This window comes from Triticum aestivum, chromosome 3B (assembly GCF_018294505.1).
Source record: "Triticum aestivum cultivar Chinese Spring chromosome 3B, IWGSC CS RefSeq v2.1, whole genome shotgun sequence".
Classification (NCBI taxonomy): domain Eukaryota; kingdom Viridiplantae; phylum Streptophyta; class Magnoliopsida; order Poales; family Poaceae; genus Triticum; species Triticum aestivum.
In genome coordinates, this window is record NC_057801.1 from 340,616,877 (window position 1) to 340,688,965 (window position 72,089).

The window sequence follows — 72,089 nt, forward strand, 5'->3', positions numbered from 1 at the left end:
AACGGACTCCAAATGGCACGAAACATGACAGGCGGTCTACCGGTGGTGTACCAAGGCCACTTGGCAAGACTCGGTCCATTCCGAGAACGTTTAACACCCGCTCACAACATGAGACAAAAAGGGAACGCCGGAGGGCATAGGAGTGCCGGATTGCAAAACAGACAACGGGGAAAATGCTCGGATGCATGAGACGAACACGTATGCAAAATGAAATGCACATGATGACATGATAAAATGCAACACGCAAGCAAATGACATGGCAACGACGACGAATAACTGGCGGACACCTGGCGCATCGTATCTGGGCGTTACAGTTCCACCCTACAACATCTTGGTATCAGAGCAAAGTGTATTCACATCCTGGAGTCCCTGCCCCCCATATTCTAGCCTTATTTTGTTGCTTTTTTGCCCCAATTAAAAAATCCCCACAATAATAACCCCATTTTTTGGCAATTTGTTTGTTCTTGTGAGATTTTTTTGATATGATCCACGAATTTTGTGTTTGGCAACTGGATCTAACCCTACCCACCATCCTCAATCGTCAACACTAACGAATCCATCACAATATTTTGTTTTACTATGGAATTTGGGCGTGTTCTTGTGCCAGTGGAGCACCCAGTGCGCACGAGCCCCCAATACGCTGTGCCCACAGGACCCTGTGCACACGGGCCTCACTTACCCCATGCACACGCCGCACTGGAGAGGAGTGGCATCACCCTTTTGGTCCACATTTCCACCATTTGCACCATCTCGTCTTCCGGAGTACCGCACTTCACCACACATATTTGTGAGATTTTTAGTTACGATTTATGTTTCCGGAGGTGTTTAGGTTAATTAGGGATGGTTCGACATCATCATCATGCTACTCATCATCACCAAGAACTCGACATTGACAACAACCTCTTCACATTCATACCAACCATAAGGAAGGATGGTAATCTCAACGATAACTTGTAGTGATCCCTTGCCATTGTATTGATAGCCTCGAGAAATTTTGCATCACTTACCTATTGAGATTATCAAATTGAGAATGGTCGGGCCACACTCTTTGTGCACCTTATTCATATGGTTACTCCGCATAGCTACATTTAGCGTGCAATCATCTTGCTATCATCATCGCGCCATAAGTCTCTCCCATGCATATCTTACATACTTGTCTCACATTTTGGCTCGTGCATCAAGCATTTTGGCATAGGTGAAGAAAAGAAGCTTTAAAGAAAAAGAAGAGAAACAAAGAGCTTGTAAGCAATAGCATCGAGCAATTTTGCATAGTTTCATCATTTTGGATCATACATACATCGCATACTCGGGATTCAAGGCAACATATTACCTTCATAGCTAGGTGCACAAGCGTATCTAGCCCATTTGAGCAATCAAGCTAGCGTCTCTCTAGTATCCATACAACAAGAGAATTTTCCGTGGTTACACATTTTGATCTCATTCCTTGGTTGTGCGGGTCCCATTTATCTTCCGTCTGTGTTTCCAAGTTATATCCTCGAGTTGATCTATTTGTCTTAGTTGCAATTTGTGAATCCCTCCAACATTATAAATAATTTGACTAACACTTGTTTGAGTTTTGTGCCACTCATCCTAAGCAAGCTCCTTGATAAGCCCTTACTTTTGTAGGTGTTTAGAAACAAACACAGTACCTCAGAATGACACTAAATTGAGCTACCGGGCAGACTCCTTTCTCCCTGGTCTATGGGGAAGAAGCAGTTATCCCCACGGAACTCATTTACAGGTCACCTCGAGTGCTTGCCTACGATGAAATAGCGCAAGATCAGCACCGACGTGATGATGTTGTGCTACTCGAGGAGAACCGTCTCTGGGCTACTACGTGTTCTGCATGCTATCAGCAAGCCCTGCGTGGCTACCATAGCCATAGGGTTCATGCCCGGGGTTTTGAGGAAGGTGACCTTGTCCTTAGGCGCGTTCAGTCGGCCAAGGGTAAAAACAAGTTGACGCCAAAGTGGGAAGGCCCTTACGGGTAGTATGAGTCACCAGACTTGGCGTAGTCCGTCTGGAGACCAGAGATGGCTTTCAATTGCAAAACTCATGGAATATTGAGCATCTCCGCAAGTTCTACCTGTAAGGCGCGGTTGTCGAGCCCTGCCCGGCAGCCACCCTTTTGTACAGGTCTTGCCTCAGTTGCATGTAACGCCTTGTACAAATTCAGGGCGATGACCCTGTGCAACAGAAAAATAAACGAAGCACTGGGGCCCCCCCAACCAAGTTGCATGCACGCATGAGCATTCCAAGAACATTGCATGAGTATTTCATGAGCATTTGCATATGCATACAGATAGGATCACATCCTACATCATTCTCATCTGCATAAAACTGCAAGTTCCTACAGTGAACTTGGCTTCTACAAGGAGTTGAGAAGATGGACCAATAGTGCGATCCCCAACAAGCCAAACAGATAAGTTCTACCTCTTGTCCATAAGTGCTCTGTAAGCTAAAACTTGTGCATAAGAAAACTTCGCCGCTCTTCGAAGCTTAGGTGCTCCCACTTTTGGCTCGAACATTGCTTCAGCCTAAGTGGTTGCAGCGGCCTTTGCTGAAAAAGGGTTAGCGGGGGGCTGGTCCCTTTATTTTTTGCCTAGTAGACTCCGGTCCCGGCAACAAAATAAAAAGGGTACCGGCAGGATAGCCTGCCGGAGAACACTCGTTAATTGAACTAAAGAGGCATCCTACCTCTGCATTGACATACACATGCACGAGTTCCCGGCAAGGCTCATCTTTTTCATTAATATTCTTATCATACAAGTGCAAGCCTTACAAAACACAAACATGGACTCAAGAGATTACATTGTTTGAATTAAAATTTGGCAAATGCCTACAAGGTTAAGATTGAAAAAAGATAAGTGCCCCGTAAACTCCTCTCCCTGTTCCTTCTACCCTAGGTAGCACGGTGGGAAGAGAAGGAGGTAGGAGCAGCGCCTAAGCGGGAGTCCATCCCGATCTCGTCATGGAATGCCGGACGCAGAGCCTGACAAGATCGAGAGTGGCGAGGCTGTGACGGAGGAGGGCGGATGGAGCAGCTCGGCGGCGCCCTTCGTTACCACCACCGGGACCAGCCAGAAGCCCTAGCTCGAGCAACAATGGAGTCATCCACCAAAGCTTAGTTCGAAGATTGCTGGAGGAGGCGAAGGTACCAAGAGAGTGGCCCCCTCCTAGGCGACCAGGAGGCCGGTGATGACGGTGCCGGGGAGGAGGGGAAGTGCGGAAAGACGAGGCAGCATGTCGCTAGTATGAGACAAACGCGTCGATGCGATCGTACTCCGACCTGACGGCCTGCCTTCCGCCTTCTCCGTCTTCCCTGGCTTCATCTTCATCAACACCTCTGTAGGGAAGCGCCAGCCTCGCGGTCCGACACTCCTCCTGAAGAGACAGCGAGCGACCAAGACGACCAAGGGGATCGAGGCGCGCCGCACCTCACATTGGCGGGTAGGAAGACACCCTCCGCATCAACATTAACCCCAGTTCCAAGGAAAGGGGCAGTACTAGGATTTCTAATGATCCCAAGCCCTTCGCCTTAGACTTGGACCTGACCCACTCCCTGAGCACCAGCACCATTTCCTGGCATCATCAGCTCCAAGCTCAGGCCTGGGACCTGGCCCCGGGCTCTCCCTTCCAGCATACTCAAGGCGAAGGAAGACGGAGGAAGAGAGGGATATGGATGAACACCTCCACTCCTTCCCCGCTCTTCCTTTTATAGGCGAGCAGGGGACTAGGGGCTGATTCCATGGTGAGTAATCACCGCCCTCTGTCGGATTTCGGGTTCCGGCAGACCCTTGAGGTTTGAACACTGGGGTGCGCACGGAAATCACACCCTATGCCTACCCATGTTTCACCGCCTCGCTAGGATCTAAACTACTCGAAGAACAACACTAGGGACACAGGATTTATACTGGTTCAGGCCACCATTGTGGTGTAATACCCTACTCCAGTTTGTGGTGTGTGGATTGCCTCTGGGGCTGATGAGGAACAATACAATGGAAGAAAAACCTCGCGAGGGTCTGTTCTTGGTTGGTGCGATGAACTGCTAGGGGAGTTCAGTCGCCTCTCTCTCTCTCTCTCTCTTGGGTGTCGACCCAATCAGATCCAAATGCCCTACCCTGTGGGTGGCTAGTCCTATTTATAGGCGAAGGCCCCGGGCCTCTTCCCAAATATTGAGCGGGAAGGGCGCCAACAATTGGCCATTTTGAAGGGGAACATCTAGCACACTTATCCTGACTAAAGTTGGTCCTCGCCTGCCAAAAGACCCTGACGATGACGCTGCCTTGGGCTCCACGATGACCTTCGTTCTGCTGTCCTACTGGTCTTGGTCTTGTTGCACCGAAATGGTTGCCTTTGCTTGATACCCTTGCCTGCGCTTGCCCCCTTTGCACCAAAGGGGAAACAAGGACTCTGCGCAGGCCGGCGCCCGCCTGGCGCCCGCTTGCACCTTGGTCTTCATGGCTTGCGTTACAGGCACCTCGTGAGGTACCCCGCCTTGATCTCTCTGCCTCCTCGCGAGCTGACCTGACGAGGCCGTGCCTGAGGAAGCCTCCTGTCGTTCGCCCCATGAGGCTTGGCCCCTCGCGAGGGTCTTGAGCATGTGTTGATGAAGATGGGCCGTACTGGGCCATTCCTTGAGCCATGCCGCAGGCCGCAGGCAGGCAAGTCTGGGTACCCCCATTCCCAGAATGCCGACAGTAGCCCCCGTGCCCAAGGTGCGCTTAGACTTGGCTTAGCAGAGAAGCGAAGAGGCGAGTGCGAAACGCCGCGGGCCCCAATAGCCTGCGGCCTTGGGCGCCGTGTGGCAGTTGATTGGCCGTGGGCGTCCTGGCTCTCCCATGACGCCTAGGCAACTGCACAAGCTGATAAGGGAGCGGTACCTGTCCAGGCTTACCTTCTTTGCCTTCTCCTTCACCGCCCAGATCTCCTTTCTTGCTCCTGCCCTTCTTGCTTCCGAAATCTCCAGATCCACTCCAACTCAGCATCCTAGCAAGGCATGGCGCCTCGCCAGACCCTAGCTGGAGCGTGGTACTCGCCCGCCTTGGATCCTCCGAATGTGTCGGAGAAGAGTCTTGCTCGGACGCGCCAGATGATGGCGACATAAGGCCATGACGGGGCGGCCGTGCTCAAGGCCGGCACCGCCCTTCCTAAGGGCAGAGGAAGCACCTTCTACCGCTCTTAGTGAGCGCCATCGTCGCCGGTCTGGTGCCCCCTTTCTCCGAGTTCTTCCTTTCCATTCTTAACCATTACAATCTGCAAGCCCTGCACCTCCATCCCAACTCCGTTCTTCTCCTGGCGATTTTCGCCTACTACTGCGAGGCTCATGTTGGGGTGAGGCCTTCGGTGGCCTTGCTGCGCCATTACTTCTACCTCTGGGTCTGCGCCATTACTTTATCGCGCACGGCAGCTCCAACGCAATCTCGAAGCCCGGGAAGAGGATTGAGGACTTCAGGAGCAAGTGGGTCATGGTGGATGCTGGGCGCACCCACTCCCGGCTGATTCTGCTCACGGGGTAGCCCAAGTCCGCTCACGATTGGTCCCGCGCGGAGCTCGTCGATCCCCGCGCGAGGCCGGTGCTGGAGAAGATGGATACGGACCTGTGGCCGGACAACATGGCGACGGTGAAACTGACCGGAGCGTCGCTCCTGAGGGAGTTCCTGGAGCATTGTGTGCCCCCGCTCCGGGAACATCCGCTCCCGCTGTGGAAGCTTGGGAGGGCCGATGCCGCCCTCCGTTCGAACCCCGAAGCCCTGGCCGATGAGGATCTGGCCGCGGTCCTCCAATCCTTGGTTGGGGGAAACGTGGCAAGGTTGGAGAATGCTCCCATGCCCTTGTTCCTTCGGGATGACTGGGAGCAGGTGGTGAACTCCATGTCTGCTTTCAACGAGGGCGGACCTACGCCCGCGGAGGTTCCTGAGGCCCCGACAGCCCTGGCGACGGTGAATGTGTCCTCCAGCGACTCCAGCGGAGAGGAGGAAGAAGATGATGAGGAGGACGAGGAGCTCGATTCGGAGGCGACCGATGGGGAGTCGAGAACGCCCCTTCCTCGGGGTAGGTCCCGCACTCTTCGCCTCATGCTGGATGACGACGAGGATGGCGACGAGCGGGGCGGCGAGAGCTCGCCCCTGATCCCGAAGAAGGACAGGATGGGGCTGATTCCCCGCGGGTCTGCTCCAGCTCCGAGGCGATCTGCTGACACGCCTCCTGCTCCCGAGCCTCTTGAAGTCGACCCCAGCGTCCGGCTTTTGGGCTTCAAGTTCGGCCGGAGGTTACTTGAGCCTGCGAGCGATGATGAGTAAGTGCTCGATTCTCGTTTTGCTTCCTGCTTTGTTGTTGGGGCTTGACGTCCATATTCCTTGGCTAGGCTGGTGCCTACGGCGAAGAAGCTGAAGGGGGCTCCTGAGGCATCATCTGAGGCGGCTCCCCCATCCGCGAGAGAAGGGGATGACAAGGAGCGGGCCTCTCCTGCCCGGTCATCCTCGCGAGGCCTGGCGGGGCTAGCTGGAGCGAGCTCAACCCCCATGGCCCAAGCGACTCCCGAGGCGTCCGTGCCTGATGCCACTGCCGTAGTCGTCAAGGCGCAGAAGGTCCTGGCATCTGGTGCCGTGATCAAGTTGCCCTCTTCGCCTCCTATTCTGCCAACCGCTATCTCTCCGGCTCCTCCTACTGTTCTGCATCGTGCTGCTGCTAAGCTTGACCGGCTGCGGAAAGATCTTCTGGGTGCCGACCCTCGCTTGGTGGTCGGGCGCCTGGAGTTGGTTTCTGGCTGGGTCCGCTCCGATGCTTCAGTCCGAGCAGTGCTGGCCCAGGCCGTGACAGCCTGCGACGAGGAGAAGCAGGCCGTCCTCGAGGCGAAGGCCGCTCGCGACGCCGCCTTGGGTGAGGTTGCGGATGTCCAGGGCCTCTGCAAGGTGCTGGATAGCGAGCTGCAAGGCTTGCGCGACCAGCTTGTCGAGGAGGCCCGTGTCCGCCAGGAGAAGGAGGAAGACCTGAAGGCTCGTGAGGCCGCCGCCAAGGACCGGGGTGATGAGCTTGATGAACGCCAAGGCCGCCTGGATGTGCTGGAGCAGGTGTTGGAGGCGAAGTAGATCGAGCTGGACGGCAAGGCGCGGGTCCTGGCCGAGGACCACGTGGCCTTCACAAAGCTGGAGGTGAAGGCTCGCACCCTGCTGAAGACGCTCTATGACAGTGGCCAAAAAAGCCCGCTGGCCGGCACCGAGGAGGGCCCCGTGAAGCTGCTACCCTTCCTGGTCCGCGCCCTGGAAGATGTCACCCTCGGCCTTGGCCCCACGGCTGAGGCTGAGGCGCGCGCCCTTTCTTCTGTGGAGCTGACGCGCGTCTTCACCCACGTCTACCTCCGTGACCCCAGCGTTGACCTCAACAGCCTGCTGGAGCCTGTGAGCGGCAAGCTTGCCGCCGTCGCCGCTGAGGCTGTGAAGGGTCACGCAGAGGCTCGGCTGGTGAAGTTTCGGGCCTTTAGCACCAAGCTGAAGCGAGGCACTGCCGGTCTTGAGGCTCCACGAGGGGAAGTCGCCCAGCGCAGCTCCATCACCAGCGATGGCGTCGCCAAACGGTGACTCCTTCGCAGCTCCCATCCTGCTTTTAATTCCTGCAACATGCATTCTGCCTCGTGGAGGCATTTAACTTGTGTTTGGCGTTGTCAAAGTACTCTATGGACTATAATATTTGCTTTTGAATTTCTTGAGATTTGCGTTTTTCCTTCCTACTTGCTTGTGTTCTACGTCGGTAGAGCCCGGCCCCGCGCATACCTCAGCCGTCGTTAGCCCCGACCGGAAACCAGGACGGGACCAAGGAGTGAGGGGCTACATGACAAATTAGGCTCCTGAGTCGCGATGCTCAGGAGTCCCCCTTGACGCACAAACAACAAGTAGGAAGGTGAAATGTATGGGTGAGATTACCGTTCTACGTCGGCAGAGCCCGGCCCCGCGCATACCTCAACCGCCGTTAGCCTTTCGGAACTAAGGGGTGAGGGGCTACATGACAGTTAGGCTCCTGAGTCACGATGCTCAGGAGTCCCCCTTGACGTTCAAACGGCCTTCATACCTTGGCTCCGCTCGGGGAGAGGCATGCGACGAACCAGGCCCGAGGGGCCTGCCTGGGTGGCGTGCGTCTGGACGTGACCCGGGCGCAGCCCCCGTGCCCAGCCCCCTCGCGTGGCACTCCCGAGGGGAGGCGTTACAATGATGCCGGACACTAAGCTCTGGGCTCCCTGAGGTTGATGCAGCCCGGGGCCACCCTCAGTTGTTTATCACCAGCGCGGAGCATAGCACTTCCGTATGTATACGGGCATAGCCGCTCCTTGGTAGTGTCGTCAGCCAGCACGGAGCATGGTGCTTCCACTGGTGCGTGGGAGGGGGCTACCCTCCGGGAGGAGCCCTCGAGGCGTATACAGCCCCGCCCTGACAAGTGGCTGGCACGGTAGGGCCTGGTGAGGTGTATCTAGGCACCCGTGAGCCAGCGCGGGACTCATGGGGCCCTACCTCAAGGCGGATTGCGCCTGGCTCTAGGCCTTTACTTGTGATGTGTCCCTGCAGATTTGGTTAGATGTCGGTGCTCTACGTCCTCGGGTCCCGGCCCTCGAGCGGGGCTCAGCCGTCGCTGGTATGCCAGGTCGCGATGCCGTGGACAAGGCCAGAGGGTGAGGGCTGGAGAGCCAGTAAGAGCCCATGAGTCGCGATGCTCGGGTACCCCCCCCTTTAACGTGCAAGCAGTCGACATGAAGAAAGAAGGGTGCCATAGGAAAGCATCAAACAACGATCACGATGGGTCAGACGCATGACCTGAATAAACGCGAGAGGGATACGTGCCACCGGGTCTGGCCCAGGTGGCTTGGGGATAATGCAGCCCGAGGGGCGCCCCCGATAAAGGTAGCTGAACACATGAACTAAAGGGGATACACGCCGCAGGGACGGACCCACGCGGCCTGGGAATGATGCAACCCTAGGGGGGGCGCTCCCAGCTGAAAATGGAACTCGAAGGATGTCACCTGATGATGCTGAAGCAGGAGGGATGCTGAAGTAGCAGACGGCGTGCGCTGCGGGAGACGACCTTCATGAGCCTCTGGGCCCAGGGGCCACAGGAGGCTCCGGGGGCACTGGCGGCTCCTCGCGGACCATCTCCATCTCTGCCAGGACTATGGAATGCCTGACCGCCTGAGCCTCCAAGATGCTCCTCATGAGGCGCTGATGCGCCGCATCCACGTTCGGCAGACCGTGAGGCATGCGAACATAGCTGTGAGGTGGGCCTTCCCAGCGCCCCACGCGTGAGGGCCAGAGGCGCTCCTGAGAGGCGGCTCGGTTGAGTCCTGGTATGTCGAATGCAGACGGGCAGCCCACCATCCTCGCCTGGATGGGGAGCTACGGCGGGCAAGCGGCGGCTGCCACTCATGACTCTTGACTCCTGCAACTCTTGAATGATCTTGATGATGAATTCCTGAGGGTTTGGTCCTCCTTTCCTTGCTTCTTCCTAAGGGAAACGTGTGTTGAAGCACGCCTCCAAGTGGTGCCCGAGCGCCTCCCTCGTAATCTTAGCAAAGTCGATGGCCCTCTAGGAGAGAGCCCCCGAGCCTTGCTCGAGGAGGGCGCCGGGCGCGCCACCCTATGTGACAGATGGAGGTCCTCCCTGAACGGGCGCTGACCCTGAGGGGCTAGCCTCCCGAGGGGTCGGGCCAGGCGATGTCTTCTTCTTCTTAGGAGTAGCCTCGGGAGGCCTCCCATTCCTGTGATCAGGGTCTTCAATTGATGCGGCTTGGAAGGCACGTTCCAGGGAACGCACAACATCTCTCTCTTCACAAGGCACAGTGATGACTCCGCCGCTTCCTGGCATCTTGAGGACATTGTAGCCGTGATGGGTCGCGGCCATGAACTTGGCAAGGGCAGGGTACCCGAGGATGGCATTGTACGGCAGGAGGATGTGAGCGATGTCGAAGTCAATGAGCTCCGTGCGGTAGTTGTTGCGGTTCCTGAAGTTGACAGGAAGGCGGACCTGCCCTATCGGAACCGTGGAACCATCGGTGACTTCTGAGAAGGGCTTGGTTGGCCGCAGCTGATTGTATGGCACTTGGAGATTGTTGAATGTTTTGACGGATAGGACATTGAGCCCTGCTCCGCCATCGATGAGGGTCCTGGTGACTTGCACGTTGCTGATGATTGGGGAACAAAGCATCAGGAGGACTCCTGCTATGGCCGCGCACTTGAGCTGATCCACTGAGCTGAACGTGATAGCGCACAATGACCACCTGAGAGGGCGTGCGGCCTCAAGCTTGGGGAGGACTGCATTCACTTCGCGGGCAAACTGCTTGAAGATGCGCTGAGAGGCCGGGCTTGTGCGCTGCCCAAGATGCAAGGGATTGCGCGTGGCTCCTGGAAGCCTCCAGCCCCTTCGTCCTGGTGATGTTCTTCGTTCCTCCTTGGCTGTGGTGGCAGAGGAGGGAGACCCGCATTGCCTTGTGGTCGATCCTCGCGAGGCTGATCTCTCCAACCTCCCTCGCGAGGTGGGTCCCTCCAACCTCCCTCACGAGGCTGGTCCTGCCAGCGGTGCTCGCGAGGTCGGTCACGCCACCCTTGGCGAGGGCCACGGTCTTCCCATCGTTCTACCCTTGGATGACTCTGGCTGATCCCTGCCTCGCTTGGTGTCTGGCTCCGCTGCAAGCACGACAGCCCCCTTGCGCTTCACGCCCTTGGTCTTGGGCTTCTTCTCTTCTTGTTTAGCGGCTGGCGGTTCGAGGAGGGACAGATCCTCAGCCCTTGCGCACTTGGTCGCCAGATTGAATAGCTCCAGGGAGGTGCACAAGTCTTCATGGATCGCGAGCTCCTCCTTCATCTTGACGTCATGCACGCCGTTGGAGAAGGGTGAGATGATGGCCTCCTCAGACACCTTTGGGATCTTAAGGCGACCGCTGTTGAAGCACTGGATGAACTTCTGCAGGGTCTCCCCTAGCTGCTGCTTGATGCGGCGCAAGTCGCTCATGGCCGGGGGCCGGTTGCGGGTGCCTTGGAAGTTGGTGATGAAACGGGTGCGCATCTCGTCCCAGGAGGATATCGTGCCAGGAAGCAGGTTCAGGAGCCAGGTGCGGGCACCGTCCTTGAGGGCCATGGGGAACCAGTTTACCATCACCTTCTCGTCTCTGTTGGAGGCTTCGATGCCCAGCTCGTAGAGCTGGAGGAACTCAGCAGGGTCAGTCGTGCCGTCGTAGCGCGGGGGCAGGTCTGGCTTGAACTTGCCCAGCCAGGCCATGCTGCGCAGCTCGGTGGAGATGGCACCACAGCCTGCAGTGGTCGTGGGGGCCCCTTGGTGACGGAGAGCTTGATCTTGTGGGTCTCTGTGCACTGTGGTGAGGTGCAGCATGGGGTCTTGACGCGCCAGAGCAGGTGCGTGCTCGTGCCGAGCCGGTGCAGGGAGCACACGGGCGGCTTCCTGAGGACGAGGGATCTCTTGGCAGCTCTAATCTTGCTGCGCTAGCGCCGAACGAAGTGGGTTCCGCCCAGGGGCCATGCGCCTTAGAGCCAAGGCGCCTTCTTGAGGCGGGGGCGGCCGAGGCGCCCCCTGAGCTTCGTCGCCCGCGCAGGGCAGTGCATGGTGCAACGAGAGGGACGGTGCAGGGGAGCCCCCAACAGCGCTGACGAGCTCGGTGATGCGGGCGAGCCACTCGTCGTAGAGGTCGTCGACGGGACGGTAGTGCAGGTGCTCCCACGCCAGGAGCAGCGTGGCGTGCGCGTCTGCAGGAGCGCGACGGGCGTGGGACGAGGAGCCGGCCGGAGTCAGCGATGGGGTGGCGGTGCGGCCTTCTCGCTGCACCGATGGATGCAGGGACGACGCCTACTGCTCGTTCCCCGCCGGGCCGGTGGCCGCGTTGACGGCAGGCGATGGGGAACGACGGGGGTGCCCGCCGACGGGGGCCGTCTGGGCGAAGCGAGCGGCGAGAGCGGCCCGGCGCTCGGCGCGGGTGCGACGTGCGTCCGACATGGATGGGACGGGAGGTGAAAACACGAGGAGACGGAAGGCAGATTCTGGCACACCCCTACCTGGCGCGCCAAATGTCGGATTTCGGGTTCCGGTAGACCCTTGAGGTTCGAACACTGGGGTGCGCGTGGAAATCACACCCTCTGCCTACCCATGTTTCACCGCCTCGCTAGGATCTAAACTACTCAAAGAACAACACTAGGGACACATGATTTATACTGGTCCAGGCCACCATTGTGGTGTAATACCCTACTCCAGTTTGTGGTGTGTGGATTGCCTCTAGGGCTGATGAGGAACAATACAAAGGAAGAACAACCTCGCGAGGGTCTGTTCTTGGTTGGTGCGATGAACTGCTAGGGGAGTTCAGTCGCCTCTCTCTCTCTCTCTCTCTCTCTTGGGTGTCGATCCGATCAGATCCAGATGCCCTACCCTATGGGTGGCTAGTCCTATTTATAGGCGAAGGCCCCGGGCCTCTTCCCAAATATTGAGCGGGAAGGGCGCCAACAATTGGCCATTTTGAAGGGGAACATCTAGTACAATTATCCTCACTAAAGTTGGTCCTCGCGTGCCAAAAGACCATGACGATGACGCTAGCTTGGGCTCCACGATGACCTCCGTTTTGCCGTCCTGCTGGTCTTGGTCTTGTTGCACCAAAATGGTTGCCTTTGCTTGATACCCTTGCCTGCGCTTGCCCCCTTTGCACCAAAGGGGAAACAAGGACTCTGCGCAGGCCGGCGCCCGCCTGGTGCCCGCCTGCACCTTGGTCGTCATGGCTTGCGTCACGGGCACCTCGTGAGGTACCCTGCCTTAATCTCTCCGCCTCCTCACGAGCTGACCTGACGAGGTCGTGCCTGAGGAAGCCTCCTGTCGTCCGCCCCGTGAGGCTTGGCCCCTCGCAAGGGTCTTGAGCATGTGTTGATGAAGATGGGCCGTACTGGGCCATTCCTTGAGCCACGCCGCAGGCCGCAGGTAGGCAAGTCTGTGTACCCCCGTTCCCAGAACACCGACACCCTCCTCCACCAATTCAAGAAGACCGGGCCCTCGCCGTAACACTCTCCCACGCCAAGCGCCTCTATTACCTACCCCGCGCGATGCATCATACATGGCTGAGGATAAGGTCGTGGTGGGAAGAGTGAATTGGCAGTTTCTACCCCGTGCGTTAAAGTCATTCATGGGTCATTACAAGAATGGCCCCACCACCATTGGCTTCACACAACGTGCGGGAAAATCGGAAACTGGCCCAAGCTTGGAATTAATGAAGAAGAAAATAAGAACCCCATAAGCCAACCTCTTCAGCGCCCCTCCCCTTGCACTTATTAGGGCCTACCCCGACGATGCTCGACAGCTCGATCAGGGCAGGACCGGGGGCTTCTGTTGGTGCAATAGACCCTGGTTATGTTGCCCTGACTGTGCATAGGCACGAGAACAAGATTATGGCATCAGGCCATGCCAGAGTACAAGAAACCAAGATATTCGAAGGACCAGCATGCAAAACAAGAGGACCAAGATCAAGCCAGAGAAGAAAGAGACCACCAGGAGAAAAGCATCCCTTGCCAGGCAAACGAGCATGGCGAGGGCGGAGCCACCCCCGGAAGAGAACATCCAAGACATCTCGGTAGGGCCCGCCGGCACTCACGGAGGCAAGAACCACCTCACCAACCACTCCACCATGAACCACATCATCAATCAGTGCGGTGTCAAGCCGCAAAGAGATTAAGTGGCAGCCACTCGCCATATGACAGCCTCTTTCTACAGGAAAACCTACAGATGACACCCGGCCTGCGTCGTGTCAAGCAAGCAGGCGTGAAGCTGGCGAAATAGCCTAGCAAGGCTTGCCGGGCGAGCAATGATGTGACGTTGAGTGGCGCATTTAATTCCCTTTGTCAGCCTGCAGAGTTAGGTATGATAGCACTGTTCGCTATATTATCAGTGCGTAACGACTGATTTGCCATTGTGGTGACCCCTTAACCTATAAAAGGAGGCCCATGGCAACAGTAGAAAAGGTTGTAAAGTGGGACACCCACACACTCGTACGCGCGTAGCCACAACCGCTCCTGCCGGGCAAGTGTATTGCGCTCCACCACCATTCTTCCACCATCAATCCACTGAAGCAGGAGTAGGGTTTTACGCCTCGCGGTGGCCCAAATCGGTAAAATTGCTTGTGTGATATCTGTCGTGCTACCCCACGCTCCTCTGCTCTTTGTGCAACGTGACATCCCCCCTGCTGAACCAGCAAGGGACCCTTGGTCCCATAGGTGGCCATGGTTTCCCATGACAGAACCAGGATTATATTGATGCCAAGCTATCAACACAAATGGAAGAATTTTGCCATGCGATGGTCGACCGCACGTCATCCACATCATCTTCATCAAGACATTGCCACGGAAGACGACACTCTTTGGACTCTTTTTCCGACGCAAGTCTTGCAAGAGCTCGTTCTCATTGCTGCAAAGTCCATCAAGGTTGCCAAGCTCATGAAAATCCATTCCATGGCAATGGTTTGCAAGACCGTGTTCGAGAGCGTGAACAACTTCATCACCATGAGCAAGGTGCAATGGCACATGAGGAAGCCCCACGATGCCAATGCCAAGACAACCAAGACAAAGATGCACTCGGCAAGAGCAACAACGCCATGAAGAACAAGCGCTTGAAGCACTACATGCACTCTAAGAGGCCACTCATGTCATTGAAGAGCGCAACCGCTGAGTGCGTGAACAAGAAGAAGCACTTCACCAAGAATAACAAGAGGAAGCCGTTTTCCATGAGGAGCACCAAGAGAGGCGAAACCGAGCATGAAGCCCTCACCCTCAAAGTCAAGCACATCAAGCAGAGCAAGAGTTTGAGGATCCTCCTGCATGCCAAGAGCGATATTACCATGGTCACCATGATGAAGAACAATATTTCGACAAGCTCAAGTTCACCATGCCCAAGTTCTGCGGAAGCATCGATTCCGAAGAATATCTCTCATGGGCATTGAAGGTGGACAAGATATTCCATCTTCACAATTATGAAGAGGAGAAGAAAATCGCCATGGCCTCCCTCAAGTTTCAAGACTATGTCCTCATTTGGTGGGAGCAAGTGATTGAGCAACTAAGGGGCAAAGGAGAACCACTAATCACAACTTGAACACAAACGAAGGATGTCGTGAGAGCTTGCTTTGTGCACACACACTATAGCCATGGTCTATTCAATAAGGTGCAACTTCTCAAGCAAGGCACGAAGACAGTGGAAGAATACAACAAAGAAATGTAGATTTCCATGATACAAGCCAATGTCAAGGAAGATGACGAACAAAGAAAAGCATGTTTCATGAGTGGACTAAATCATGCAATCAAGAAAATTGCAGATTTCCAACCCTATTCCAACCTCCTCGAGCTAGTGCACCAAGCAACAAAGGTGCAGCGACAAGTTCAAGATGACTTCAAATATGCCAAGTACTCTTCCAAGACCTACGGCTCCTACAATCAAGCTTCCACAACTTCGACACCTTCTAGCACGACTTGAGCTTCACCAAGTATCGGCAAAAAATCGAGTTCCAAGCAAGCCACAACATCATCAAGTCGTTCTCCAGCAAGCACCTGCAAGTCCAAATCTTTCTCATCAAATACTCCAACGAGTTCTACTGCCAAGACAAGTTTGATTCAATGCTTTACTTGTCTAGGGCGCGACCACAAGACGTACCAATGCCCCACGAGGTGAAATATGATTGCTTGATGACGGCACCTATGACTCCATGAGCGGATAAGAAATGGAAGCACTTGAACATTTGGTCATGCATCTTCAAGTGAACGAAGAAGAAGACTCCAAAGTCTTTTATGACAATGATTCGAGCCCCTCTCTTGTTATCTCAAAGGTTTTGACACTTCAACAACAACAAGATGATGACCAACGTTGCCACATCTTCCACACCAAAGCGGGCATACAAGGATGTTCCGTCGAGGTAATCGTCGACTGAGGAAGTTTCCACTTTGGCAAGCTAAGAGCTATATTTCGAGCTACAATTGGTCGAGATGAAGCACCCTCACCCCTACAAGGTCCAATGGCTAAGCGCCTCCGACACCATTCAAGTGGAGCACACCATTCAAGTTTCCTTCAAGATTGGAGCATATGAAGACACTTTGGAGTGTGATGTGGTTCCCATGTCTGTGTGCCATCTACTCTTAGGAAGTCCTTGGCAATTCGACCATGACATCGTCCACAACGGATGATCCAGTCACTATAGCTTCAAGATGAAGAGGAAGGAGTATGTGCTATGACCAATGTCACCAAGTCAAGTGATCTCCGACAAGCAAGCCTCCAAACGTCATGGAGATACTAGTGAGAGAGTGAACCACCACAAAGAGAGTGAGCCGACAAGCCAAAATTGATTGACTACATGATGAGCGACAAGAACTAAGTTCTCCTAGCGAGAAAAAGAGATTTGAGGGATGTGAGTGAGAGCGTATCCAGTGTTCTTCATTTTGTACTTGTGTACAAAGATGAAGTGGTGCAGGCTAATACTTCAGAACATCTTCCTTTTATTTTGTCTCATGTCTTGCAGGAATTCCAGGACGTCTTCCCCGAGGAGCTTCCTCCCGGACTACCTCCTTTGCGCGGAATCGAGCACCGCATTGACCTCATCCCTAGCACACCTCTATCGAACAAAGCACCGTACCATGTCAATACCGATGAAACAAAAGATATCCAAAGGCAAGTCCAACATCTAATGGAAAATGGGAATATACACGAAAGCTAAAGTCCTTGTGCCATTCCGGTCGTACTTGTGCCCAAGAGAGACGGTAGTTTCTGCATGTGTTCTGATTGTCGCCCCATCAATGTCATCACCGTTAGATACCGTCACCCCACTCCACGCCTACATGACATGCTAGATGAAGTTAGTGGTGCCACAAGTTTCTCAAAATTTGATCTTAAAAGTGGTTATTATCAATTTCACATTCAAGAAGGCGATGAATGGCTTTCAAAACCAAATTTGGCATATATGAATGGTTAGTGATGCCTATGGGTTTACCTGAAGCGCCTAGCACTTTCGTGCGAGTCATGCATTATGTCCTTCGAAAATATATTGGAATTTCTCTTGTCGTCTATTTTGATGATATTTTTGTGTTTAGTCAAGATCATGTCTAGAAAAATCTTGCAAGTTGAAATGAGTGCCTTTATGCAAACATGGAAAAAATGCACTTTTGGTGCTGATAAACTTGTTTTCTTGGGTTTCGTCATCTCTTCTAGGGGTGTTGAAGTTGATGAGTCTAAAATTGATTCTATTAAAAGTTGGCCTCAACCAACAAATCTTGCTCAAGCGCGTAGTTTCCTTGGCCTACCCGGATTATATCTTGATGCTTTGTTAAGGATTTTAGCAGTATTGCCTCACCCTTACATGCCTCGAGCAAGAAGAATGTGCCTTTTGTTTGGGGCCCTTCAAGCTACCGTATTTGACGAGCTTAAATCTTTGCGTACACATGCTCCAATACTTGCATTGCCTAATTTTAACAAAACTTTTGAAGTGCATTGTGACACTAATGGCAATGGTATAGGTGGAGTTTTAATGCAAGAAAAGCGATTCATTGCATATTCTAGCAAAAAACTATCCGGCACCCAACTTAAATATCCCATATACAACAAGGAATTATATGCTTTATATTGCATGTTTGGGAGCATTAATCTTCGCCCACATGAGTTTGTCATACATATGGATAACGAGATGCTTAAATACCTTAAAGGTGAAACCAAGTTGAATAAACCACATGCTAAATGGAGTGAATTAATTGGGTATTTTCCTTATGTGATCAAGTACATTAAGGGTAAAGAAAATGTTGTGGTGGATGCACTTTCCACAAGTGCATGTTTGTTGCTCAAATTGAATTGAATGTTGTTGGTTTTGAGCACATTAAAGACTTGTATGTGCATGATCCTTCATTTGCGAGTGCTTATGCCAAATGTCAATCTCACACTTATTGGGAGCGATATTATCTCAAAGGTGGATATCTTATGTGTGCTAACAAACTTTGTGTACCCGAGTCTTCTCTTCGTTAGTTGCTTTTGCAACAGGCTCTTGGCGGAAGACTTATGGGACATTTCGGTCGTCAAAAGACATTTTCCACGCTCTTGACCAAGTAATAATGGCCAAAGATGTTTCATGACGTCCTACGCTACACAAACAGGCGCTCTACATGCCAAAAAGGTAAGTCTCAAGCTCAATCTCATGGTTCAATATGCCACTTCCTATTCCATATCAACAATGGGAAGATATTAGTATCAATTTTGTGCTTGGATTACCTAGAAATCAAAATGGAAAGGACTCGGTTGTCACGCCCAATATGCGATACTATCCTAAAGAGACTCGAAGTTCCCACCAAGGATAGAACCGCATATTGAAACACTTTTGCAAGGTGGATATCATTACCTCAACATTACATAATAGATGGGGATACATACAAAAGGCATACAAATGCCACAAGAATACATCAATACAACATACATAAGATCAACATCCGACTATGGATGAAACACAAACAGAAACTCAAACGACATCCACCCTGCTAGCCCAGGCTGCCGACTTGGAACCTATCCCCTGATCGAAGAAAAAGCAGAAGAAGAACTCCAAAACAAGCAAACATCGCTCTCGCGTCATGATCATCGCATAACCTGTACCTGCAACTATTGTTGTAGTAATTTGTGAGCCACAAGGACTCAGCAATCCCATTACTATGGGTATCAAGACTAGCAAAGCTTAATGGGAAATGAAGGGGTAAAGTGGTGAGGTTGCAGCAGCGGCTAAGCAAGTATGGTGGCTAACATATGCAAATAAGAGCGAGAAGAGAAGCAAAGGAACGGTCGTGAAGCTAGCAATGATAAGAGGTGATCCTGAACTCCTACTTACATCAAACATAACCCAAAACCGTGTTCACTTCTCGGACTCCGCCGAAAAGAGACCATCACGGCTACACACGCGGTTGATGCGTTTTAATTTGAATCTGGTGTCAAGTTATCTACAACCGGACATTAACAAATTCCCATCTGCCACATAACCGCAGGCATGACTTTCGAAAGATAATACCCTGCAGGGGTGTCCCAACTTAGCCCATGATAAGCTCTCGCAATCAACGAAGGATATTCTTTCTCCCAGGAAGACCCGATCAGTCTCGGAATCCCGTTTTCAAGACATTTCGACAATGGTAAAACAAGACCAGCAAAGCCGCCTGATGTGCTGACAAATCCCGATAGGAGCTGCACATATCTCGTTCTTAGGGCACACCACATGAGCCAGACGTCGGGTTGGCATAGACCCTGGTTGCCCAGGGGGCGCTGGACATCGCTCAGGTTGGACCAACACTCGGAGGAGCACTGGCCCGGGGGGGGGGGTAAAATAAAGATGACACTCGGGCTCCGGAAACCCAAGGGAAACGGGGCTAGGTGAGGCAAATGGTAAAACCAAGGTTGGTCCTTGTTGGAGGAGTTTTATTCAAAGCGAACTGTCAAGGGGTCCCATAAATCACCCAACTGCGTAAGGAACGCAAAATCTGGGAACATAACACCGGTATGATGGAAACTAGGGCAGCAAGAGTGGAACAAAACACCAGGCATAAGGCCGAGTCTTCCACCCTTTACCAAGTATATAGATGCATTAATTAAATAAAAGATATTGTGATATCCCAACATAATCATGGAGCAATCTTCAACTTCACCTGCAACTAACAACACTATAAGAGGGGCTGAGCAAAGCGGTAACATTGCCAAGCAACGGTTTGCTAGGAAGGGTGAAAAAGGTTAGAGACTGACATGGCAATTTGGGAGGATTGAAGTGCAATAGATAGGTAGCACAGCAAAGCGGTAGAACGAAGCAACTAGCATAGCAATGATAGTAGTGAGATCCAGGGTAGCGGTCATCTTGCCTGAAATCCCGCAAGGAAGAAGAACGAGTCCATGAAGATGACAAACGGATGAAGCCGAACCAAGCGTAGACGAACGAATCCTCACGATCGCAATGAAACGGGAACTATCGAGAAGAAGCACACAACAAGGTAAACACGCCACACATATACATGACATGATGCACAACCAAGCATGATGCCTGACAAGGCTACATGAAGCTACTCATGGCAAGAGATGATGCAAACAAGAGCAACACATCAAGGCAAGTTTAAATGAGGCCGGAAACAACATATAACAATTCCGGTAAGTCCTCATATGCAAATTTAGGAATTGGTCCAGAATTGAATAAACATTAGGTTGAAGTTGTTAAACAGTAAGTTAAAGATCACCAAGAGGATCTACATGAAAATCTAGTCAAGTTACATATAAAGTTCATTTAGTTCGGAGCTACGGCCTAGAAGATATGAGCAAAACAAGTTAAACAAGGCATTGATGCTAAATACATCCAAACATCAAGCAAACACCTCAAAACAAGGATGCAACATGATAATATGAAACTTCATGCAAAAACAAGCAAGTTTCATATAGAACACACTCAAAACGGAGCAACGGTTCAACACATACACTCTAAACAAGGTATAACAACAATCTGTCCAAAACAACAACTAGGCATCTTGCAAGCATCAAAACATCAAGCTACAGCACCCCAACATAAGAACAAAAGGCATGGGCATGAAGTACAGGTACAGCATAACAAAACATGGACACTGAGCTATCTTCAGAAAATAATAGAACATGCTCAAAAAGACATGGCAAGATTAAAAATAATAACAGTTTCAGACTTGGCAGAAATAACATCAGGTTGCAATGTTTAGAGCTATCAAACAACATGTTACGGGAACTTAACATGGCAAACAAAGGCATGGCAAACAACATGCTATTATTAAAGACAAAGAACAAAACTCCCTTACTGAACTAATTCTAAAGATCAATAGTAAAGATGGTATCATCCATGCAAACATGGCAAATGATATGATAGATTCATACAAGGCAGGAACAACAATAAGTAGGCATGTTGGTGAGCTTGTACCACTCATCACAGAGCAATACATGGCATGAAAATGTGACCAACAGTAAGAAGAGATGTTTATGAAGCTAAGCACGGCAAGAACAAGTTCATAGGGTGCATGGATCACTAGCAAAGCTCATGGCAAAACTGAACTTAATGTTAACAGGCTGACAACAACATTATTTAGCAGTTTTAGAGCAAGATAAAAAAAGCTACAACAGGATAAAAATGCAACCAAGGGAATGAGTGGATATAGCATGACATGTATAACAAATCATACTTAGTGAACATCTCCAGATTATGCATAGAACGACTTGTAGCAGTAGGTTTACATAGCATCATGATATAACAGATTCAGACATGCAAAACAGTAACAACAAGTACCCTACTTCACGAGCTCAAATGACTCACTACAAGACTCACAAAAATACATGGATTGCACCACTGTAAATATGGCATGATGTAGCTCAAAACTCATGTAGACATCAAGCTCATAGGATGCACACACAAAATGCAACGAAAAAGACAAAACAACAAGTTATAACAGTCTCAGCAAGTTAACATCATATAGCACTCTTGCAACGATGATTCGGGCATCAAGATGGACTCGAACAAACATGGCACAATGGAACAAAATGAAGAGAAACTCACAATGAACATTTCGATATATCGTGCGCATGAAACGGAGTAGTATGCATGGAGTTATGATGCGTTGAACATGGCATAAAATTATCAAGGGAAAAAGGACTTCGTAGAAAATTACCCCGCGAATCTCAGATCTAGGGTTCATGCACGCTCTTCGAGGATCGTCGAAGATGCTCGCCGGAGGATCATCGGACAACGCGAGGAGGCGGCCGGAGAGGATGGAGAAGGTTGGAGATGGGCGGATCCGGGCGGACCTCGCCGGATCTGACCGGATCTGGCGCGGGGCGACGCGGAGGAGGTCCGGCGGAGGCGGGCGGCGCACGGACGCGGGAGGCGACAGCGCCGCGCTCCGGCGAGGGCCTGGTGGCTGGAGTGGGGCAGGAGACGACGGGAGGCGAGGCGCGGGGCCCAGGGGCGAGGCCCGGCGGCGGTGGGACGATGGGAGGTCGGGCAGCGGTGCGGACGCGATGTGCGTGGCCGGGCGGCGATGGTCGCCGGCGGGCGGTTGGCAGAGCGGATCTCGCCGGCGGCGGGGTTGCGGCGGCGAGGCGGCAGAGGCGCGCGGGGTGCAGGAGGAGGCAAGCAGGCCCGGCGAGGCCCGGTTCGGCCCCGGGGCGGGCCGGATCTGGGCCCCGGGCGGCGGCGGCGATGCGGGCGCGGGGAAGGTGAGGTGGCAGCTCCGGATTGGGCGCGGAGGCGGCGGCGCTGAGGTGGCGGCAGCTGATTGGCAAGGCGACGTGTCCGGCGGATATGTCCGGCGCGGATGGACATGTCCGGCGGCGCGAGGAGGAAGAAGACTAGGGTTAGGGGTGGATACATCCGCAAATTTTGGGGGAGAGGGCCTATATATAGGTAGAGGGAGCTAGGAGACTCCAAATGGAGTGCGGTTTTCGGCCACGCGATCGTGATCGAACGACCGAGAGCATGGAGGGGGTTTGTATGGATTATTGGACCACTTTGGAGGGGTGTTGGGCTGCACACAAGAGAGGCCTTTACGGTTCCCGGGTTAACCGTTAGAGTATCAAACGGACTCCAAATGGCACGAAACTTGACAGGCGGTCTACCGGTAGTGTACCAAGGCCGCTTGGCAAACCTCGGTCCATTCCGAGAATGTTTAACACCTGCTCACGAAAAGAGACAAGAAGAGGAGGCTGGATGACATAGGAGTGTCGGATTGCAAAATGGACAACAGAGAAAATGCTCGGATGCATGAGATGAACACGTATGCAAAATGAGATGCACATGATGACATGATAAAATTCAACACGCAAGCAAATGACATGGCAACAACAGCGAATAGCTGGAAGACACCTGGCGCATCGAATCCGGGGCGTTACATCGGTATTTGTTGTTGTGGACCGATATTCTAAAATGGCACATTTCATCCCATGCAATAAGATAGACAATGCTTCACATGTTGCAAATCTCTTTTCTAGGGAAATCTTGAGGTTGCATGGAGTTCCCAAAACAATTGTGTCGGACCACGACGTCAAGTTCCTAAACTAATTTTGGAAGACACTTTGAGCCAAGCTACTCTTCTCGCCGGCCTATCATCCCCAAACCGATGGCCAAACAGAAGTCACCAACTGAACGACCTTTTCGGTGTATAAAACATGGGCACTTTACACCCTGACTTATGCACAGACAAGTAGTAGTTCCCTTGCCAGCCAAAGAACTTACCAAGGGTTGAGATGACCAAGGTTGATAAGCTAGAAGTAGACTTTCACACCAAGGGAAGATGCTCTTGAGAGATCAAGGAGCGCATAAATAAGACTAAGACTCAAGGCTAAAATGACCTATTTAGCTGGGGAGAAGAACAAGACAAGACACTTGAAGCAGCCCTTGCTGGCAAGGCCGAGCCAGTGAGGTGAAGGCCCGACAAGCTCTTGCCAGCCACCAACGCTCCACCCATCGATCATCTAGTCAATAATCAGCGAGGTGTCAAGCCTGCAAGTGGTTTGGTGTGGGATCTGTCGGGCACGTGGCAGCTAGCTGGAAGGGAAATTACCTTTAATGAAACCCGTCCCATAAGTGTGTCAAGATAATAGGAGGCGGCTGGGTAAGTGGTACAACAACCTTGTCGGGGCTCCTCCTCCTCCTCATAAAACCTAACAAAGCATTTATTGCTTTTTTCCTAGTTCGGCAAAGTTATATATGATAGCACTGTTGCAGTCTAGTCAACTTGTAATTAGTTTTTTGCCACTGTGGTAACCCCTTGAGCTATAAAAGGAGGGCCAAGGCAACCTTTACATGGGGTCAAACCTAGCTAAACTCCATGCACACTTGCACACCTAGCTTCCTTCTCCTTGCACCTTGCCCGGGGTGCTCCTTGTACTTGTGCACCCACACATCCAATACACCAAAGCAAGAGTAGGGTATTACACCTCAAAGGTAGCGTGAACCTGGGTAAATATCCCATCGCTCTTTGCTGGTCATGATCTTTGTGTTCTATGCATTCCCCGAGCCGAACCACAAAGGGGCAAGATTGTCCCATAGATGGTCGTTCCACACTGATATCTTTGGCATGCCAGGTAGGGGGGCGTCACTCGTGAGAACCTGGATTAGTAGAAGACGAGTGATTTCTTCGAGCTTCATCACCATATTTATCATCCATGGCACCTAAGAAGAAGGGCTCTATGGTGACGAAACCCTCCATGTCCATCTCAGGACCCCAATTCGATGGCACATCAATCTAGCATGTAACACCTCATATCTCTTTGCGGCCTCACGCATGGTATTCCCACGGGTGTTGCCTTACCTTGCCCGGGACCGTTTGCGCCTTTTGGCACACGTATATGATAGTGTCGCTAGCATTCATATGACAAGGAGCCCGGGCTGACATTGCTAGTCGTAAACCCAAAGTGGCACCAACTTACAAGGACAGACATCCATGACCCATCATCGAACGTGTCGGTCATCAGCGAGTGAATCCAAGCTGTAGCACTAGGCTAGCAGGACTCCATTAAATAGGGCTGTAGCGAGCTAACAGGACTCCGGTATTCATCGCGTGACATTTCCCCGAAGGGACACACAAAGGAACGAAGAAGGACACATGCCGGCCAGCCTAAGTGTTCGGGAGCAGTAGCAGGCTACCATGTCTCAGTGGAAGGACTAGGAGACATTTCCCGGTAAGAGAGGCTACTAAGGATAAACAACTAGATAGTCAGATCCCACACATACCAAGCATTTCAATCATACACACAATATGCTCGATATGTGCAAATACAACAAGGCATCACAACATGACTCTACAACACAAGTACTTTATTTAAAGGCTCAGAGAGCCATACAAATCATACACACAAGTACGGGTCACACGACCCAGCATTTAAGCCATACAAACATACAAGCCAACAGCGAAGTAACTTGTCTGAGTACAGAGAACTAGGAAATAAAAGAGGCTTGGGTAAGCCTGACTATACTACAAGGCCCTTCGTGATCTCACGATCACCACCTGGGCTTCAGCCTACTCGTGGACATCGACGTCTATGAAGAACCCATCAAAAGGGGTTGCAGCGTCTTCTGTAAAACGTAAATTAAGCAACATGATTACAAAGGTACTCAGCAAGACTTACATCAGATCCTACATACATGCACATTATCAAGAATGGATGGTGGGGTTATTGCAGCAAGCCAGCTCTGACTCTTGGCTAAGCTATCTTACGAGACTCCAACTTCAAATTGTTTTGCGCACTCGAGTCCACTACTTACCACTTCAATACATTACTGAGGATTCATCTCCGTCATCCTATGGAAGAGCCATCCTCGGTACTCACGCTTATCTTGAGGCTTTTAGTAGTATCCATATACTTGTCTATGAACTATATAGGCAACCAAGTAGTCCTTTACCGCGGACGCGGCTATTCGAATAGATGATGTTAACCCTGCAGGGGTGTACTTCTTCATACATGTTTCCACCACTTAGCGTCTGCACACAACATGTGCTCGGCAGACTTCAAGCAAAAGCCGACGTGGGTGTAGACCACGACCTACCTAAACGCCTAAGTCTCTAGTCCACGTTTATCGCCTATTTAGGTTCCATCCACAGGGAGTCCGGACGAGGTTTCCACATACGGCCCCGAACAATGTGTATAGGGTTCCGAGACACCTAACGGGTGCCGGGTATACCCGGCCACGTACCTACTGCATCACAGCCCACCCCACGGGTCAGCGCTGTCCACGGCCTCCAGTAAGCTACAAACACTAGAAACTACTTGCAACTCCTGGACAGAGAACTAGGGCGGATAAGAAGTCGAGCGGGGTCATACTTCAGGGCCCAATGTATGGTAGTAGCTGATTCTTAAATCACATATACAGATCTCGGTGCTTAAGGACGGTTCAAATGAAACAACACACCATGTCACCATGTACTCCTACATGGCCTCTCATCGATACCTTTACCAAAACATGTTCAACACGTCACTCTCATTACCGACATGATCATTTCACTCTAGCCCATCACCCAGATGAACCAGGCCTGACACGACTCTAAGAATAGCAGGCATAGCAAGGTAGGAACAATACATACACATGGCTCAATCAACTCCTACACATGCTAGTGGGTTTCATCTAGTTACTATGGCAATGACAGGTAATGCAGAGGAAATGGGTTCAACTACCGCAGCACACAACAGTTTGAATCACATTGTCTTAATGCAGTAAAAGAGAGCAGAGGCGAGAACATGGGATTGTATCAATATGATCAAATGGTAGGTTGCTTGCCTTGCTGGTCTGTGGACTGGTATTGCTCTTCGTTAGGGTATTCGCGATACTCCTCGGGGGCAGAACCTGCCGCAGAGAGCACCGATACACAATCATCACCAAACAATATGCAACAATATGATGCATGCATGATACATGGCAAAATGAGTGTATTAGGCTAACGCAACTAAGACCAGATGGGTTTGAACCATTTTGAACCAAAGATTCAAGTTTCAAACTCATAAATGGCCCTTAATAGTGATTTAACTTATTCTGCACTAAACAGCAGGTTAGCTTGCTTAAACATGAATGAAACCAGTACAGATGGATAGATTCGATTTTTCTGATCATTTTTCATATATAACACTTTGCATTTGGAGCTATAGATTAATTTCTATGATTTTTTGAAGTTTGAAGCATTTTCTGGAATTTCCTGTGTAAGAATAATTCCAGTAAATAAATTACTGCGTCAGCATTACGTCAGGGTGACATCAGTGGTCAACGGGACGGTCCAGGTCAAACCTGACAGTGGGTCCTGCGTGTCTGTGTCATTAGTTTAACTAATTTAGATTAGTACTAACCCTGGATTAGTTAGCCGGCTGGGCCCCACCTGTCATTGACCCCAGGGGGGTTAAACTGGGCCCACCCATGGTCAAATGAGTTTAGCAGGGTCAAACTCGCTGGCGTTTAGCCGTTGGCGAGGCCAGACGCGACAGTGTGGTGCAGGTTTCGTGCTCCGGCGACCAAAACGATGGCGGAGCACATCTACGTGATGCGGGGAGTGAGCCGCGTCCAGTGGTGGTGGTCGTTGGCCTCGGGGTCGCCGAAAACGGCACCGGCGACGACCTTGGCAGCTGGTAGAGCTCGGGTGAGCTCATTCTCGTCGCTAGGAGGCATGGCGAGGCACGTGGAGTGGTGCGTTGAGCTCATGGGGGTGCGGTAGGGTTAGCGGACAAGGGGGCGTGGTCGTTGAGTGGCCGGAGCCTCGTCGGCGATGAGCCCCGCGGCGGCACGTGCGGACGAACTCGATGTTCTCATTGTGGTTTCATCAGAAGGAGAACTAAGAGGATAGGGACGTGGCAAGGTTCACAGTGGTTGCAATGGAGCAGACGGCGAGGTCGGGGATGGCCTGTTGCAACGGTGAAGGCGAAGGGGATCTCCAGCGGTGGTCGACGAAGACGGGGTCGGTGGAGGCGGTGCCGAGCGTGCGAGCGCTCAGAGCTCGACCTGTTCGATGGAGAGGAGGGTGGCGGAGCTCATGGACACGGTCGGGCGGCATGGAGACGATGATGGCTACGGTTACGGCGGCGGGACGGCAGCGGCAGCGTCGGCCATGGCGGAGGGGAGCGAGGGAGAGAGGCTGGGGGAGAGTGGACGTGTCCAGGGGGTTCGGGGCGCGACGTGGAGGTCATCCAGCGCGTCCCCCAGTGAAGCGGCAAGCAGGTGGCGCCGTGGCGAGCTCGCTCTCATCGGCGTCACCTCCCTGCCTGCCTGGCGGTGACGAAGCAACTGGCTGGCACAGGCCAGCACAGTGCTGGGCCGCCAGGTGGGTCGGGATGTGGGTTCGGCCAGGCAGGTGAGTTTTTCATTTGATTATGTTTTATTTTTATTGCTGTAGGTTTTTTGAATTATTTAAAATACTTAGGCATCTCCAAAATTCACCAAACTTCACATGCCAACTATTTGGAATATATCTAGCATGGAACATTTTAGTTTGGGATTATTTGAGCATTTGAAATATTTTATATAATTTAAATGCCCAAACTCAAATAACTAATGATTTAATCCAGTGACCTTAGGATGACCTAGAAATTTGTGCATCATTTCTGGCAGTGGTTTAGGACCAAGGCAGAGGTGATGAACATTTTACAAGGGCGTTTCAGGTTCATTGAAAATATTTTTAGTAAACCCTAGTTGGTTTCATGGGGTGCTGGGGATTCTGTCATCCCCATTTCAAGTTTCTGATGAATGAAATAAACATGATGCAACACTCTAATGCATGAGCTAGCTAGGGTGTGACAACTCACCCCCACTTAGAAAAATCTCATCCCGAGATTTAGGTTCCTCCGGAAAGAAGGCGGGATACTCGAGTCGAAGACGATCCTCCCTTTCCAAGGTTGCTTCTTTCTCAGAATGGTGCGACCATTGCACCTTGAGAAACTTGATATTATGACGTCGAGTGGTACGCTCGGCTTGATCGAGAATACGAATGGGGTACTCTCGATACGTGAGATTGTCTTGGAGATCAAGCGTTTCGTGGTCCACTCTACGGATTGGATCCGAGAAGAAACGCCTGAGTTGAGAAACATGGAAGACATTGTGGACTCTCGAGAGATTGGGAGGTAGTTCCAGTTGGTAGGCAACTTCTCCTCGTTTAGCGAGAATGCGAAAGGGTCCAATGTAGCGATGAGGCAATTTGCCTTTGATACCGAAACGATGGGTTCCCTTTAGAGGAGTAACCCGAAGGTAAGCCTTGTCGTCAACATCAAAAGTCATAGCCTTATGTTTTCGGTCATATTGACTCTTTTGACGAGATTGGGCTGTTTTCAACTTTTCACGAATGATGCGAACTTGCTCTTCTGCTTCCTAGATCATATCCAGACCAAAGAATTGTCTTTCCCCGGTTTCTGACCAGTTAAGAGACGTTCGACACCTTCGTCCATAGAGAACTTCAAAAGGGGCTTTACCCAAACTAGATTGATAGCTGTTGTTATAAGCAAATTCGGCAAATGGAAGGCATTTCTCCCAATCCATTCTGAATGAGATAACAGAAGCTCAAAGCATGTCTTCTAGAATCTGGTTGACGCATTCTACTTGACCACTTGATGGAGGGTGAAAGGCGATGCTAAAGGAAAGGCGGGTTCCCATAGAATTTTGGAAACATTCACAAAATTGAGAGGTGAAAAGACTTCCTCGATCTGAGTTGATTTCCAGTGGGACATCATGGAGGGACACTATAAGGGAGATATACAAGTCTGCTAGCTGGCTAGCGGTTATACTCTCCCGAACAGGCAAGAAATGGGCCACTTTGGAAAGACGAACGATAACGACGAAGATAGCATTATTCCTTCTCTTGGTCCTGGGAAAACCGGTAATGAAGTCCATACCAATTTTATCCCATTTCCATTCAGGAATAGCTAAAGGTTGAAAGGTGACAGCAGGCCGTTGATGCTCTGCTTTAATACGATGACAGACGTCGCAATTAGCAACAAATTGAGCAATGTCTCTCTTCATATTAGTCCACCAGAACCTCTCGCGTAGGTCCTGATACATTTTGGTGCTACCCGGATGAATGGTGAGAGGAGATTGATGAGTCTCCTTAAGGATCAACTGTCGTAGATGCTGGTTCTCGGGAACCACTAGACGGTTTTCAAAATACACAACACCATGATCATTTGTAGAGAAACATTTAGCATCTCCGCTAGCAATGGTCTCCTTGATCCGAGATATCCCTTTATCTCTCTTTTGGGCAGCGATGATTTGATCCGTAAGAGTATGTTTCGCCACCAAGGTGGAAAGGAATCCTTGAGGAACGATGTGAAGGTTAAGCTTCCGAAATTCCTCATAGAGACGCGGTTGACTTTGTTGTAACATCAGATTGTTACAATAAGATTTATGACTTAGTGCATCAGCCATGACATCGGCTTTTCCTGGGGTGTAAGTTATCCCTAAGTCGAAATCTGTGATCAACTCGACCCAACATCTTTGCCTAAGATTCAAATCCGGTTGGGTGAATATATACTTCAGACTTTGGTGATTAGTGAAGATTTTGTAACTATTACCGAGGAGGTATGTCACCAGGTTTTGAGTGCATGGACTACAGCTGCAAGCTCTAGATCATGAGTAAGATAATTTTCCTCGTGTGGGTGCAATTGTCGTGAAGCATAGGCAATTACGTGACGATCTAGCATGAGAATGCAACCTAGTCCTTGTCCCGAGGCATCGCAATATCTAACAAAGTCCTTGGAGAAGTCTGGTGGTACCAATACAGGAGCAAAAGTCAGGCGTATCTTCAGTTCCTGAAAGCTGTGCTCGCATTGTGGGGTCCACTCGAACTTTTTATCTTTCTTGAGGAGTACAGTTAGAGGTTTAGCAACTTTGGAGAAGTTCTCGACAAAGTGGTGACAATAGCTCGCTAAGCCAAGGAAACTCCGAACTTTCTTGACCGATTCAGGTGGAGTCCAATTAAGAACGGCTTGAACTCGCTCGGGATTGACAACAATACCCTTACCAGAAATTACATGGCCTAGATAGGTCACTTCTGGCAACCAAAATTCACACTTAGAAAATTTGGCATAAAGGCGATGCTCTCGAAGTTTCATCAACACTAGACTTAGATGCTCGGCATGTTCTTCCTCATTCTTGGAGTAGATGAGTATATCATCGAGGTAAACCACGACGAATTTATCCAAATACTCCATGAAGATTGAGTTCATTAACCGAGAGAAAGTGGCTGGGGCGTTGGTTAAACCGGACATGATGGTGTACTCGTATTGGCCATAATGAGTAACAAAGGCCATTTTGGGAATGTCCCTGTTCTTGATTTTGATTTGATGGTAGCCCAACCTCAAATCCATCTTAGAGAAGACTGAGGATCCAGCGAGCTGATCATATAGATTGTTGATCCTGGGGAGCGGATACTTGTTCTTTATTGAGACCAAGTTGACGGGTCGATAATCTACAACCATCCAATCCGTACCATCCTTCTTCCTGACGAAGAGGACGGGGCAAGCCCATGGAGATGAACTAGGACGGATGAAACCCTTTTTCAAGGACTCATCGAGTTGTTTCTTAAGCTCGACTAGTTCTAGTGGTGCCATCTTATAGGGTCTTCTAGAAATTAGGACAGTTCCTGGAATGAGATCTATCACGAACTCGACATCTCGGTCAGGTGGAACACCTAGCAACTCTTCTGGAAAGACATCCGGAAAGTCACGGACTACCGTAATGTCTTCGAGGTTTGGCAAAGGACTGGCATTAAGAGAGTATAGATGTCGCTTAACTACTCGGGTCAAGACATTGACTATCTCGCCCGATGGATGGTTAAGTTGAACAGTCCTAGAGAAGCAATCGATCTTGGCATGATGGGCTGACATACAGTCCATACACAAGATGATATTAATATCTGAAGATTTGAGAGCTATCAATGATGCAAGGAAAACAAGTCCGTCGACCTGAATTTCATTCCCATGGCTTACTCTAGAGGTTTGCCATCTAGACCCAGGAGTAGAAATTTCCATGGTGGAAGGCATGTCAAAGAATGCGGTGTTATGTAGACGAGCATAGCTCTCGGATATAAATGAATGAGATGCTCAAGTATCGAAAAGAACAGATGCCGGATGGCAATTAACAAGGAGCGTACCGAGAACTATGTTAGGATCCTCTTGAGCCTCTTCAGCAGAGAGATAGTTCACATGGCCACGTGCAGCGGTGGCCGGTTTGGCGTAGCACACCTTCCTTATTGGCTTGCCACGGCCAATAGCCTTTCCAGACTGGTTGGGGTTGGTCTAGGGACACTCGCGCATGTAGTGGCCCGATTCCCCACACTTGAAGCATGTCACGGAGCTGGTGCGTGGAGGAGCATTGTTGGTTGGCCCACTATAGGGCTTGGCTGGTGCATACTGCTGAACTGGACGAGGCACCTGATAGGATGGCCTCGGTGTGAACCTGGGTGGCAGGGTAGTGTTAGGCACCCACACCCGGCGCTTCTGAGGACCAGCACCAGATGAGGAACCCGTGTCACGGCCATGCTTGCGTGTTGCTTTGAAATCAGTCTGACCTATCTCATCACTGATGGCCTTGTTCACAAGCTTCTGGAAGGAAGTGCATTCATGCAGACGAAGATCACGGCGAACCTTGGGGCTAAGTCGCTTGCGGAACCTTGCCTGCTTCTTGGCATCGGTGGAAACTTCCTCAGTTGCATAGCGTGCTAGGTTACCGAACTCCCTGCTGTATGCATCTACGGAGAGTCTACCTTGGGTGAAACTGCAGAACTCCTCACGCTTATGGTCCTTAAGACCCTTCGGAATGTGATGTTCGCGGAAAGCCTCACTAAATTCTGCCCAAGTAGTGACATGGCCAGCTGGGCGCATGGCTTCATAATTCTCCCACCAGAGACTGGTGGGGCCTTCGAGATGATAGGCAGCAAAAGTGACCTTATCAGCCTCAGCTACGAGTGCAGAACATAGCTTGTGAGTAATACTACGAAGCCAGTCATCGGCGTCGAGGGGCTAGACGGAGTGATGGTAGGTGGGTGGATGTAACTTGATGAAATCACTGAGCAACATCAAGTTATTCCTCTGATGCTGAGCTGTGTTCTGTTCGATGCGCTGCAACAAACAGTTGGTCTCCCGCTTGTTTCTCTCAGCCTCCAGCATAACCTCGGCCAGAGAAGGAGGGTGAGGCAGGTTTGCATCCCTAGCTCCACTGCCTTCGGCCTGCTCCGGGGGACTAGGGTTGTTGTGGGTGTTGACCATCCTAGGAAAACAAGACAATGGTTAAGTCCAGAATGATAAGATCCTGACATAGAAATGTAGAATGCAAAGGATAACTCAGAATGCAAGATGATCATCCCTATGGCATGGTAAATACAGAAACTGCTACATTTATTCCATCGTCATACACACCATACAAGGTTTAGTACAAGACCAAACGGAGTACAACTATGGTGAAGGTAAGATTATATCTCATCGAATGCATCCCAAGCTCCTATACATTATTTTTCTACACCTCCGGAAAGCGGTACACACTAAGTCATATCCCACGAGTCACGCGGGACGGTGGATGATATAACTGTTACATTACTAGTGGTGCTACCATCAGCTCAGACATTTCCGTAGTAATCCTCATAGAAGTTACCCTCATGTCCTTGAAGCTGAACGTGATCATCTGGAAACAGGCGATCCTGTGGAGCCTGCGGTCCATAGGGACTCGGATGCGGCATGGGTCCATCAAACGGCGGCAGAAGAGATCCACGGGGAGGAGTGATGCCTCCCACGTCACACCAATCCATACGGTCCAGCAGAGTAGACCGCACGGGGTACAGATCCCGCATATCCATATACCCTGCCTGCACAGCAAGTGCAAACCGGGTCAAGGTGGCCCAGTGATCAGACCGGGAGTTGAAAAGCTCCAGTCACAAGGCACGATTTTCATTGTCCTTGTCCTCAAGCATCTGTGCAGGAGTGCGGAGGAGCGAATCCTCATCAGAAGAGTCGGTGTAGATAGCTGTGAAGTAGCCTTCTGCCCCGGGAAGTGACATAGGCATATAGCGGAAGTCAGTGTTCCGTAGCAAGGAAGTCCTGGCCCGTATAATTGTCATCATCTAATAAGCAGCATCTTGCACAAACATATCGACGGTAACCCCAATTTCATAATATAAATGGAGGGGTTTAGTGGATCCAGGATAGCAAGGAAATATCCTGACGGTGCAGAGGTATTGGCTTTGATTGAAGTCTCTATACTGCTCCTCAACGGTGTACTCGGGATACCAACGGTATCCACCCTCGGTCATTACACGAACCAACATAGTAGTATGGTCGGGTACATCGAGGCATCGAGTCAGACGAATAACTTGATTCTGGGTGCGGGAGGCCATCTGAAACACGATATAATGCAAAGGCATTAGAATTTCTAGCAGAAATTGGACAGCATAACGGCTGTAAATGCTCAAAAAAGATTTTGAGACATTTTGCAAAGGATTGCATAGACACTCAACAACATCATATCAAGATTCTGGGTCCAACTAAGCAATATAATGGGGTAGTAGAACTGAACTAGGCTTGTATCCATCAAACCTATAAGGTAGTACTAATTAGTAACATGTGAACCCGATAGAGAGAAGAGATCCTAATCCTTAACCCCCGGTGGAAGAATAGACTGACTCAGATCAGAATGACATGAGGTAAAGGAGTAAAAAGAGCCTTACGTTCCATCCCACAATCAATTCCCCTGAATATAACTAAATCATTTCTAGACTCAACATCGACCAGTTTGGCTTGGAGAACCTACAACACTGTCGGGACCCCGACTCGATGGCACATCGATCTAGTAAGTAACACCTCATATCTCTTTGCGGCCTCACGCACGGAATTCCCACGGGTGTCGCCTTACCTTGCCCGGGACCGTTTGCGCCTTTTGGCACACGTATATGATAGTGTCGCTAGCATCCATGTTACAAGGAGCTCGGACTGACATGGCTAGTTGTAAACCCAAAGTGGCACCAACTTACAGGGACATGCATCCATGACCCAGCATCGAACGTGTCGGTCATCAGCAAGTGAATCCAGGCTGTAGCACTAGGCTAGCAGGACTCCGGTAAACCAGGCTGTAGTGGGCTAACAGGACTCCGGTATTCATCGCGTGACATTTCCCCAAAGGGACAGACACAGGAACGAAGAAGGACACATGCCGGCTAGCCTAAGTGTTCCGGAGCAGTAGCAAGCTACCATGCCTCAGTGGAAGCACTAGGAGACATTTCCCAGTAAGAGGCTACTAAGGATAAACAACTATATAGTCAGATCCCACACATACCAAGCATTTCAATCATACACACAATATGCTGGATATGTGCAAATACAACAAGGCATCACAACATGACTCTACAACACAAGTACTTTATTTAAAGGCTCATGGAGCCATACATATCATACACACAAGTACGGGTCACATGACCCAGCACTCAAGTAATACAAACATACAAGCCAACAGCGGAAGTAACTTGTCTGAGTACAGACAACTAGGAAATAAAAGAGGCTTGGGTAAGCCTGACTATACTACAAGGCCCTTCGTGAGCTCAGGATTACCACCTGGGCTTCGGCCTACTCGTCGACATCGACGTCTATGAAGAACCCATCAGAAGGGGTTGCAGCGTCTTCTGTAAAACGTAAATTAAGCAACATGGGTACAGAGGTACTCAGCAAGACTTACATCAGATCCTACATACATGCACATTATCAAGAAGGGTTGGTGGGGTTATTGCAGCAAGCCAGCTCTGACTCTTGGCTAAGCTATCTTACGAGACTCCAACTTGAAATGGTTTTGCACACTCGAGTCCACTACTTACCACTTCAATACACTATCGAGGATCCATCTCCATCATCCTACGGAAGAGCCATCCTCGGTACTCACGCTTATCTTGAGGCTTTTAGTAGTATCCATTTACTTGTCTAGGAACTGTATAGGCAAGCAAGTAGTCCTTTACCGCGGACGCGGCTATTCAAATACATGATGTTAACCCTGCAGGGGTGTACTTCATCATACATGTTTCCACCACTTAGCGTCTGCACACCTAACGGGTGTAGACCACGACCTACTTAAACACCTAAGTCTGTAGTACAGGTTTATCACCTATTCAGGTTCCATCCGTAGGCAGTGTCGCCGAGGTTTCCACATACAGCCCATAACAATGTGTACAGGGTTCCGAGACACCTAACGGGTGCCGCGTATACCCAGCCACGTACCTACCGCATCACAGCCCACCCCACGGGTCAGCGCTGTCCAAGGCCTCCAGTAAGGTACAAACACTAGAAACTACTTGCAACTCCTGGACAGAGAACTAGGGCGGATAAGAAGTCGAGTGGGGTCATATTTCAGGGCCCAATGTATGGTAGTAGGTGATTCTTAAATCATATATACAGATCTCGGTGCTTAAGGACGGTTCCAATGAAACAACCCACCATGTACTCCTACATGTCCTCTCATCGATACCTTTACCAAAACATGTTCAACACATCACTCTCATTACCCACATGATCATTTCACTCTAGCCCATCACCCAGATGAACCAGACCTGACATGACTCTAAGCATAGCAGGCATAGCAAGGTAGGAACAATACATACACATGGCTCAATCAACTCCTACACATGCTAGTGGGTTTCATCTAGTTACTGTGTAAATGACAGGTCATGCAGAGGAAATGGGTTCAATTACCATAGCACACGGCAGTTTGAATCGCGTTGTCTTAATGCAGTAAAAGAGAGCAGAGCGAGAACATGGGATTGTATCGATATGATCAAATGGTTGGTTGCTTGCCTTGCTGGTCTGTGGACTGGTATTGCTCTTCGTTAGGGTATTCGCGATACTCCTCGGGGGCAGAACCTGCCGCAGAGAGCACCGATACACAATCATCACCAAACAATATGCAACAATATGATGCATGCATGAGACATGGAAAAATGAGTGTATTGGGCTAATGCAACTAATACCAGATGGGTTTGAACCATTTTGAACCAAGGATTAAAGTTTCAAACTCATAAATGGCCCTTAATAGAGCTTTAACTCGTTCTGTACCTAAACAACATGTTAGCATGCTTAAACATGCATGAAACCAGTATAGATGGATATTTTAGATTTTTCTGATCATTTTTTATATATAACACGTTGCATTTGGAGCTACAGATTAATTTCTATGATTTTTTGAAGTTTGAAGCATTTTCTGGAATTTCCTATGTAAGAATAATTCCAGTAAATAAATTACTGCGTCAGCATTACGTCAGGGTGACGTCAGTGGTCAAAGGGACGGTCCAGGCCAAACCTGATAGTGGGTCCCACGTGTCTGTGTCATTAGTTTAACTAATTTAGATTAGTACTAACCCTGGATTAGTTAGCCGGCTGGGCCCCACCTGTCATTGACCCCATGGGGGTCAAACTGGGCCCACCCATGGTCAAATGGGGTCAGCGGGGTCAAACTCGCCGGTGTTTAGCCGCCGGCGAGGCCAGACGCGGCGGTGCGGTGTGGGATTCGTGCTCCGGCAACCAAAACGACGGCGGAGCACATTTACGTGACACGGGGAGTGGGCCGCATCCAGTGGTGGTGGTTGGCCTCGGGGTTGCCGGAAACGGCGCCGGCGAAGACCTTGGTGGCTGCCGGAGCTCAGGTGAGCTCGGGCTCGTCGCTAGGAGGCACGGCGAGGCACGGGGGGCGGTGTGTTGAGCTCATGGGGGTGCGGTAGGGTTATTGGACAAGGTGGCGCGACCGCTTAGTGGCCGGAGCCTCGTCGGCGACGAGCTCCGCGGCGGTGCATGCGGACGAACTTGGTGTGCTTGTTGTGGTGCATGAGAAGGATAATGGAGAGTATAGGGAGGTGGCCAGGCTCACGGTGGTTGCAACGGAGCAGACAGCGTGGTCGGGGACGGCCTGTTGCGATGGTGACGGCGAAGGGGATCTCCGGCGGTGGTCGACGCAGACGGAGTCAGTGGAGGCGGTGCAGAGCGTGCGAGCGCTCGGGGCTCGACCTACTCGACGGAGAGGAGGGTGGCACAGCTCGTGGACACGGTCGGGCGGCATGGAGACGATGATGGCTATGGTTACAGCGTCGGGACGGCGGCGGCAGCGTCGGCCAAGGTGGAGGGGAGCGAGGGAGAGAGGCTGGGGGAGAGTGGACGTGTCCAGGGGGGTCAGGGCGTGACGTGGAGGTCGTCCAGCCCGTCCCGCGGCAAAGCGGCAAGCAGGTGGCGCCGTGGCGAGCTCGCGCTCGTCGGCGTCACCTCCCTGCCTGCCTGGAGGGGACGAAGCAGCTGGCTGGCACGGGCCAGCACAGTGTTGGGCCGCCAGGTGGGCCGGGGCGTTGGTTCGGCCAGGCATGTGAGTTTTTCATTTGATTCTGTTTTATTTTTATTGCTGTAGGTTTGTTGAATTATTTAAAATACTTAGTCTTCTCCAAAAATCACCAAACTTCACATGCCCACTATTTGGAATATATCCAGCATGGAACATTTTACTTTGGGATTATTTGAGCATTTGAAATATTTTATATAATTTAAATGCCCAAACTCAAATAACTAATGATTTAATCCAGTGACCTTAGGATGACCTAGAAATTTGTGCATCATTTTTGGCAGTTGTTTAGGACCAAGGCATAGGTGATGAACATTTTAGAAGGGCATTTCAGGTTCATTGGAAATATTATTAGTAAACCCTAGTTGGTTTCAGGGGGTGCTGGGGGTTCTGTCATCCCCATTTCAAGTTTCTGATGAATGAAATAAACATGAAGCAACACTCTAATGCATGAACTAGCTAGGGTGTGACAGTCCAAGATTCATTCCCACGTCTATACGTGTAGTGCAGGTGGCGTCACCCCAACGGATGGTGCGAACGCTGCTGTAGGAACGACCAGCACGGACGCCATGGTCGTTGTGCCCACTGCGGCGAGAACGGGTGGTGGAAGCGCTGGAGGTAGTCACCTTCTGTTGACTAATTCAAACTTATGATTGGAGGTCACCTCCAGGTGAATCTCTTTAAGAAGATCAATATGGATATGAACATGGTCTAAAACGGAGCTCTTATGCAATGGTTATGACAAGTTCAGAAATGCTCATGTTGACACCAGATTAAAGAATGGTATGAAACTCAATTAATATGGCCTCCAATAGAAAACGATTCAACACGAAAGTTGTGCGTCTCGTCGAAACGGTGGATATAAAAATCGTCCTAATCCAAGTTCGTATGCAAAAGTTAGAGCCATTGGAATGTAGCCATGTTAGGAGGCTAAATATGGCGCGCCCCATCACACACCAATCAGCTATTTTGCGTGAGAGATTCCACCCTCAAGATTGCTTCGAATCGAAAAACGTTCAACATGAAAGTTGTTCGCCTCATCAAAATGGTTAAATTAGCATTTGGGGTCATCTTCATCCGAGGTCGTTTGTTGCCTTTGGGACATAAAAATCAAACTGATGTTCCAGACTTACCTATACCCGAGTTCGTTAATTTTGGAAAGATTTGGATGTGATTTGGACGTGATTTGGAGTCCTTTTCTTGTATGGGAAGTCCATCCGCCTCTTAAATACTTAAGGGGCGACGGCTGACTGAACAACACACAATCGATCAAATCATATACCACTTTTTATCTTTTATTTTTCTCCTGAACCCTAGTTCTTCTTATTTCTCGTTCTTCGTTCATTCTTCTTGTTGCAAGGCGGCCATTCACGAGGCCCTAGGGGCAATCAGGTCGACCTAGGGCAGCACATAGCCGCCACACTCCCTGACGGCGTCCCTCCCGGGAATGTGGGGTTTCGAGTCTACAAATGCACCCGTCGATTATCTACGTCTGCCGCTGTCGGTCGGGTCTCCTTCGACGTGAGCTGCGGTGCATCACCCCGACGTTGAGGGTACACGTGATGTGTTCGTTTGCGAACACACTTTTTGGCAACTCTACCGGGGATGAAGCTTTGAACGGTCACCGGCTTGTTCTTGCTACGAACAGATCATCATCTAGGGTTTGCAATCTACAAAGATAATATGAATACCCAGCCCCCTAAAGTAGATGGAAATAATTAATATGGTGTTACTAGATCATTTAATGAGTATACTCTATTGGCCAGCCCTAATTTTTGCAATCATGCATCTAATTACATGCATAGGCCGATTCAAACTAATTTACATGCTTCAATTTCTTATGATACTAGTAAAAGGCACCATATGTACTCCAACTCTCATGCATCGGCAACCCTAGAAATCGTTATGCCGATGAACAACATGATGAGTTTGGTCAATCAAGTTGAAACACATCGTGTAGGAACTTCCAATAGCATGCAACAAAGTGTTTCACCTTTTTATTCATCGGCAACTAATTTGCAATAAACTAGATCAACCATGCCGATGGATGGGAGAATTGTCCATGCTACTACTAGCTATTCGGCTAGGTATTCTCAACCATCATATGCTACACATCATGTTAGTAATTTTTCGGCACCATATACAACTGTAGATGCTCATAATTCGGCTTCGCACATTCATGGTCATAGCCGAGTAAGTGAAAAATTATTAGGAGTGCACATGCCATCATCTAATATTGTAGCATATAATGCATCTCTATGCAATTGCACAATTTTGCCAACACCTCATTGCCGAAAGATTCTAAAATATTGCGGAGCAATCCCTTACAAAATGGGAAGTGGCTACGTTAAAAAGGGATATAGCCCAAAATTACAAGATTAGAGCTCTTTGCCTTGAAGAACATGATAAGGGGCTAGTTCCTGATTACAATGCAATAATGTGATAGCCTGGCTTTTGGCCCTTTTCTTTTTCCTTTGATTTATCTGGTTTTTGCTCTGTTTTTCTTTTTGGAGAGGTTCTGTGGCCTTGCAAACTAGGAGATCATCATCATTTCCTCTCCTAAGTGACTCATCACCCTCAAACTCATCGCAAGACCATGCCATTTCCATTCTAGCCCAAATCCCAATATTCTCTTTCTTTGGGAAAATTCCTTTTTCATTAAACGAATAACATCATTGGCCCTAGGTGTGAAGCAACCTATATTTCTATCCCTCCAAAACCTCCCAAATAATTCTAAGAATTTCTTTAGGTCATATATTGCTCAAATATGCCCAAACATTTCCTTGGCCAGTTCAAAAATAGTTCCCCAATATTCCTTTTCCTATTCTGCCCTGAATGGCACTTTGTGAAGGAAGTGTCATTTATCTTTTCCTAGTCGCTCCCAAACTTTTTGGGCATGTTTCTACATTCAAATCATTGCCTCATGCAAAAATTCAACTTCATTTGCCTAGACAATTTTCCTCAGCAGTTTTTCAAAGTTTCTGTCAGACAAAACGCTTTGTGAAGGAACTACTAGCTAGGAGTATCCAAATGATTTGAAATTTTTCCCACTCCTTCATGTGATTATATTAACCCCCTCCTCCAAATTTCAGCCCCATCCAATCCTCTATGTGAGCTCATGATCAAATCTTTGATTCTGACAATATTTTCAGGTTGTGAAGCAAGTGTATTTTATATTGCTTCATTAATTCTGATAAATTACCAGATCATGCTTCTACCTATATAACATCTCTCCACCAAATTTGGGATCCTCTAATTGAGGCATTTGATCACCAAAATTATTCCAAGTTTTTGGACGGTGAGGATGTTTGTGAAGCAAGTACCATTTTGGCTTGTCCAATTGGTATGGAATTTTACAGTATGATCACCTGTCCAAATCATCATGATCCACCCAATTTGAGCTCAATTTGATACTCCCAGTGAGTGCATCATCTTGATTTAGTTTCGGACCAGATTTGGGCAGTCGCATGGCAACTATATTAAATCTTGGTCCAAATCTCCTTAAAGTTAATAGCATGATAGTCCTTCCTAAAATAATCATCCCAGACAACTCCTTCGTCCTCAATTAGTTCTTTGTTGATCACCAGTGCACAACCAAGTCTGTTGCAGCAAACTTTACTCGAAGCCTCGCATCTCTCTAGTGCTACTTTTGTCGATTCATCACCCCTCCTAGCCTCAGTGCTGCAGGGACTAGCCGCTAGACAACTCACTGCATCATATCTTGTCTTCTTCGTGCCAGTGCCCATGGTGATTGCCGCCCTGGCATGGAGTTTCTCGCACCCTGGCGGCATCTAGCGCGTTCTGAGCGTCGTGCAACTCTGCCTTGATGGATTTCTCACGTCCGGGCGTGTCGACCTGAATCCCCCTTTCTCTCCCGTCGCTCTTGTGTCTCTGCCCCATCTCGAAGCCTCCTCCCCGGAGTCAGCCGTTGCACGGCCACGGGTGCACTGTGCCCCGCTTGACCCGGTCTTTGTCTCTGCCCGTTTCTTCTGCTCCCCGACGTCAGTTTCTTCTCCGTGACTCTCCCCGACGCTCCCTCGGCCTCTCTCGCATTGTCTGTTCCCTCTCATGAGCTTTGGCTCTACCGGAACATTGTCCTGACCCGAGCGGCGGCTCGTGGTCACGACACCTTAGCCACGGCTATAAATAGCCACTCCCCGCAGCCTCAGAGTACACCAGCAGCCCTCCCTCACTCCCAGAGCCCCGCCTAGTCCATTCCCCGAGATCCTGGACTTCTCCCCGCCCCCTCTGCCACCATGGTCGCCGCGGGCCTCAACTCAATTTGAGCTATGCTGCATACCCCACCCAATCTAGCCACCTCGAGAGTCCTTCTCCACCACCCCAAACCTCCCCGCACCACCAGCTCCTCTTCTCCATGACCGAGCAGTGTTTCTGCCCCCTGGATGGGTGCGGCTCGACGCGCTGAGCACTCCGGTAGGTCGGCCAGCGAGAACGGTGGCCGGAGCCACCCAGAGTCCTCGTCGGGGCCGACCGGCCTCGCCTCGCTCCTGTGACCTCAAGAGGAAGAAGGAGAAGGCCAGGAGGAGAGAGAGGTGAGGTGGGACCCGCGTGTCAGTCCCACATGCGTTGACCCCGCCACTGCCACAGTGGATAAGTAGAAGCGCATTCGCACGAATGCGTTTTCTCGTTCTGAAGACGTATTTCGGTGCGGCTTAGGCTAGGAATGCGCTTTCTGTTTTTCCACTCAGGGGCCTTTTTCTGGATATATTCTTACAGGTAGGTCCCTGGCAGTAAAACCCTTATATCTTTTTGATCCTAACTCCAAATGAGGTCATTCCAAAGCCCACTTCTTCATTTTGTCGAGCCCGTTCCGATGGAACCATTTTCACCATGTTTTGGCATTACGAAAATAACCATTTTGCCCCGGCCTTTAATCAGCCCCCTCCGAGAGAGAACGGTTTTTGGCGATTCTTTCCGCGAGTTTATCACACTTTCTCCCGGTGTATCCTTCCACCCCAGGCAAGCCACCCTCCATTTGCATCACTGTAATGCAGTGACATGGTTTAAATTATTTGAACTTGATTAAAATATTGTTTTAGCTACTTGTGAGTTGTCGTGGCATTTTTTGGAGTATTAGTTGAACTTGCTATTGCCATGATGTTGCTTGGAGTTATAGGACTAATATTTTGCAGCTTGTGAGGATGACATGTTGCCATTGGATTATTTGTGGCCCATGTTATGATTATTATCATGTTGGTATCTGCTATTATATTTCAGGGTTTTGCTTTCAATGTCATACTGCCTTTTGATTAGTAGTGGCTAGATTTATTTTCATCATGATGCTAGTTGATATGATGTTTTGCAGAATAATTTCGGAGATCATCTTTGCATGTGGATCTTAGCTGGATAGCTTGTTCTTGATATTTGAGTAGTAGTAGTATCATTCTTGGATTCAGCATGGTCGTAGTGTTTGGTTACCCTTGGAGTATTATGTTTTGGCTAGGTCATGCTTTGGATTATTTGTTGGATATTGCTATGTCTTGGATTACAGGTTGATAGATGATATCCGAGTTTCAGTTATCTTATATATGCTTTCGGGATAAATTCCGTCACTAGGTTGTTTAGGTGCCACCGAACCGGGCTTTTCCAGTGCAACCACATTTTCCTTTTATGGGAAGGGCCCTAATGCGGTCTATTGTCATGTCTCTCGCCGGTGCCTCCAACGAGGGAAGGTTATGGGGGTGCGGTACCATGGCCCGGTAAGCAGACATAACCTAATTTGCACGTAGTTGGATAGGGCCCTTTTTGTACCCGTTTAGGACCATTTTTGTTTTGCCATGATGGTAGCTGTTGATGCCTTTGGTAGGCATGGGGCCACCTAGGACTGAACCCAAATGGGGTGTTTGTCGGAGTGGCCGGGAGAGTGTCATGGCAGTAGATCGGTTTTGTCAGAATGTTGTTGGTCCACCCGAATGGGAGTGCAAGGCCATCGGTTCTGTTGTGTGGGTGCAGTGTGCTACCTCTGCAGAGTGTGTGTTTAATCTATCGATAGCCGCGTCCTCGGTCATGGGCACAAGTTCGTACTAGGTCACAACATTTGATCAACCCTCACATGACGGAATGACTTTTATAGGACTAATATGTTGATATGATGAGCTATGATAGTTTGGCAAGATGTTGATGATGATGTTGAGATGATCTCGAGCATGATCATTCAGTTTGTGAGGTGGTCATGAGGTGATCACGTGGATGTTTTGATCACGAGGTGATCATGTGGACCACGAGGTGGTTGAGATGGTATATTGCTTGGCCGGTTAACCAAGATGGTTATTGAGATCTGAGATGGTGTTTTATCAGTATTGTAGTAGTTTCATATCATGCTTAGTAGTGCTTTTGTATCATGGTAGATGTTCATCTAATTAACCTTCTTAATGCTATGTTGTTGTTTTGCCTTGATGTTTTTGGTTGTTGTGAGCTTGCAAGTACATTCAATGTACTGACCTAGCGTGTCATGCCAGATTGCAGGTGATACCATGATTGATTGATTGCTTGTCGAGGTTACCATGCGTGCGAGCTAGATCGTGTCCCAGCCAGAGTCCCTGCAGAGTGGAGTTCACCACCTTCGTCGTTGTTCTTCTGCTAGAAGATTTCCGCAGCTATGATTTGTTCCGATGCTGGCATAGAGAAAGTGTAGTATCGCAGGCGTAGTGTCGCCGTGCTGATGTGATCCTTTGTAAAATCATACTCATGTATTTATCCTTGTAATAAGAGCTGATTTGTTCTATGTCAAGCAGTTCCGTATTCCAAAAGACTTCTCCTTGATCTCTGGGCTAGAATACGGGGCGTTCCGGTTTCTCTGAGCCGGGGTGCCACAGTCTTGGTTTCAGAATAGGTCTGGTTGTAGGACGCCCTAGTCGGCATGAGTGGTAGTAATCGGTAGTATAGAGTCTACTTTGTTTGATGCATTTGGTTGCTGCATTAGTTTGTTACATAGCATGCATATACCTTAGTATTTCTGCTAACGGTTTTATCTAGTGAGTGTAGCTGGCATCGGATCCTGATCCACTACAGCTCAGCCTCTCCATTTCCCCAGTTCCTTTTTCTTTTTTCTTTTTTTTTTGAATATTAGATTATTTTTTGAATATTAGTTCCTTTTTCTTTTGGTGTTTGGTGTCAAGTGATGCCAAGTGATCCCGACACTGTTTGCAAAAATGGTGCTCACGTATCGCGCCGATATCCTCCTTTCAGCCCCGCTTATCGTTTCGGTGGTAGACATGCTTCTACCCCGGATCGTGATGTTCTCTTGTCATGTTGGTAACCCTTAGTGATCTTAGCTATCAAGAAAGGGCAATGTCAACCGACTCAGCTTTCCTTGCTACCCTATTGCGTGTACAAGTATGGACCCTTTCGGTCTGCTTGATAAAAATGTGGCAGTGACATTTGTGTCGCGCTACATGGTTACCAAGTACGTCCTTGCTCCGAGCTAGTCCAGGTTGCTACTTGTCTAAGCCAGCACTTGGTGTAGTGATGCTTACACCAACTCTTCCACACATTGTTTCATCTTCGTGCACACCGCCATATCATGTTAGATTGTAGTACCGGAGACTCCGCGAGATTTGTGTGCTTAAGTAGGTGTGCATATTGTGTGACTAGCATATATGTGATATTGTTTGTCTGTGACTTGATTGCTATGTGCTTTTTCTTAGTTGAGCTTTCTTTTGCTTCTTTCTTTTTGGGCCTTGCCGTTACCTTTATTTCCCTATAAAGAGTTGCTCATCAACCGGCTTTACTCGAAGGAGCAACAAGGATATAAAATATATAGATGCTCAGCTAAACAGGATGGCACTCTCAGTTGACTGCATTATATTGGGAATGTCTGCTCAGTATATAAGGGGTGCCCTGAATCAATTATCAACAGCATGTCTGCATCTATTTTGCCCCTTTCACAACAATAATGATCAAAACAACAGGAAGATAAGGCTATCACGAGACCAATGGTGCATTTTCGGTACAAGGTATGATTCATATACAAGGTCTGGTTCAGCTATGAATGGAATTGGAAAGCATGCTCTAATTTGGAAAGAAAGTCAGAATGAGCTATGATCAAGGAAGACAGTCAAATAATTTTGATCATGCAAGTAACCAGACACAAAATAATATGGGTGAGTGTATGGTTATTTAGTCTGCATATCACAGTATGACAAGTTGGACATGAGAAACCCAGTCTGCCTCCGCCTGCTATCAGAAGAAGCTTATGATGCAAGGCTCCTCAAAATTTCACAGTATGAAATATGGATAGATTCAGATCCAAGATAACTAGCCTTCCAATGCAAGATACCTCAGTACAGGCTTCTGATGTAAGGGACTGAACCTTTCTCAACAACCAACCAGAGGAGAAGCTTCTCAATTACGGAACCCAGGCTTCTCTAGCACGATACCCAGTTCAAGCTTCGCGTGTAAGCTACTGAGACTTCTTCTGCATGCTACCCAGACCAAATCTTGGAGCAGAAGTTGACGAGTCTTCCTCAGCAAGCTATTCGGATGACTTCTCTTGAAAGCCACTCAGTCCGCGTCAGTACCACACTATTGCACCGTCCTTAGAGATTATCCGGTGAGTTGGCAGTATATGGCAGTGCACCCCAAGAACTAGATCAGCAATATTTCTGTCACAAGTACAAATCAGTCAGGACATGTGCCTACCGCAAGGATCAAGTGTTCGGTGGCATATTCTTCTTATATATATGGTGAGCATGCATCCCCGGTCATACCAGTCCCCCATATGAGATGCGACAGTGATCAAGCCGATATACTGAAGAAAGTTAAGGATCATACAACCTCATGAGTCAGGCCAATGAACATAAGCGGAGATACATCTCAAGTATTGAAAGGATCGACAAGTTCTCAAGCTGACAATGCAGAAGCAACAATCTTGACCATGGCTAAGGGCATTATTTCCGCACCAAACCAGGAGATCCCTTGCCACTCTATTGTATGCATGGCATCAGCAATGAGCTCCGTACAACCACTAGCCCCGAGTATATGTCCTATGTGCACGGAACTAGGTCAGAAGAACAAGAACCAGGAATGATGCCAAAAATATTGCACCCATCACATCCATGGATACATGAAGAACCAAGAATCTATGTGGCCAAGCTATTTCAGCAAGGTATCCTGACAAAGAAAATCATGACCATCAAAGGATGAGACCGACAACAAAGGTATGATGGTTTTTGTGTAACCATCAGGGTCCAGATACCCAAGACAGTTGGAGGCCATGATTCTCTATGGATCCACAAAGGCATACCCTCAAAGGCCTACCCTATTCTACAAGACCTTCCTATTCTGCTAACCCGTTTGTCCCAAGACACCTATTCAGAATAATTATTGCGGAATGTTCAAGTCTATTATGTCGGATCCAAGATTCCTTTGCAACCTTAGCATCTTGATTTCAACGGAAGTGATAAAGCATCCCATTACCAAAGATGGGTATACCGAAAAATGGGTAAATCAAAGGCCAAAACCATCAGCTCAGAACCGGTATACTCATGGGCAGAATCAAGTACATGGACAATCCGTCATGAAAAGTATTTCCCCGTCAGCACCCGTGTCAGGCCAGTCTCAAGATGCTCATGTTTGAGGTATGCTACATCTACAAGCCCATACTTCGTTATATTGCCCACGTCAGAAGGCAGTAGAATATTTGGTATGCATCTCCTACCCAAGCCAGAGAAGCAGGTCAAGAGAAATCGGTATCATTGATGAGTAGTCAGACCCATCAGAAATATCGCCATGATTATCAACATTTATTGAACTCGAAAGACATGCATTTGTTTGAGCAAACCCCAATGCAGAAGTACAAAGTTTTCAGAACAAGAGGAAATTTGTGCTCAAGTCCATTGGATATCACCACATATATGAGAGAATCAACATCAGCTAAAGGATTTGGTATATGAGCAAAAACCTGTCAGAATTTGGGAAAGGTGAAGTTAACCACTCCACATCAAGGTAAGTGGATATTATGAAATTCTTGTGGGAACAATAAACAAAGGAGAAGGATACCCGAGTTGGAAATGGTTTCCTTAAGATATAAGCATACTTGTTACCTGAGCAACCAAATCTCGAGGACAAGATTTCTTTAAGGGGGGGGAGGTTTGTGACGGCCTGGCTTTTAGCCCTTTTCTTTTTTCCTTTGATCTATCTGGTTGTTGCTCTGTTTTTCTTTTAGGAGTGGTTCTGTGGCCTTGCAAACTGGAGATCATCATCATTTCCTCTCCCAATTGACTAATCACCCTCAAACTCATCCCAAGACCATGTCATTTCCATCCTAGCCTAAATCCCAATATTCTTTTTCTTGGGGAAAATTCCTTTTTCATTAAAGGAATAACCTCATTGGCCCTAGGTTTTGAAGCAACCTATATTTATCTCCCTCCAAAAATTCCTAAATAATTCTCATAATTCCTTTGGGTCATATATTGCTCAAATATGCCCAAACATTTCCTTGGCTAGCTCAAAAATAATTCCCCAATATTCCTTTTCCTATTCTACCCTGAATAGCACTTTGTGAAGGAAATGTCATTTTTTTCCTAGTTGCTCCCAAAATTTTTGGGCATGTTTCAACATTCAAATCATTGCCTCATGCAAAAATTCAACTTCATTTGCCTAGCTAATTTTCCTCAGCAAATTTTCAAAGTTTCTGTGAGAAAGAAGGATTTGTGAAGGAAGTACTAGCTAGGAGTATCCAAATGATTTGAAATTTTTCCCACCCCTTCATGTGCTCATATTAACCCCCTCCTCCAAATTTCAGCCACATCCAATCATCTATATGAGCACAAGATCAAATCTTTGATTCTGGCAATATTTTCAGGTTGTGAAGCAAGTGTATTTTATATTGCTTCATTGATTCTGAGAAATTACCAGATCATGATTCTACCTATATAACATCTCTCCACCAAATTTGGGATCATTTAATTGAGCCATTTGATTACCAAAATTATTCCATGTTTCTGGATAGTGAGGATGTTTGTGAAGCAAGTACCATTTTGGTTTGTCCAATTGGTATGAAATTTTTACAGTATGATCACCTGTCCAAATCATCATGATCCACCCAATTTAAGCTCAGTTTGATACTCCAAGTGAGTGCATCATCTTGATTTAGTTTCTAACCAGATTTAGGCAGTTGCAAGGCAACTATATTAAATCGTGGTCCAAATCTTCTCAAAGTTAATAGGATGATAGTCCTTCCTAAGAATACAACTCCTTTGACCTCAATCAGTTCTCTGTTGATCACCAGTGCACAACCAAGACTGATGCGGCAAACTTTACTCGAAGCCTCACATCTCTCCAGTGCTCCTTTTGTCGATTCATCACCTCTCCCAGCCTTAGTGATGCAGGGACTTGTCGCTAGACAACTCACTACATCACAGCTTGTCCTCTTCGTGCCAATGCCCATGGCGACTGCCGCCCTGGCATGGTGTTTCTTGCGCTCTAGCGGCATCCGGCACGTTCTAAGCGCCGGACAGCTCTGCCTCGACGGATTTCCCGCATCCGGGCGTGCCGACCTGACTCCCCCTTCCTCTTCTGTCTCTCTCGTGTCCCTGCCCCCTCTTGAAGCCTCCTCGTTGGAGCTAGCCGACGTGCGGCCACGGGTGCAGTGTGCCCCGCTTGACCCTGTCGGATTTAGGGTTCCGGCAGACCCTTGAGGTTCGAACAGTGGGGTGCGCGCGGAGGTTTCGCCTTCTACCTACCCGTTTCTCGGCCGTATCGCTAGGATCTAAACTACGAGAAGAACACCACAAGAGACACAGGGTTTATACTGGTTCATGCCACCATTGTGGTGAAATACCCTACTCCAGTGTGTGGCGTAGTGGATTGCCTCTTGGGCTGATGATGAACAATACAAGGAAGAACAACCTCGTGAGGGTCTGTTCTTGTGGTGGTGGTGTCCCTTTGGAAGGATTGGTTCTAGATGCCTATCTTATCTCCAGATTCCTATCCTGATCCCTCTACCCTGTGGGTGGCTAGTCCTATTTATAGGAGAAGGCCCTAGGCCTCTTCCCAAATATTGAGCAGGAAGGGCGCCAACAATTGGCCATTTTGAAGGGGAACATCTAGTACACTTATCCTGACTAAAGTTGGTCCTCGCCTGTCAAAGGCTCTGGTGGTGACGCCGACTTGGGCTCCACGGTGACCTCCATCCTGCCGTTGGACTGGTCTTGGTCTTGTTGCACCAAAATGGATGCCTTTGCATGATGCTCTCGCCTGCGCTTGCTCCCCTTGCACCAAAGAGGAAAGAAGGACACTGCGCGGGCTGGCTCCCTTGGTCGTCATGGCTTGTGTCATGGGCACCTCACAAGGTACCCCGCCTTGAACTCTCTGCCTCCTAGTGAGCCAGCCTGACGAGGCCGTGCCTGAGCAAGCTCCTTGTCGTCCGCCCCGCGAGGCTTGGCCCCTCGCGAGGGTCTTGAGCTTGTGTTAATGAAGATGGGCCGTGTTGGGCCCCCTTTGAGCCACGCCGTAGGCCACAGGCAGGCAAGTCTGGGGACCCCCATTCTCAGAACGCGAACAGTAGCCCCCGGGCCCAAGGCGCGCCCGGACTTGGCCGAGTAGAGAGGCGAAAGGGCAAGTGCGAAGCGTCGCGGGCCCTAACAACCTGCGGCCTTGGGCGCCGCATGGCGGTTGATTGGACGTGGGTGTCTCCGCAACCGCGCGAGTTGATAAGGAGCGGCATCTGCCCTCTGCCTCCTTTGCTCTCTCCAATTGCTGCTAAGATCCCCTTTCTTGCACCTCTCCTTCCTTCGAAATCTCCAGATCTACTCCACCCGCGCGCCCTAGCTAGACATGGCGCCTCGCCAGGCCCTGGTTGGAGCTTGGTATTCGTCCGCCTTGGACTCTCCGAACGTGTCGGAGGCGAGCCTTGCCCGGGTGCGCCAGATGGCAGCGGTGCAGAGCGTAGACGGGGCGAAGGTGTTCAAGGCCGGCTCTGCCCTCCCTGAGGGCCAAGGGAGCACCTTCTATCCGCTCTTCATGAGCGGCATTGTCGCCGGTCTGGTGCCTCCTTTCTCTGAGTTCTTCTTTTCTGTCCTCTGCCATTATAACCTTCAAGCTCTGCACCTCCACCCCAACTCTGTCCTCCTTCTGGCAATCTTTGTCTACTATTGTGAGGCTCACGTGGGGGTGAAGCCCTTAGTGGCCCTGCTGCGCCACTACTTCTCCCTACGGACCTCTCATGGTTCCGTCTCTACGTGTGCGAGCTTCGTCGCATACGGTAGCTCCATCGCCATTTCAAATCTCGGGAAAATGATTGAGGGCTTCAGGAGCAAGTGGGTCTTGGTTGATGCTGGGCGCGTCCACCCCCGGCTGGTCTTGCCCACGGGGCACCCCTCGAGCTCCGACGACTGGTCTCGAGTGGAGCTTGTGGATCCCCGCGCAAGGCTGGTGTTGGAGAAGATGGATGCGGATCTGAGGCCGGCCAGCATGGCGGCGGCGAAGCTGACTGGTGCCTTCCTGCTGAGGGAGTTCCTGGAGCATCAGCTGGCTCTACTTCGTCATTACTCGCTTCCGATGTGGAGGCCCCACCCGAGCCCCGCGGTCCTGGCCGACGAGGATCTGGCCGCGGTCCTCCAGTCTTTGGTCGGGGGCGACGTGGCAAGGTTGGAGGGCGCTCCGACGCCCCTGTTCCTTCGTGAGGACTGGGAGTAGGTTGTGGGGTCCATGCCGGTCTTCAACGGGGACGGGCCTGTGCCCGCGGAGGCTCCCGAGGACCTGGTGGACGTATCCTCCAGCGACTCCAACGAAGAGAGGGAGGAAGGGGAGCGGGAATAGGGGGCTGACTCCGAGGCAGAGTCAAGGGCTCCACCTCTTCGGTGCAAGTCCCGCGCTCTCCGCCTCTCTCTGAGTGACGATAATGAGGGTGATGACGAGAAGGGCGGCGGGAGCCTGACCATGGTCCCAAAGAAGGACCGGACTGGGCTGATCCCCTGCGGGTCCGCCCCAGCCCCGAGGCGATCCGCAGGCGCTCCAGCTGCACCCGCGCTCCTTGAGGCTGATCCTTGCAACCGGCTCTCGGGCTTCAAGTACGGCCGGAGGCTGCTCGAGCCTGTGGGCGATGACCTGTAAGTGCTTGATCCCTGTCTTCTTTCGTCGCTGAGGCTTGACGTCCGTATCTCCTGGCTAGGCTGGCGCCCATGGCAAAGACGCCGAAGGGGGCTCCTGAGACTCCATCCATGGCAGCGCCTCTGCTCGCGGAAGAAGATGAACGTGACGTGCGGGCCTCTCCTGCCCGGGCGTCCCTGCGAGGCCCTGCCGAGCCGGCTGGGGCGAGCTCGGCTCCTATGGCCCTGGCGACTTGCGAGGCGCCCCCGCTTGACGCCGCCACCACAGCCGCTGGGGCGCAGCAGGCTCCGCCTCAGGACACCGTGGTCACGCTGCCGTCTTCTCCTACTACCCCGCCGACTGCTGCTTCCCCGTCTCCTCCTACTGTCCTGGATCGTGCTGCTGCCGAACTGGACCGTCTGCGGCAGGATCTTCTGAGCGCCGTCCCTCGTTTGGTTGCCGGGCGCTTGGATCTAGCCTCTGGCTGGATTCGCTCCGATGCTTCGATTCGGGCGGCGCTGGTCTAGGCCTCGACGGCCTGCGACGAGGAGAAGCAGGCCGTCCTTGGGGCGAAGGTTGCCCACGAGGCCGCCTTGGGGGAGGCAGCTAATGCCCGAGGTCGTTGCAAGGTGCTGAAGAGCGAGCTGAAGGGCATGCAGGACCAGCTCGCCGAGGAGACTCGCCTTCGCCAAGAGCAGGAGAACAGCATGAAGGCTCGCGAGGCGGCCGTCAAGGACTGGGACGCCAAGCTCGAGAAACGCCGTGACCGCCTAGGCACGCTGGAGCGAGAGCTGGAGGCGAGGAAGGTTGAGTTGGACGACAAGGCACGAGTTCTTGCCGAGGATCGTGTGGCCTTTGCAGAGATGGAGGAGAAGGCCCGCACTTCACTGAAGACGCTTTATGAGAGCAGCCTGGAGAGCCCGCTGGCCCGCGAGGAGGACGGCCCCGCCAAGCTGCTTCCTTTCCTAGTTCGTGCCCTTGAAGATGTCACCCTTGGCCTTGGCCCTACGGCTGAGGCCGAGGCACGCGTCTTGTCTTCTATGGCGCTGACGCGGGTCTTCACCCACATCTATCTTCGCGCCCCCAACGTCGACCTCAACAGCCTGCTGGAGCCAGCGAGCGGTGAGCATGCCGCTGCCACTGCTGAGGCCGTGAAGGGTCGTGCGGAGGCTCTGTTGGGGAAGTTCTGGGCCTTCAGCACCGGGCCGAAGCGGAGCGCTGCTAGCCCGGCAGCTCCACAAGGCGAACCCGCTCCGTGCAAGTCCACGGCCGGCAAGTGACTCGGTTGTGTCTCCCGCCCTGCTTTTAGTTTCTGCACATGTATCCGGCCCCGGGGAGGCATTAAAACATGCATTTGGTGCTGTGATAACAGTATGGACTGTAATATTTGCTTTTGAATTCCTTGAATTTGCGCTATTTCCTTCCTACTTGCTTGTGTCCTACGCCGGCAGAGCCCGGCCCCGCGCATACCTCAGCCGCCGTTAGCCCCGACCGGAAACCAGGACGGGACCAAAGAGAGAGGGGCTACGTGACAAGTTAGGCTCCTGAGTCGCGATGCTCAGGAGTCCCCCTTGGCGCTCGAACAACAAGTAGGGAGGTGAGATGTGGGGGTGGATCTACCGTTCTACGTCTGTAGAGCCCGGCCCCGCGCATACCTCAACCGCTGTTAGCCCCGACTGGAAACCAGGACGGGACCAAGGAGTGAGGGGCTACGTGACCAGTTAGGCTCCTGAGTCGCGATGCTCAGGTGTCCCCGTTGACGCTCAAACAGACTTCATACCTTGGCTCCGCTCGGGGAGGGACGCGCGACGAACCAGGCCCGAGGGCCTGGCTGGGTGGCGTGCATCTGGGCGTGACCCAGGCGTAGCCCCCGTGCCCAGCCCCCTTGCGTGGCACTCCCGAGGGGAGGCATTGCGATGAGGCTAGACACTAAGCTCTAGGCTCCCTGAGGTTGATGCGGCCCGGGGGCCACGCTCAGTTGTTTATCACCAGCGTAGAGCATAGTGCTTCCGTATGTGTATGGGCATATCCGCTCCTCGGCAGTGTCGTCAGCCAGCGCGGAGCATGGTGCTTCCACTGGTGCGTGGGAGGGGGCTCCCCATCGGGAGGAGCCCCCAGGGCGTGTACAGCCCCGCCCTGACACGTGGCTGGCACGGTAGGGCTTGATGAGGTGTATCTGGGCACCCGTGAGCCAGCGCGGGACTCACGGGGCCCTACCTCAAGGCAGGTTGCACCTGGCTCTGGGCCTTATCTTGGAGTGTGTTCCTGCAAATTTGGATAGATGCCGATGCTCTACGTCCTCGGGTCCCGGCTCTCGGGCTGGTCTCAGCCGTCGCTGGTATGCCAGGGCGCGATGCCGTGGGCAAACCAGAGGGTGAGGGCTGGAGAGCCGGTAGGAGCCCTGAGTCGCGATGCTCAGGCACCCCCCTTTTAACACGCAAGCTAGGTTAGATGTCAAAACTCTACGTCCTCGGGTCCCGGCTCTCGGGCTGGTCTCAGCCGTCGCTGGTATGCCGGGGCGCGATGCCGTGGGCAGACCAGAGGGTGAGGGCCGGAGAGCCGGTAGGAGCCCTGAGTCGCGATGCTCAGGCACCCCCCCTTTAACACGCAAGCTGGGTTAGATGTCGAAACTCTACGTCCTCGGGTCCCGGCTCTCGGGCTGGTCTCAGCCGTCGCTGGTATGCCGGGGCGCGATGCCGTGGGCAGACCAGAGGGTAAGGGCCGGAGAGCCAGTAGGAGCCCTGAGTCGCGATGCTCAGGCACCCCCCTTTAACACGCAAGCTGGGTTAGATGTCGAAACTCTACGTCCTCGGGTCCCGGCTCTCGGGCTGGTCTCAGCCGTTGCTGGTATGCCGGGGCGTGATGCCTTGGGCAGACCAGAGGGTGAGGGCCAGAGAGCAGGTAGGAGCCCTTAGTCGCGATGCTCAGGCACCCCCCCTTTAACGCGCAAGCTTGCGACATCCAGGAAGGAAAAAGTTACCATGAACAGGCACCAAATAACAAGCATGACGGGTCGAAAACATGGCCCTAAGATAAATGCAAGAGGGGTACATGCCACTGGGTCTGACCCGAGCGGCTTGGGGATAATGCAGCCCGAGGGGCGCCCCGAGCAGAGTGAGCTAAGAACATGAAATAAAAGAGATACACGCCATAGGGACGGACCCACGCGGCCTGGGAATAATGCAGCCCTGAGGGCGCTCCCAGCTGGAAATGAAACTAGAAAGATGTCACCTGATGACGCTGAAGACGAAGGGGTGTTGACGCAGCAGACTCGGTGGGCTGCGGGAGCAGGTCCTCACGAGCCCCCAGGCCTTGGGGCCTCGGGAGGCTCCGGAGGCGCTGGTGGCTCCTCGCGGACCGTCTCCATCTCCACCAGGGCTACGGAACACTTGTCCTCTTGAGCCTCCAGGATGGCCCTCATGAGGCGCTGGTATGTAGCAGCCGCGTTCGGTGGGCGCTCGCAGCGTCCCACTCGCGAAGGCTAGAGGCGCTCCTGAGACACGGCTTGGTTGAGCCCTGGTATGTCGATGCAGACGCGCAGCCCACCATCCTCGCCTGGATGGGGGGCCGCAGCGGGTAAGCGGCGGCTGCCTCTCATGACCCTTGACTCCTGTAGCTCCTGAATGGCCTTGCTGACGAACTCCTGAGGGTTTGGCCCTCCTTGCCTTGCTCCTTCTTGATGGAAACGTGCTTCGTAACACGCCTCCACGTGTTGTCCAAGCGCCTCCCTCGTGACCTTGGCGAGGTCGACGGCCCTCCAAGGGAGAGCCCCCGAGCCCTGCCTGAGGAGGGCATCGGGCGCGCTTCCTTATGCAATGTAAGGAGGTTCCCCCTAAGCAGGCGCGGGCCCTGAGGGACCTGCCTCCTGAGGGGCTGGGCCGGTCGATGTTGGGGGCGGCCTCGGGAAGCCTCCTGCTTCCGCGATCTGGGTCTTCCAGTGATGTGGCCTGAAAGGCTCTCTCTCAGGGAGCAAACTGCGTCTCTCTCTTCGCAGGGCACCGTGATGACTCCGCCACTTCCTGGCATCTTGAGGATGTTGTAGCCATGGTGGGTTACGACCATGAACTTGGCCAGCGCTGGGTACCCAAGGATGGCGTTGTACGGCAGGCGAATGTGGGCGACGTCGAAGTCGATGAGCTCGGTGTGGTAGTTGTCGCATGCCCCGAAGGTGACAGGGAGGTAGACCTGCCCAATCAGGACCGTGGAGCCGTCGGTGACTCCGGAGAAAGGCTTGGTTGGCTGAAGCTGACTGTAGGGTACTTGGAGATTGTTGAATGTTTCCACGGACAGGACGTTGAGCCCTGCCCTGCCATCGATGAGGGTCCTGGTGACTAGCACGTTGCTGATGATTGGGGAACAAAGCATCGGGAGGACTCCGGCTGTGGCCGCGCACTTGAGCTGATCCGCTGAGCTGAACGTGATGGCACACGCCGACCACCTGAGAGGGCGCGTGGCCTTGAGCTTGGGGAGGACTGCATTCACTTCGCGGGCGAACTGCTTGAAGATGCGCTGAGAGGCTGGGGCTTGGGCTCCGCCTAGGATGCAGGCGATCGCACATGGTTCCTGGAAGCCCCCAGCCCCTTCGTCCTGATGACGGTCCTCATTTCTCCTTGGCTGCGGCGGTAGCGGAGGGAGGCATGTGTTACCTTGCGGGCGATCCTCACAAGGCTGATCTCTCCAGCCTCCCTCACGAGGCAGGTCCTGCCAGCGATCCTCGCGAGGTTGGTCGCGCCACCCTTGACGTGGGCCGCGGTCGTCCCAGCGTCCTGCGTTCCTTCCTCCTCCTCAGTTGTAGCCCCGGTCGCTGCAGTCGGGACGCCGGCCAGTCCGTCCTTCACGCACGGCCCGGAGCTCTTGGCATTCATTGGTGTTATGGGTGTGGAGGTCGTGGTACACGCAGTACCGACTGCCCTTGGAGGATTCGGGCTGATCTCTGCCCCGCTTGGTGTCTGGTTCTACCGCGAGCACGGCAGCCCCCTTGCGCTTCACGTCCTTGGCCTTGGGCTTCTTCTCTTCAGGGTCTGCGGCAGGCCCTTCCTCAGCCCTAGCGCACTTGGTAGCCAAGTTGAACAGCTCCAAGGAAGTGCATAGATCTTCATGCATTGCGAGCTCCTCCTTCATTTTCACATCACGCACGCCGTCAGAGAAGGCTGAGATGATGGCCTCCTCAGTCACCTTGGGAATCTTGAGGCACGCGTTGTTGAAGCGCTGGATGTACTTCTGCAGGGTTTCCCCTGGTTGCTGCTTGATGCGGTGCATGTCGCTCACGGCAGGTGGCCGGTCGCGAGTACCCTGGAAGTTGGCGATGAAGCGGGTGCACATCTCGTCCCAGGAGGAGATCGTGCCTGGGGGACAGGTTCAGAAGCCAGGTGCGGGCCCCGTCCTTGAGAGCCATGGGAGACCAGTTCGGCATGACCTTCAAGTATCTGTTGGCAGCCTCGATGCCCAGCTCGTAGAGTTGGAGGAACTCTGCAGGGTCTGCCATGCCGTCGTAGCGAGGAGGCAGGTCTGGCTTGAACTTGCCGGGCCACGCGACGATGCGTAGCTCGATGGTGAAGGCGCGGCAGCCCGCTGTGGCCACAGGAGGCCTTGGAGGACGAAGGGCTTGGTCCTGCGGGTCCCCGTGCGCCGCAGCTGGGTGCAGCTGTCACAGCCCTAGAATTTGTTTGTCATTAGTTGCATTAAGGCATTCATGCATCATGTTTAAGGTTCATGAAACTTGAACTAGGGATGACAAACTCTAGCACTAAATAAAATGCAAGTAGGATCAAAATAAAAATATTTTCAATAAACCCAGAATGCCCTTTAGGAAAGTTCATTATTTTTGTTAAAGGTGAAAACCCCTGCCAACAATGATGCACATATTTCTAGGCCATTCTGGATTTTTGAATTAAATCCTTTTGTGTTTGACTTTGGGCATTTAAATACTATAAATAATTTAAATGTTCAAATAAATGTTGGAAATTGTTAAGGGTCACTGAAATAATTCAGAAAGCACCCATAAGTGTTTCCAGGATTTTATGAAATGGTTTGGTATTATTACTAAATCAAAACAAATAGCAAAAACTAGAAAACAGAACATAATTAAAAAAAAGAGAGAGAAGGCCACCAGGCCACCTACCTAACTTAACTGGCGCCCACTTACCTGGCCCAGCACGGCCCAACCCATCTCCACTTCCCCCCCCCCTGTTGCCTTCCTCCTCGCGCCAGTAGGCACAGGCGCGTGGCCGACGCATGCCGGCGCACGCCCCGGCCACCTCCTGCTTGCCGCTTCACCTCGACACCCCGGACGCCTCCATGCGTGCCACGCCACTCCTCTGGAACTCTCTCACTCTCTCCCGAACTCTTCCCCTTCCTCTGCTTCGTCTCCCTCACGCGACCGAATGGAGCCGCCGCCACCGTCGAGCTCCCTCGCGGCCACCGCCACCCCCTAGCCTCGCCGATGCGCTCAAAGGCTCCGCCTCGACCCCCTCTTCCTTCCCACCGATCCACGGCCCTCCGGAAGCCCTGCGGCGTCGCCCTCAAGCTCGTCCCCAACCTTCGGCCGCCGGCGAACTTTCGAGGATTCGCGAGCTCCAGCCCCTCTCCGGCCTCGTCGTTGCCTCCACCGGATCCGCTGTCAGCTCTTCTTCCATTCCCCCTCCTCCTCGCGCTCGTTCCCGCACTCTAGCCGCCCTTTTCACCGGAGCCGATTGCTCCTCGCCGCCGGCCATGGCGTGGCCGTGGCCACAGCCACCGCAGCTTGCTCTCGAGCCCACCGTCGTGCTCACCGCAACCTCAGGAGCCCGCAGCACCCACCAGTTCCTCCCGTAGTGCACCATAGCATCGAATCGGTCGGCGCCCGAACTCCGGCCGCCGCAGAAGCGGACATCACCGTCGATTTAAGTCGTCTCCGGCGACCCCTCTAGCACCAGCCGACGCGGACGAGGCCCAGGGTTCCAACGGTGCCATCCGCGCCCCAAACCGTGGCCCGTGCTGCGTTTCCGGATCATGCCGCTGTCTCGGGCCTCGCCGGCGTCATGTCGCCGGCGGGTTTGACGTGTCTGACCTGGGGTTTGACCCCCCAGGGTCACTGACTAGTGGGGCCAGGCCCTGCTAATTTTAGTTAAATATTAACTAAACCTAATTAGCCACTAACACTGACCAGTGGGCCCCGACCCCCCTAATCCTTTAATTAAGCAAATAACGCCCTGTTAACTAACTGTGACACTGACGTGTGGCCCCACACGTCAGGTTTGACTCTGGGCGACCCAGTTGACCTGCTGACCTCAGCCTTACGCCATGCTGACGCAATATTGCTTTTCTGGAATTTAGTTTATTTTATAAATATTCAGAAAATTCCAGAAAATGCCTAAAACTTCTAAAATTCATAGAAATTCAACCGTAACTCCAAATTAAATAATTTATATATGAAAAATTATCAGAAAAATTCAAGGAATCCATCTGTACCATTTTCATGCATGTTAGAACAACTTATAGCTGCTGTATAGCACAAATCAATTAAATGGCATTTGAATAATCACATATGGAGTTTGAATTTGAATCATGTATTCAAACCAACTTCATTTAAACCATAGCTAAGTGCATTAGCCCAAAACACATTCATATTGCCATGTCATAGCATGCATCATAATGTGCATTGCATTGATCGTGTTTCTTCTGTGTTGCCAGTGTTGTTCCCCCTCGGTAGACGATGTTCCGACGTTGTGATCGTTGACACTGATGAAGACTCAATGTTATCTTCAGAAGTGCCAGGCAAGCAAAACCCCCTTGTTCATTCCGATAAAATCCCACTCTCTCGCTCCTGCTCTCTTTTACTGCATTAGGACAACACCGATTCATCTGTTACTTGCTGCGGTAGCTGAACCCCTTTATCCTTTGCATGACCTGTCATTGCCACAGTAAATAGATGAAACCCACTAGCATGAGTAGGAGTTGTTTGAGCCCTGTTGTGCCTACTCATTCATGCTTGTTTGTCATGCCTGCTACTGCTTAGAGTTGTGTCAGGTTTGATTCATCCGGGATGAATCAGAGGTGTATGAACATGTCCTACTGTGTGTGAGCTAAGTGTGTGAACACGATTTGGTAAAGGTAGTGGTGAGAGGCCATGTAGGAGTACATGGTGGGTTGTCTCATTGCAGCCGTCCTCAGGAACTGAGTTCTGTGTTTGTGATCCATGATTCAGCTACTACCACGCATTGGGCCCGAAACCAATGGACCCTCTCGGCTTCTTGATCACCCTTGTCCTCTGTCCAGGAGTTGCAAGTAGTTTCTGGTGTTTGTAGTATGCTGGAGGCCGTGCGCAGCGCTGACCGTAGGGGTGGGCTGTGATGCGGTAGGCACGTGGCACGGTGTACCGGGCGCCCGTTTGGTGTCTCGGGAACCCTGTTCACATCGTTTGGGGCTGTGAGCGAAACTCCGGCCAGATCTCCTCATGGATGGAACCCGAATAGGCGATAAACCTGGACTAGAGACTTGAGTGTTTAGGTAGGCCGTGGCCGACACCCACGTTGGGCTTCCGCTTGAAGGTTGCTGAGTACATGTCGTGTAAACGGCGGTAAGTGGTGAGAGCGTGTGTGAAGAAGTACACCCCTGCAGGGTTAACATCATCTATTCGAATAGCCGTGTCCGCGGATAAGGACTTCTGGGTTGCTTATATCAGTTCATAGACAAGTGAAAGTGGATACTCTAAAATACGCAAGATAAGCGTGAGTGCTATGGATGGCGTTCTCGTAGGGAGACGGGAGCGGATCCATAGTGGTGTATTGATATGGTGAATATGTGGACTCGTGTGCGCCACCTCAAAAGAGTTACTTGCAGTCGTAGTTTAGGTTAGCCACCGAGTCAAAGCTGGCTTGCTGCAGTTAAACCCCACCATCCCCTTCGTTGAAAATGATGCATATGTAGTTAGTTCTGATGTAAGTCTTGCTGGGTACATTTGTACTCACGTTTGCCTATTTTATGTTTTTGCAGAGAGACTTCAGTCTCACTAGTAGTTCCGCTTGGACTTCGACGTTTAGCTTGTTACCTCAGCTACGATCTTGTGCCCTCGGCAGGATCTGGTAGATAGTCAGGCTTCTCAGCCTTTTTCATTTATAGTTGTCTGTACTCAGACATGTTAAGCTTCCGCTTGTGCTTTGATTTGTATGCTCTGAGTGTTGGGTCATGGGACCCCTGTTTGTAATATCTCGCTCCTCGGAGCCTATTGAATAAATTACTTGAGTCGTAGAGTCATTTTGTGATGCCATGTTGTATTGCACATATCGAGCATATTGTGTGTATGTTATTGAAATGCTTGGTATGTGTGGGATCTGACAACCTAGTTGTTTATCCTTGGTAGCCTCTCTTACCGGGAAATGTCTCCTGGTGTTTCCACTGAGCCATGGTAGCTTGCTACTGCTCCGGAACACTTAGGCTGGCCGACATGTGTCCTTCTTCGTTCCTGTGTCTGTCCCTTCGGGGAAATGTCACGCGATGAATACCGGAGTCCTGTTAGCCCGCTACAGCCCGGTTCACCAGAGTCCTGCTAGCCCAGTGCTACAGCCTGGATTCACTCGCTGATGACCGACACGTTCGATGTTGGGTCATGGATGCCTGTCCCTGTAAGTTTGTGCCACTTTGGGTTTACGACTAGCCATGTCAGCCTGGGCTCCTTATCATATGGATGCTAGCGACACTATCATATACGTGTGCCAAAAGGCACAAACGGTCCCGGGCAAAGGTAAGGCGACACCCGTGGGAGTACCGTGCGTGAGGCCGCAAAGTGATATGATGTGTTACATGCTAGATCGATGTGGCATTGAGTCGGGGTCCTGACAGCGTTGGTATCAGAGCTTGACTGTCTGTAGGATTACCAAGCCAAACTGGTCGAAGTTGAGTCTAGAAATTCTTTAGTTATATAAGGGAATTGATTATGGGATGGAACGTAAGGCTCTTTTTACTCCTTATACCTCATGGCCCTCTGATCTGAGTCATCTTATCTTTCCTACGGGGATTAAGGAACTAGGCTTTCTTTTCTTTCTATCAGGATCACGTGTTACTAATTCGTAGACTTATAGATTGTTGGACTTAAGCCTCAGTTCAGTTTCTACCTCTGTATGTTAATTATTGATCTCGAAACCTTGATATTGTGCTTCTGAGTGGTTATGCCACCATTTTTGTGAATGTCTCAAATCTTTTCTGAGCATTTACAGCCGTTATGCTGTCCGAGTCATCCCAGGTTTCTAAATAGTCTGATGCATTTGCAAAATCCTTTTCCCTCTGGTTTCGGTGTTCCTTTATGCCAGCTCAATCACACTAATTGTTGAGTTGAGGTATTCTATTGCATTGACATTTATGTTGGAGTTATTATTATGACTCTAGGTGTTTTAGGGAGTCACCTAGTAATCTAGCAATGTTTTGTGTTCCCAGTGTGAAGATTCTGGCCATCATTCTCGAAAGCATCCCGTGGTGCTACTTAGTAGTAGGCATTCTACTCCTGGGTTCTGAACCCAAGATTCACTCTACTTACTTCATGTTGATAGGGTTTTCTAGCTCCTTTAGGATATTAGTAACCTTTGCGATAGTCCTCGAGGTTCGTGGTACATCCTTCTTCCAATTACCATGAACCATTCTTGGCAGGAGTTCTTCTGAACCAAAAGATGACAACAAGAGTGCTCTCGATGAGTTCTCCATGCTATATTGTGACTCTGCCAGCTCAACCTTTCTGCATGGGTTATCCGGAAGAATTATGTTGAACTTGGTTCGACATACTAATCTATGCATCCACAACTCAGAAAGTTATATGTTCCTTTGAGTTGTCCCTCTTTAGTTGTCTACTCACCTTCGTCTATCAATTGATAGTCAAGAGTATGCATGCATTCGTTTATCGATGCCTATTACTCTTGTGGTCCGTCAAGCCATTCTATCGCGGAATGACTAGGAGAAACAAACTCCAGTACCTCTTCCATATCCAGGATTGGGTCAAAGAAGTCGTACTCCGCAGATCAAAATGCCAATCCAGCTTTTGCTCCGTTCTACCTTGGAGTATTACCATCTTTTATATCGGGATTGTTATAGGAATTGCACACCATCCTATGAACTCTTGGTACAGTGATACTTCCTGCCATCATTGTTCATTCCTCGGTTCCTGTGTTATTGTAACCGGAATGTCGACAAGTGAATCGTGATGTGTGAAATCAATACTCCTAGCAACCTTGTTGCTTGGTAGTTAAATGGACCACAACCTCATTCTTAGCGTGCTGATTATTGAGTCATCATTCTAAGATTGATCGTGCTACCTAGTCCTTATTTCGGTGCACCCTTCAATTGATGAGTTAGGATCTTGTCAAGTCCTCACTCATTTGATCATATCGTCTTGCCCTCAAAAGCGAGATTGTTCTCGAGCTTAGTAACATACCGGTGGTTCGTGATTTTCCGAATATCTTCTCGGAAGCATTACCAGGTTGTTCCCTGACTGTTATGTTGAGATCGTGATCAAGTTGGTTTCTTGTGAACCACCTTCTCTCCAAGAATCGGTGTTAGATATCCCTGAGCTAGTTGGTTAAGCTAGACAACAACTTGGAGAGTTGGAAGATAAAAGCTTGCCTGACTTAGTTTGTTCCAAAGGGATATTCTTGTGTAGTGTGTGTTGAAGAAAGATGATATCTTCATCGATTGGTCCCTATGATCAGTTGCTGGACCTATTGTCTTATCAACCCTTTGATTTGAGTGTGGGCTATCGTCAAATCAAATCAGTACCAACGATGCTCGTAATGTTGTCTTACTCGTGGTTGATCCCTCGAGCGTACACCATTACATCTTTGGTCTGACCAATGCTATCACCGTGTTCACATGATGGTGGAAGTCCAGTGATATGGAAATTCCGATGAGTTGTTGTTGAGCCCATCAGTAGCATTTTGTCTCCCCCCATGAATCATGTTGAACATTAAGCTAGTGTTGGAAACCTTTGAAAGCATCTGTTCATGCTAGCTCATGAAGCATATGTTTGGATGAAGAAGTGACTTCCTCTAGTTCATGTGCATTTGATGCAAGTTGCCGCCGTGGACTCGAGAAAGTCAATGTTGCTTTCTTTGGAATCATTCCAAATCAGTCATGCACACGTGCGAAGAATTCTGTGGTTTGAAGACTTGCAACCTTCAATCTATATGTATCCCTAGCACACCAAGCCACTGATTGATTTGTTCAAGGAGAAGGAGTTCCTTCATAAGAGCTAATCCGGACTTATGTAAGGACTTCGATACCCTCGTTGATGGTTCCCCCTCCTGAACTCGGTAGTGTTTTATTATAAGACTACTTTGTGGTCATGTTTGTCTTGGACAACATGTTCACATGTTGTAGTAGAACCGGCTCGTGTTTTTGGAGCCTGCTATCATAGTTCACTCCCCGAGAATCTCGCGGCGTCATCTCGTCGATTTGCGTTGCAAACTTTCGTTTTTCTTCTTAGACTCGATGAGTCTGGAATATTCTGACACCAACCAGATCTGAATCTCAGGCAGATGTGATGGTTGGAACATTTCCCAAGAACTATAATATTGGTCTCGCGACCGGTAAAGTGGATGTCGTGGCCAACACACCCAGTCGGAAGACCTGTTATTATAATATCTTGATTGAGGAAGTTGGCCACCTCCCCATAAGGATCTCGTAGAACTTATTCTAGTAGTTGTTCCTTATGGATTTTTGTGCTCCCGAAGTCTGACCTTTTTACTTGATGGTCTGGTTACCAAACCATTTCAATAAGTGGATTACGCTAGCACATCAAGGAGAACATTAGAAGCGGAGTGCTAAATGTCTCTCGGTCGATCATCCAGATTTTGTTTCCTTGGCCTCGCTAAGGTGAAATCTGAGAAGGTGTTATCTTCCTTTGCATCTGCATCCTCCATCACCATTCATCATGGTAGCAAGTTGTGTTGCCAGGATCCTTGACACGGATATTGGTAAAATCTTGATGATTATGGAAATGCTCAAGTTCTTGAGAGCACGCACAAGCGCTAGGTGTTATCATCGACACTAACTGGGATTGCTCTCAGTTCCCTCGATTATGCTATAACTTTCAAACAGTGAATTCACTCTCTATTGTTGGGTTCTTCCCCAGTTCCCAGAATCATTCCCAGCATTTGCATTCTGTTCCCAGCTTGCACTGCCAATGTGCCATTCTACCATGGGTCCCTTCCATTTCCGGTGGTAAGCAAAATCATCCATTACGTTGTCTTCAACAAGGTAATCCACATCATCCAAGTCCGAGTATGCCATTCTACCGACCCCCTCTAAACGATCGCTCGAGAATCGCCTTAGGCTGGGTTAAAGAGTTTCAATGATCTTTGAATCAAAGGTAATTCTTTCTGCCACTTAAGGGGATATATCTACGAGTCACCATCCCTAAGGTGCCTCGTTGTGGTATCATGGCAACTCAACTCCTCGCTACGATGACAATCGTTTGCCACCTTTTTAAGTGTGGAATTGTAGTCTACCTGGTAAACCTCGTCATATGCTCCACTCCATCCCTCTAGAGGTGTGCTTCGTCCCTCAGCTCGAGAAATGTTGCTATGTCCCATTCCGTGAGTTAATCCTGAGTTGTTCGACCTTCGTGAAGATCGATTCTTCTAGAGTCTCCTTCTCCTCTCATTGTCATAATAACTGGAGCTCTCAGAACAAGATGACAAGACAAAGATGGTGATCGATTCAACATGCTGATGAAGTGCACCCTGGATCGTGAAGATTGTACTAGTTTGCGTTTCCCCTTCGTCTTACCCTACAATTGAATCTCAGGTCGAGATTCTTGTTTAGTGGGGGTGAGTTGTCACAGCCCTAGAATTTGTTTGTCATTAGTTGCATTAAGGCATTCATGCATCATGTTTAAGGTTCATGAAACTTGAACTGGGGATGACAAACTCTAGCACTAAATAAAATGCAATTAGGATCAAAATAAAAATATTTTCAATAAACCCAGAATGCCCTTTAGGAAAGTTCATTATTTTTGTTAAAGGTGAAAACCCCTGCCAACAACGATGCACATATTTCTAGGCCATTCTGGATTTTTGAATTAAATCCTTTTGTATTTGACTTTGGGCATTTAAATACTATAAATAATTTAAATGTTCAAATAAATGTTGGAAATTGTTAAGGGTCACTGAAATAATTCAGAAAGCACCCATAAGTGTTTCCAGGATTTTATGAAATGGTTTGGTATTATTACTAAATCAAAACAAATAGCAAAAACTAGAAAACAGAACAGAATTAAAAAAAAAGAGAGAGAAGGGCACCAGGCCACCTACCTAACTTACCTGGCGCCCACTTACCTGGCCCAGCACGGCCTAGCCCATCTCCACTTCCCCCCCCCCCTGTCGCCTTCCTCCTCGCGCCAGTAGGCACAGGCGCATGGCCGACGCACGCCGGCGCACGCCCCGGCCACCTCCTGCTTGCCGCTCCACCTCGACACGCCGGACGCCTCCATGCGTGCCACGCCACTCCTCTGGAACTCTCTCACTCTCTCCCGAACTCTTCCCCTTCCTCTGCTTCCTCTCCCTCCCGCGATCGAATGGAGCCGCCGCCACCGACGAGCTCCCTCGCGGCCACCGCCACCCCCTAGCCTCGCCGATGCGCTCAAAGGCTCCGCCTCGACCCCCTCTTCCTCCCCACCGATCCACGGCCCTCCGGAAGCCCTGCAACGTCGCCCTCAAGCTCGTCCCCAACCTTCGGCCGCCGGCGAACTTTCGAGGATTCGCGAGCTCCAGCCCCTCTCCGGCATCGCCGTTGCCTCCACCGGATCCGCTGTGAGCTCTTCTTCCATTCCCCCTCCTCCTCGCGCTCGTTCCCGCACTCTAGCCGCCCTTTTCACCGGAGCCGATTGCTCCTTGCCGCCGGCCATGGCGTGGCCGTGGCCACAGCCACCGCAGCTTGCTCCCGAGCCCACCGTCGTGCTCACCGCAACCTCAGGAGCCCGCAGCACCCACCAGTTCCTCCCGTAGTGCACCATAGCATCGAATCGGTCGGCGCCCGAACTCCGGCCGCCGCGGAAGCGGACACCGCCGCCGATTTAAGTTGTCTCCGGCGACCCCTCTAGCACCAGCCGACGCGGACGAGGCCCAGGGTTCCAACGGTGCCATCCGCACCCCGAACCGTGGCCCGTGCTGCGTTTCCGGATCATGCCGCCGTCTCGGGCGTCGCCGGCGTCATGTCACCGGCGGGTTTGACGTGTTTGACCTGCGGTTTGACCCCCCAGGGTCGCTGACTAGTGGGGCCAGGCCCTGCTAATTTTAGTTAAATATTAACTAAACCTAATTAGCCACTAACACTGACCAGTGGGCCCCGACCCCCCTAATCCTTTAATTAATCAAATAACCCCCTGTTAACTAACTGTGACACTGACGTGTGGCCCCACACGTCAGGTTTGACTCTGGGCGACCCAGTTGACCTGCTGACCTCAGCCTTACGCCATGCTGACGCAATATTCCTTTTCTGGAATTTAGTTTATTTTATAAATATTCAGGAAATTCCAGAAATGCCTAAAACTTCTAAAATTCATAGAAATTCAACCGTAACTCCAAATTAAATAATTTATATATGAAAAATTATCAGAAAAATTCAAGGAATCCATCTGTACCATTTTCATGCATGTTAGAACAACTTATAGCTGCTGTATAGCACAAATCAATTAAATGGCATTTGAATAATCACATATGGAGTTTGAATTTGAATCATGTATTCAAACCAACTTCATCTAAACCATAGCTAAGTGCATTAGCCCAAAACACATTCATATTGCCATGTCATAGCATGCATCATATTGTGCATTGCATTGATCATGTTTCTTCTGTGTTGCCGGTGTTGTTCCCCCTCGGTAGACGATGTTCCGACGTTGTGATCGTTGACACTGATGAAGACTCAATGTTATCTTCAGAAGTGCCAGGCAAGCAAACCCCCCTTGTTCATTCCGATAAAATCCCACTCTCTCGCTCCTGCTCTCTTTTACTGCATTAGGACAACACCGATTCATCTGTTACTTGCTGCGGTAGCTGAACCCCTTTATCCTTTGCATGACCTGTCATTGCCACAGTAAATAGATGAAACCCACTAGCATGAGTAGGAGTTGTTTGAGCCCTGTTGTGCCTACTCATTCATGCTTGTTTGTCATGCCTGCTACTGCTTAGAGTTGTGTCAGGTCTGATTCATCCGGGATGAATCAGAGGTGTATGAACATGTCCTACTATGTGTGAGCTAAGTGTGTGAACACGATTTGGTAAAGGTAGCGGTGAGAGGCCATGTAGGAGTACATGGTGGGTTGTCTCATTGCAGCCGTCCTCAGGAACTGAGTTCTGTGTTTGTGATCCATGATTCAGCTACTACCACGCATTGGGCCCAAAACCAATGGACCCTCTCGGCTTCTTGATCACCCTTGTCCTCTGTCCAGGAGTTGCAAGTAGTTTCTGGTGTTTGTAGTATGCTGGAGGCCGTGCGCAGCGCTGACCGTAGGGGTGGGCTGTGATGCGGTAGGCACGTGACACGGTGTACCGGGCGCCCGTTTGGTGTCTCGAGAACCCTGCTCACATCGTTTGGGGCTGTGAGAGAAACTCCGGCCGGATCTCCTCATGGATGGAACCCGAATAGGCGATAAACTTGGACTAGAGACTTGAGTGTTTAGGTAGGCCGTGGCCGACACCCACGTTGGGCTTCCGCTTGAAGGTTGCCGAGTACATGTCGTGTAAACGGCGGTAAGTGGTGAGAGCGTGTGTGAAGAAGTACACCCCTGCAGGGTTAACATCATCTATTCGAATAGCCGTGTCCGCGGATAAGGACTTCTGGGTTGCTTATATCAGTTCATAGACAAGTGAAAGTGGATACTCTAAAATACGCAAGATAAGCGTGAGTGCTATGGATGGCGTTCTAGTAGGGAGACGGGAGCGGATCCATAGTGGTGTATTGATATGGTGAATATGTGGACTCGTGTGCGCCACCTCAAAAGAGTTACTTGCAGTCGTAGTTTAGGTTAGCCACCGAGTCAATGCTGGCTTGCTGCAGTTAAACCCCACCATCCCCTTCGTTGAAAATGATGCATATGTAGTTAGTTCTGATGTAAGTCTTGCTGGGTACATTTGTACTCACATTTGCCTATTTTATGTTTTTGCAGAGAGACTTCAGTCTCACTAGTAGTTCCGCTTGGACTTCGACGTTTAGCTTGTTACCTCAGCTACGATCTTGTGCCCTCGGCAGGATCTGGTAGATAGTCAGGCTTCTCAGCCTTTTTCATTTATAGTTGTCTGTACTCAGACATGTTAAGCTTCCGCTTGTGCTTTGATTTGTATGCTCTGAGTGTTGGGTCATGGGACCCCTGTTTGTAATATCTCGCTCCTCGGAGCCTATTGAATAAATTACTTGAGTCGTAGAGTCATTTTGTGATGCCATGTTGTATTGCACATATCGAGCATATTGTGTGTATGTTATTGAAATGCTTGGTATGTGTGGGATCTGACAACCTAGTTGTTTATCCTTGGTAGCCTCTCTTACCGGGAAATGTCTCCTGGTGTTTCCACTGAGCCATGGTAGCTTGCTACTGCTCCGGAACACTTAGGCTGGCCGGCATGTGTCCTTCTTCGTTCTTGTGTCTGTCCCTTCGGGGAAATGTCACGCGATGAATACCGGAGTCCTGTTAGCCCGCTACAGCCCGGTTCACCGGAGTCCTGCTAGCCCAGTGCTACAGCCTGGATTCACTCGCTGATGACCGACACGTTCGATGTTGGGTCATGGATGCCTGTCCCTGTAAGTTTGTGCCACTTTGGGTTTACGACTAGCCATGTCAGCCCGGGCTCCTTATCATATGGATGCTAGCGACACTATCATATACGTGTGCCAAAAGGCGCAAACGGTCCCGGGCAAAGGTAAGGCGACACCCGTGGGAGTACTGTGCGTGAGGCCGCAAAGTGATATGATGTGTTACATGCTAGATCGATGTGGCATTGAGTCGGGGTCCTGACAGCAGCCCGGGGTCTTGACGTGCTGGAGCAGGAGCGTGGTCGGGACGATCCGGAGCAGGGAGCGCTCGGGCAGCTTCTCGAGGGCGAGGGACCTCTTGGGAGCTTTGCTCCTGCCGCGCTGGTTCCTGACGGGGCGGGTTCCGCCCAGTTGCCGCGCGCCTTGGAGCCAGGGTGCCTTCTTGAGGGGGAGGCGGCTGAGGCGCCCCAGGAGCTTCATTGCCCGCGCATGGCGGGGCGCGGTGCAGCGAGAAAGATGGCGCGGGGGAGCGCCCAGCGGCGCGGACGAGTTCGGCGACTTGGTTGAGCCATTCTTCATAGACGTCATCGACCGGGCGGTAGCGCAGGAGCTCGTTTGCCGCGATGAGCGCAGCTCGAGCCTCCATGGCCGCGCGGGGCGCGCGGGATGAAGAACCAGCGGGGGTGAGCGAGGGCGTAGCGGTGCGACCGTCTCGCCTCATGGACGGGTGCTGGGATGATGCTTGCTGCTCGTTCCCCGCCGGGCCGGTGGTGGCGTTGACGGAAGGCGACGGGGAATGACAAGGGCGCCCGCCGACAGGAGCCGTCTGGGCGACGCGGGAAGCGAGGGTGGCTCGGCACTCGGTGCGAACCCGGCATGCGTCAGACATGGTCGCGACGGTCGGAGAAGAACAGGGCGACGGAAGACGAATTCTGGAGCACCCCTACCTGGCATGCCAAATGTCGGATTTAGGGTTCCGGCAGACCCTTGAGGTTCGAACATTGGGGTGCGCGCGAAGGTTCCGCCTTCTACCTACCTGTTCCTCGGCCGTATCGCTAGGATCTAAACTACAAGAAGAAGAACACAAGAGACACAGGGTTTATACTGGTTCAGGCCACCATTGTGGTGTAATACCCTACTCCAGTGTGTGGCGTGGTGGATTGCCTCTTGGGCTGATGATGAATAATACATGGAAGAACAGCCTCACGAGGGTCTGTTCTTGTGGTGGTGTTGTCCCTTTGGAGGGGTTCGTTCTAGATGCCTATCTTATCTCCAGATTCCTATCCTAATCCCTCTAACCTGTGGGTGTCTAGTCCTATTTATAGGCGAAGGCCCTGGGCCTCGTCCCAAATATTGAGCTGGAAGGGCGCCAACAATTGGCCATTTTGAAGGGGAACATCTAGTACACTTATCCTGACTAAAGTTGGTCCTCGCCTGTCAAAGGCTCTGGTGGTGACGCCGACTTGGACTCCACGGTGACCTCCATCCTGCCGTTGGACTGGTCTTGGTCTTGTTGCACCGAAATGGATGCCTTTGCTTGATGCTCTCGCCTGCGCTTGCTCCCCTTGCACCAAAGTGGAAAGAAGGACACTGCGCGGGCTGGCGCCCTTGGTCGTCATGGATTGCGTCATGGGCACCTCGCGAGGTACCCCGCCTTGAACTCTCCGCCTCCTCGTGAGCCAGCCTGACGAGGACGTGCCTGAAGAAGCTCCTTGTCGTCCGCCCCGCGAGGCTTGGCCCCTCGCGAGGGTCTTGAGCTTGTGTTGATGAAGATGGGCCGTGCTGGGCCCCCTTTGAGCCACGCCGCAGGCCACAGGCAGGCAAGTCTGGGGACCCCCGTTCCTAGAACGCCGACAGACCCGGTCCTTGTTCCGTCTGTTTCTTCCACTCCTCGGTGTTGGTTTCTTCTCCGTGACCCTCCCCTGCACTCCCTTGGCCTCTCCCATCTTGTCCATTCCCTTCCATGAGCTCTGGCTCTGCCGGAACATTGTCCGGACCCGGGCGGCAGCTCGTGGCCATGGTACCTCGGCCACGGCTATAAATAGCCACTCCCCCCGGCCTCCGAGAACACCAGAAGCCCCCCTCACTCCTAGAGCCCCACCTAGTCCATTCCTCGAGATCCTAGAGTTCTCCCTGCCCCCCTCTGCCACCATGGCCGCCATGGGCCTTAGCTCGAACTGGAGCTCTGCTGCGTGCCTCGCCCCATCTAGCCACCTACAGAGTCCTTCCCCACCACCACAAACCTCCCTGCACCACCAGCTCCTCTTCTCCACGACCGAGTGGCGCTCCCCATCTTCGTCATAATCTGTCGTCCACCTCGGTCCAGGGTGTGCCCGTGCCTACCCTCCTCGAGGTCCGTTCTGCCCCTGGATGCGTGTGGCACGACGCGCTGAGCACTCTGGTAGATCGGCCGGCGAGAATGATTGCAGGAGCCGCCTGGAGTCCTCGTCGGGGACGGCGGGCTTCGCCTTGCTCCAGTTCCATTGAGAGGAAGAACGAGAAG